The sequence below is a fragment of the Salarias fasciatus genome, chromosome 20, assembly GCF_902148845.1.
Source record: "Salarias fasciatus chromosome 20, fSalaFa1.1, whole genome shotgun sequence".
In the NCBI taxonomy this organism is placed as follows: Eukaryota; Metazoa; Chordata; class Actinopteri; order Blenniiformes; family Blenniidae; genus Salarias; species Salarias fasciatus.
Window position 1 is genome coordinate 28,399,022 of NC_043764.1, and position 71,622 is coordinate 28,470,643.

The 71,622-nt window shown below is 45.2% G+C and overlaps 2 protein-coding genes across 3 annotated transcripts; one reads left to right on the forward strand and one right to left on the reverse strand.

Moving 5' to 3' along the window:
* Positions 1-7,019: 7,019 nt before the first annotated feature.
* LOC115408272 (carbohydrate sulfotransferase 11) lies at positions 7,020-21,566 on the forward strand. The gene is made up of 4 exons (XM_030118924.1): positions 7,020-7,335; positions 18,449-18,525; positions 19,347-19,511; positions 19,701-21,566. Exons 1-4 carry the CDS (start codon positions 7,242-7,244, stop codon positions 20,382-20,384), a joined length of 1,020 nt encoding a protein of 339 aa, XP_029974784.1. The 5' UTR covers positions 7,020-7,241; the 3' UTR covers positions 20,385-21,566.
* A 420-nt stretch (positions 21,567-21,986) lies between these two features.
* On the reverse strand, positions 21,987-41,477 carry LOC115408264 (solute carrier family 41 member 3). 2 transcript variants are annotated; one of them, XM_030118914.1, is made up of 11 exons: positions 41,335-41,477; positions 39,552-39,960; positions 32,034-32,141; positions 31,243-31,314; positions 31,014-31,158; positions 29,416-29,562; positions 28,414-28,558; positions 27,974-28,053; positions 24,643-24,777; positions 24,406-24,554; positions 21,987-23,973 (listed from the first exon to the last, which is right to left on the reverse strand). In XM_030118914.1, the coding sequence occupies exons 2-11, from the start codon at positions 39,861-39,863 to the stop codon at positions 23,800-23,802; spliced, it is 1,467 nt and encodes a 488-aa protein (XP_029974774.1). In that variant the 5' UTR covers positions 39,864-39,960; positions 41,335-41,477; the 3' UTR covers positions 21,987-23,799. The 2 variants fall into 2 exon arrangements, with proteins under 2 accessions (XP_029974774.1, XP_029974775.1); XM_030118915.1 differs by lacking the exons at positions 39,552-39,960; positions 41,335-41,477 and adding an exon at positions 35,425-35,619.
* Positions 41,478-71,622: the final 30,145 nt, after the last annotated feature.

Consider the following 71,622-nt stretch of genomic DNA (forward strand, 5'->3'; position numbering starts at 1 on the left):
GTCTGAATTGAATTTTGGAAAAATGCGACATAACCCACAGAGTCGCCTGTTTAGAATCCATTGTCATCTTAATTTTGAATGTTCAACATGTTTTGTCTCTTGTTGTTGTTGTTGTTGATTGGTCTTTTGACTGGAAGAGAAACAGTGACAGTGTCAGAATAAATCACAGCAGTCCTCCAGGCTGCAGCCCGCAGGACCATAAAACACTGTTTTGATCCTGTTCTACATCGGTGATCATCAGCGGTAATTTGTGCCGTTTTAAATGCCGGTGTGCCGGATCTGGAGAGCTTGACCACGGAGTAAAACACAGGCTGCCTTGACTCTGAAAGCTGTTGTTACTCTGCCTTGAAGACTTGTTATTACCTCTTTATACTGAAATGTGTTTTTACAAATGCACAACATATTTAAACTTTCCATCAATCCTGCATTCTGCAAGCAAATCAAAGGCATTTAAGATTATTGTTTAGTTGTTGGGAGAGCCAGATAAACAGCGGCTGCCTGGTATTTTCAGTCTGGTTGACTCGACTCAGTGAAGCTGTTGTTCTCTGGTTCACTTCAGGAAAAACAACATTTATGTGTCTCGTACTGCTGGTGACAGTTTGTCGGGTTCAGACACCCAATAAAACTTTGACTCAAAGCTGAGGCGCTTGTTGCCATGATTACAGTAATTAAGACAATGGAGTCCCACAGAGGCCGTTCGGTTCGGTTTCAGAATAAATCTACACTCGAGGACTCTTCTACACTAACGTAGGAAAAGTAAGTCTTGTAATGTGGAAATTTACTATCGAGTGGGAGATTAAAAGAATTCCTTTGAGATATGTCTGGGGAAACATTGGACTTTTTCCAGAAATACCGTAATTTAGATGGCTCTGTGTCAACACACTGGCTGAAGAAGAAGAGTGGCGTTTTATTTCTTTGGCTTTGGCTCTTGAACATAAGTCAGTTTTAACGAAAACAATGATGTCCGATGGCAGGAAAGCTTTGAGTGTAATAATGTTGGGTATAATGAGCATTCTCTGCACTGAGCACTGAGAATTCTCTGGGAATTCTAGATGTTTCATGAGTTTCTGCTAATGGTAAATACTATGAAATGTCTGTACTTTGCCTTGGCCTTAACACAGACAGCCACCAGGTGTCACTCCAAAAATACATTCCTATAATCTGGATAAAACCGAGCAATAACAATGTCATCATTTTAAATTCACTTTGTAGCCAAAACTTGGATCCGGCAATTGAATGTTGCAGGAAATTTATCTCTCAGGAAATGAGGCCTTTCTCCTCCGGGGCACCTGAAGGAGAGCAGGTTCAGAGAGGAAGACGTCAAACTCTTCTAGTGAACAGTTGTTTTTCTAAGAGTTTAGTTTGACTTAGACTGAACCAAACAGAAAACCTCACTTAAAAGTAAGTTTTGTTGAATTTAGGAGACAAATGTGTCCAGTTTTAGCTGTTAAAAGGACTTTGGAAACAAAAAAAGTTGCTTTTGTTCAAACTCATCTCTTTCTTTCTTTAGTTTCTGAACTGATAGCAGTAAACTCAAAGAAATATGTGTTGTTGCTGTCATGAACAGCTTGGCCAATGGAGGGCACCATAAAGCTTTTCAAGCATTTTTACCATTAAAGTGTGTTTGCATGCAAATCTGATTTGTGGCATGATTCCTTCAATTCTCCTCATACGTTAGTACCTTCAGGAAGAACATCGACATACGAATCACTGCAGGACGTAACTGGAATCTCACTCCAGACTGTGGAAAACATTCAGCGTATTTTCTTCTCTGGAAAGACGTCATGAACTTAAATGATTTCACTTAAATGATTTCTTTTCTGCGTGGAGGAGGATCTTGGTTGAGGTCGCAGGCTGGAGTTTTCCTCCATCATGGAGGAAACATTACTTGAGGGTTTCGCAGCTCTCCAGCTGAGTTTCAGACACATTGAAGGTGTTTTGGCTTCTTCTGCGACAGCAGCACCCTGTTAAGATGCTTAATGCCGGTTTGTTGTATTTTAGCAGTTCTGAGCAACATCCAGGGAGCTGTTTGAATAATTTTCTCTAATTCAGCATTAACTGTGAGCCATTACAACCATTACTGTTCTTAACAGTCACAACTATGAGCCTATCCTTAGCTTCACCATTAAACCCATGAACCCTTAAACTCTTAATACTGACAGGATTTCAACTTCTCATGACCAAAGCTCCCGAACTGCTTTTAATACGTAGAATATTCAGATAAAGTTTCATACTTGAGCCATTGTACATTTCTAACTGCTACGGCCCAAAAATCAAAAGAAATCCAGTCAATCTCACTGTAAAAGGTTAAAAACATGTACATTTTTTTGGGTTTTTGGGGCTTTGGGCCCAGATGTGAAGATTCACCCCACAAGTATCAGAGGCTTCCAGAGACACGTACACATACAGTGATTCATACTTTCCAGGATGCATGTAATGGTCCTATAAAATTCCTTTAATGGCCTAATGATACGGTCCAGGGTGACGAAACAGCCAGATCAGATGGAACTGAGACAGGAGGAAAATGGTACACACACACACACACACACACACACACACACACACACACACACACACACACACACACACACACACACACACACACACGTTGAGGGCCTCGTGGAATCCCTCCAAAACAGTCACCATTGTTTCAGGTAAAACTAATGTGTTTCTTTCTAAATACTGCTGCTCTAAGACAATGGTGGGCGTCGCTTTCTTTTCTTCCCCTTCCAAACAGTCCTGAATCTCTGAGGCTTCTGTACTCACCGTGTCAGGCTAATTTAAACAGGCTCAGACTACCTGATCACGTTTACTTTAGCTTCAGTCATACAGCGAAGAGGATCAGCAGAGTGATCGCTTCAGTTTGCTGACACTCACCTGCCTGCGTTCTGCCCTTGTTTACTTTCTGCTTCAGTTATCTAGACTCAATGTAAGGTACTACCTATGCGTTTCTACCTCATAATTACAGTTATCGTGTCAGTTTGATGGCCCGTTTTTAAGCAGTTAGATGTTGACCTTCAGGAGTTTTCCTTTCAAAAAAACCTTTCAGTGGAAACGTGCTCGAGAGAGAAGAACACAGGCTTAATATTAGCCTGAGTGATCAATAACCAATCCATCTTTAAACATCACATCCTCACAATAAGTTATATTTACCACTTTTATGTGACACAGGAAGCATAAATAAGTTGCATAACTGTATTTTGGATGTTCTCAGCATTGTTGATGCCACTTAATGTCGGTTTAATTAAGGTTACATAGAAAGTCCAGTTGTCTCACAGTGATGATTCAGCCTGTGCCTCGCTCCTTGTATTTGTCACCAGTGTGGTGTGCTGCAGTTGCTCCGAAACAAGCCGATGTTACGCCATCAGTGTATTACAGACTTCCCTCACAGGCTTATGATTAAAATCTTTTCCAAGGAACTTCAAAACTCGAGAGAAAATCGCACGTCCCTCCATGCTGTGCGGCCCGTCCCGAGGCCCTCTCATTCTCATTCTCCCTCCGTGCAGCGGGGAAACGCTGCTCCGAGGGCCGGTCCGTCCCGGCCCATCCCTGCACCACAAACACAAACCCGTCCACCGACATCAAAGACGCCAACCGCTAACCGCGAGGCCCGGGCTCCCAGAACAACTGCAAACGTTTACTTTCCCATCACTCACTAATTTAATAGATCTGAAGGCCACGATTCATCCAGCCTGGACGCCGATCACTGGCCTCCAAGGACAAACCTTTATAAGTCCCTTGATTTTAAGACTTTTGGGCGATACAATGAGCCCAGCCTTCTTTTGTTGGATCGGCTCAGAAGCGTCTCTGTTTTAGTTTATTGAGGGGAGCAGATGTAGTCACATGGTGATTAATGCAGGATGGTAAGAAAGAGGGAGAAAAACAGAGGGAAAGAACTGGTTCAACTGGACAAAGTCTCTCTGTATTAACACATCAACAAGGAAATAAAACTAAATACTTCCCAGAGTTACACTCCACATCTGGTTTTGTGGCTTCTTGACAATATAATTGCAAGCCAGGAAAAAGAGTGACTTGCAGAAGAGCATATGCACCTTTTTTAACGTAACCCAACTGTACAAAGCTGCTTCAGAAACCCTGAAAACTCCAAATAAATCTCACTAATCTGCTCACAGACATCAAAGAACGTCTATTTCTGTCTTACAGTGGGAATTTGACATGTCTTGGCATGAACAGTAAAAAAAGAAAAAAAAAAACCCCATGAAGTTCCCTCCGGCAGGTAAAGCAGACGTGATAATTTCATATAATAGTGTTATTATCTTGGACCAAGCTGCTGTGTGAAAAGATCTTTTAAGAATGCTTATTTTTCCTGCCCTACTTATTACACAACCCTTTTTAATGATTCTAAGTTTACCTGTGTTCATAATCATTTTATCTTTTGGATGTTTCTCACACAGGGAGAGAGAGTATACACTAAAATGCTGCTTCTTACTAAAAATGTGCTATGAAGACGACCTGCTACTTTACTTCTGTCGGGATGTTCTTTCTTTAGAACAGGATCTATAAGTCTTTATGAAACATTATTACAACATGAAAGTAGGTAATATAACCGACTCTAAAACAAAAAGCTGCAGAGCTTCTCCATTTTGATGGTGAGGATGAATTTTGCAGAGTGTGTCACTAAACCATAGGGACATGTGGCAGCGCCTACTGAAAGTTTAACAGTGCACCATCTGGCTTGAGGCCGTGTCTTTTCAAAAAATGTTCATGCAATCTCTCAGTCAAGTGATCACGGTTGTAGCTGTGAGTTAAAGTCTGTGGTCGTGGTTCGAGTTTGTATCGTTCAGTCAAACTTACTGTTGTTACATAAGTTTATGAAGTCCACTTTGGCCAGAGCAGCACTTCACGAGACGGCTGAAGTTATGTGTGTGGCGCTAGCTCTCAATCTGTGGAAATTCTGAAAAAGAATTGGAATCTGTGATATATCCTGCGGTTTCATTGAATTTGTGCGAATTACTGTGATTGCAGGCTGAGGGGATCGGCTCGGCGGGCACTGACAGGTAGCTTTTTACTCAACTTGAGAGAAACTAACGCAAAACAACACGTGGCAGAGGAAGAACTCACCTTCTGGGTGCTTTTGGTGAATACACATCGTCATTATCATAGCAGTGAGAATGTGACTGTTCTGTTTTTCAGGTGATTATTTCAGTTTTCATTACTGCTCACTTTAAAGCCTCTTTATTTGCTTCCACTTCTGGTTTCATTGCATCATAATTATGCGGTCTCCTCCACGGAGCTGAGGGGAACCGAATCCAGCAAACAGCAGCCATTCCCAGCAGTGCCAGTCAGTGCTGATTCAACATTCCCTGTGATTATGCAGAGGTTCGTCAGCCCTGCGGGAGCTCAATAAACCATCTGCCGGTGAGAGTCCTGTGGTAAAAGCTAACGAGAGTCCCAACAACCACATAATTTGCCAAGCCGTCCCAAACCATGCGCCTTTTATTGTAAAGTCCTCCGTCTCTGTAAAGCGCTTCCAAAAAGCCCGGGAGGCGCTGGATGTTGTATTCCTAATGGTGTAATTACAGCATCCTTAAGCTCTGGTAGCATGAGAGGTTTGTTGTGCCAACAGGCTGACCTGGCACTTCCTCTCTGCCTCTGCCACGTCTTCAGGCTTTAATCAGGAGTCGACAATCGGCAGGTTGAAGGCAAAAGAAAAAATGTGCTTGATAGAGACTTTAACAAGCCTTTCATTAAACGCAGCCTGGGGCTCACAGCATGTCATCATCCAACATTAGCGAAGCAAAAGTTCTGCAATAATTGTGGAAAGAATAAAAAGCACTCTCAAAAGTTGAAAAATGGTGTAATTAGTTTGCTATATTTGTTGGAGTTAAAGACCTTGACCCACTGATGGGATGTCTTGAGATTGTCTTACACAAAATAAGACACAGTAACTAATTACTGCATATACAACAATGACACAACAGAAGGCGGCTTCTTCTGCCAGCAGCAGGAATAATCAGTAATTTGAAGTGGAACTTTAAATAATGGCGTTTGCAGCATGTAGATAGTCATTAAGGTGCAACCATGAATAACCAGGAAGTGGGGAAATCTAAGCTTGAAAACACCTAGTTCAAAAACTGTCTTTTACTCCACTTATCTGTCCATCCATCTATCTGTCCAAGCAATGTGTACAAATTTAATGCAATTTTATAAAAATAAAAAAAAAACACTGAAAAAAATTGTTAGAACTAATCAAACAAATTCAATAAAAAATTTGTGATATAAGTCAGAATTCCCAGAAGAATAAGAAGAAAAAAAATCAGGATTATGGTTCAAAACACAGAACTGTGACTTTTTTTTCCCCAAGTCAGATTGAGTCCAGAATGCAGTTTTTTTTTTAACTCTACCAGGAATTTTTTTCCTTCTTGTAAAATTGTCACAATTCAGTTATTTAAATCAGAATCCAGGGGGAAACAGTCTGAGACTGAAATCAGAATTATGACGGAGGAAAAAAAATCTGACGCTAATCTAGGGATTTCTATAAAAAGAAGTGCTTTCCCAATAAAATAGGACATTTCCTAACTCGCAAGTTTCCAAGTTCCACCATTTGTTCCCCCCAAAAAATCTTAAAACAAACACGTATTGCCTTACTTTTGGAAAATCTACATTTGTCCAGAGAATGATGGTCATATCTTATTTCAAATTATTCCATTTCACTTTTTCTGCATCGTCAAGCTGACATTAATAACTTCGATGTTGCATTCAAGTACTCTGCGTAACCTCGAACGTAGAATCAAAGCAAATACATATAGACGGGTTTCCAGATAAATACGTGTTCAATCAGTATTTTTTTATGCGTTATATTTTTTTCGTTTGTTGATAATAAATCATTTCACAGCTTTGCATAACAGGAGATGAGTTATGTACAGTATATTTGACGGAAAACCTAATTATACCATTGAAGGTGAAAATACCGAGCAGCTCCTGAACGCAGCCTGATAGTGAGCGCGGGTAGGAGGAGGGGGTGACGTCATGGCACGGTGCCCGTATGTTCGGAGGAAAGTTTGTCTTTTCGTCAAACTTCGGGAACCATCGGAGCGGATAACGAGTGCGTCGCGGAGCAATTAACCTCGATTAATGAACGAGTCCCCGACCGGTCCGGGTGTGTCGCATCCTCCGCCGGGCGCCGCTGCCGCTGCTGCTGCCGGTGGTGGTCTTTGTATGAACCGCGGCGGGGCAGCGGCCAGGGGTCCGGGGCTCCGCCAGCAGAGCCGGGCTACAGGATGAGGATGCCCCGGGGAGGACGCCTGTTCCTGGCGACGTGCCTCGGCTCGCTCTTCGTGCTCGTGCTTTACTTCCAGAGCATCACCAAGCCAGGTAGGATCCGAAAAACCTGTCAAACTAAAGAAATTAACCCTAACCCCCCCCCTCGGGTGTCGTTACAGTGCTCTGTAGGGAGTTATGATTCACTTTCTTCCTCCCAGGGTGTCAGTGTGACACTGCTGGAGCTGGAAATACCGCACTTTTAATGTTTTAGTGTGGTTTTTGCCGGCTCAGTAAACCCACTGACTCCAACAGCAACACTGGCACACCTCTGCTCTAATGTTCATGTGTGAACCAGATGGCATCATAACGACATGTGAATGAGACCCGGGATGAATAAGCTCACTGTGAACACTGGAATGTTTTCAGAGCCCCCTCCTGCTGAAGACCCCCCCTGCATTCCTGTAACCCTCACCTCTCCTCTGCCTTTGTTTCCTGAGCTGTGACCCACTCCAGACGCTGAAAGGCACACCGGCTCCCAGGGGACCACAGACTTCCAGGGTGCAGAGTCAGGGAGGGAAAGAGAGGGATGATTGATCCACAGCGTCCGATGGAGAAAAGAGACGGAGTTTACAGTGTACACAGAGAGGAAACTTGGCCGAGACTCCTGATACCGAAACTATACTTCAAGTTCACTCATCTGTTTTTGAACAGATTTTTTTTTTTTTCTGTGCGTGGAGCTTTATAGAGACAGATTGACGTCTCAGAGGTTACACAGCATGCTTTATTCTGCCTAAACTAATCTCTCTTTGACAGTCAGTGGCAGCTCAAACGTCTCTGGAATGAAATAATGACTCCTCTGGAAAGAAGATCACTTTCTCTTCCAGTCTTACTGGACATAATGTTCATTTTGGTGCGTTCACACCGGGACAGTCTCGGTTTGATTTGGCAGATAGGATGAAAAGTTTCATGACTTCATTTGGTTCGATTCACTTTCTCACTGCAGTTTTGAAAGTGGAGTAAACCACGATAGCAAGATCCTACATGTCAGAGCTGCTTGTTAGGGGCGCTCTCGCCCCAAATAAACTCCGACTGGGAGTTAAGGAAACACAAGGAAGAAGAGAATCTGGCTGTAAATGGAAATCCATCCCATTCTTACAACAGTGAAGCAGTTTAAACTAAAATCATCCGTCTCTGAGGAAACGCAACTTTTCTGAAATGTTGCTAATCCTCATGCACCACACAGCTGTAGGAAATAGTTTTGTCGTTGAGATCCACCTGGAATAGCAGTCCAACTCGGTCGTGTACGGGCCACTGGTAATGTCTGTAGCGTTTTGTGGTCAGCGCGCGCGCGCGTGTGTGGTTTCATTGCACCGTGAAAACACAGACGTCGTTTTCAAAGCGTTGCTGTGTAAACGCTAAACTGTTCTGAAACAAAAACGCTAAACTGTGTGTGAAAACTGGACCTAAGAGGTGTGCTCTATCGTTTAGAATGAGTTTCCTGGTCAGTCTATTTTTGGAAACTTCTATGAAAATATTATTCTTCATCAAAAGAAAAGCTGGAAGAACAAAAAGACCTCCCCACCTTTGCTAGCTGTGTGTGGCAGACTCACAAGCCACATGTTGAGAAACCTTCCAAGCAGCACACTTCGACACTCTCGCTGACCCCCCCTCACCCTCACCCTCACCCCCACGGCTCGACCTGCTCCGGCATGCCTTCTGCAGGGCCTCACCAGCAGCAACAAAAGCCACACGAAAACACAGACGGAGCCACATTGGAGAGGACTAATTCACAGCTTGTCAACAAAGCCTGGTGCCCTCCTTAACTACCCAGCATCCTGTGCGTTCTAGCCACCAGCCTCAGCGTCTCGTTTCTCTTCTCTCTTCATGTTTCTTTTCGCTTCTTGCTTCTGCTTTTTCTTTGAAGAATTAAGTGAGACAGTCACAAGGCCGTAGCTGTTCACACTAATGTAAGAAGTGGGTCAGTTTTTTTCGTGTTTTGAACCTTATCTTCTGTTCCATCTGTGAACGACGTGCCAAACTGTACGGCACCACCGGTCAGACGCGTCGGAGCACTTCCTCATTCATGGTTTACCTGGAATTATTGGAACTACGTGTTGCTGTCTGTGACTCACAAATGCAAATCCAAACATTTCAATGAGAACAGAGATTCTTTTTGAAGGAATTGCTTAAGAGTAGCAGACAACAAAATACCGATACCCGAGCTGAGAAATGGGCGATGCTGTCAGGGTGAGATCGTAGATCGCCTGATGCAACAGCTACAGGAAAAGTTTCTTTCTTTGGGGGACATTTCACTATAAGACTTCATTATAATTGGCTTTATGTTGACTTTATGTTGAGATTGTCGCCATTTTCTGCAGTAATTGCTTCTTTTTCTGGAACTCGAGACATTTTCAATGCATACTCTGCATCAGAACAAAGGAAAAAAATGAAAAAGTTCAAATTTAAAGTTTGTTATGGGGCTACTTTACCAGTCAAGATGAAACTGGGCTGTATGTTGTCCGCTGATCTTAAGTGTCTGACACCCATGGTGGAAATTATATAACATAGTACAATTAAATAAGTCTGCAAAATCTTTCAATACCAGTTCAGCCAACATGTCAGATTACATCTACAAGATAAAACTAAAGCACAATGTCTAAAATCTCAACTTACAATATCTTCAGTATCAATTCTAATGAAAAAAAATCTGAGCTGTAATTCAAGGAGATGGTTTATTTTGTCATGATTCTATTGATAAATATCTCAAGTCAAGGCATTAGAATCCCAGACTTGATCGAGGTGATATTGACATATCACAGGTTAATCAAATGGAACATGTCTGTTCACAATAAATAGTGTTCATTTCTTTAATTGAGATTAAATATTGGCCAGTACTAATGATTGTCATTTCCATAAAGCGTCATGTCCTCGTCTAAAGAAGTTATGCTGCAGCTGAGAAATCGATGCAGATATCAGTGCATGGCGGCGAGGGAAGTCATGCGTGAAAAGGAAAATCTGTTTTACTCATTGCTTTGCATCAGTTGCAGCTCTGATGCCACCTGGCATAAAGATTAATGCCACCATCTTTTTCAGCTCGATGAGCCGAAGAAGCAAAGCCCTGCCTGACGGCGCTGGGTGGAAACTGGATGGCTCACATTCTGACTTTCTCAGACTTCGCTCCAGTTCCCTCTAGATTCAAAGCGGAAAGTGCTGAGTGGACTCGCAAGAGCGCTGCAGCCACGCGTGTGCAGATGCGTCGGTGCCGGGAGCGATTGAGGAACTTCAGCAATCTTTGAGGGCCAAACGAGCGTTGGCTGCAGAATGGTGGTCTGATAGTAATCTGAATCCTGTGGTCGGTGTTGCGTCACCGCGTTGCCGTTGTAACTGTTTGCAGTACTCGTACACTCTTCCTGCGTCCTCCTGATCTCATCTGTCTTTCATTTGTAACACCGTTCTTCTAAAACCGCCGTGCAGCACCAAGCCGTGCGCTCTCTGCCCACTGAAACATTAACACCGTCTGCTTAATGGCAGCTGAAGCCATCTCCTGAAGACTGTGTGTCGACAAGTCCAGGACACTTATTATAGATACCCCCGTGCAGCCTGTGGCTCTAAAGCCCCTTTGTAGTGGTTCCCTCACACTTTCACAAAACTGTATGCAAAGGAAGATGGTTTCTTATCTTTATTCCGTTTGCACACCAGAGTCAGTTTCAATCAGACTCTTCTCTTAAAATTTTTTTTAAGTTACAACAATGGGAAAAATTCCTGAAAACTAAAATTACTCCAATTTCAAACAAAAAAGGCTTAAAAATAAGAAAAAAAAATCATATATTGATAATACATGCACAAGAACTATATCTTATGTTGCATTTATAAAGATTCATTTACAATTCAGGAAGATCAACCTTTCATTTCTGGCAGCTCTTAGACCTGATTTCAGGTTTCACATTTCATTTTCAGCATTCCTGAGATCATTTTGACGTTTATGGCTTCATAGGCCTCATTTGAAAGGTTGAACATGTTTTGCTTCCCCTGTTAAATGTGGTTTGGTGGAAAGTTAGAAAAAAAATGTCTCTTTTAATCACAAAGGTTGCAGAGCTTCCTGTAAATGTGATTGAAAAGTTTTAAACTTTTGAAAGTATCAAGTTTAGTTATCACAGTCTTGGATTTGAGGATTTTGTTTACACGACACCACATATTTTGAGACGGTTTTTTGTTGGACTAAGAAGAAAAGAGCCTGGATGGATGATGGTTTGACATTTTTCTATTTCTTCAAACTCCAAGACTTACTTTAATGTTGTTCAGTGCTAACACACACAAGCCCCCCCCACACACACTTTGTTTGCCCTGAAGTGCCACAGCGGACAATTAATCCCTGTGTTTAATACTGTTCAGGAAGTACAGTTCGTATTATTGTTGTGCCTCCATTGTCTGCTTTCCTGCTGCCTCAGTCAGGGTTTGTTATCCGAAGAAAGAAATATGAGTCCTGTGCTGGCTGCTGTTGTGTGCTCATTAGTTTGTATTGTGTCGGGTGTGTTGCTTTCCCCACGGCTGGTTTCTTTTTAGGACTTGGAAGCAGGAGTTTCGTTGGCTGAACTCGATTCTGTTCTGCAGCACTTTTAGTGAATTTAGCAGTTTCTTGACTTCAGTCATGATTACATAATCATTTGGTGGATTATAATGACGATGACAACTTAAACTAAACTGAAACTAAAACTTTTTGTGGCATTTTCGGTGGAAAGTTTGTGACATTTCACAATAAATTTTCAATAACTGTAGAAAAATTCCCGGTTATCAGTGTGTAATTTTATGAATTGGCTACGTTGGTGTTTTTTAGGTCCTTTTTGTAGTCTTTGAACAATGAATTAAAATGAACATTAAATTATAACAAAAGGAGAACTAGAGATCTTGGAGCACTGTAACATAAAACAAAGCTGATGTGATTAAGTGTGTTGAACAGTCTTGAACAGATGAGTCTTTAGTCTGGATTTAAAACGAACGTCCATGTTCCTCTTTTAGGAAATTGAAACATGAAACATACTCCAGGCTTCTCAAACATTTCAGAATATTCTCACCATTTATGGACTTTATGTCTCCAAGATTTATTTTATTGTTTTCTGACTTGCTTTGTGCCAGATGGATGACAAATGATGAAACGATACAGAAATTGGTTTCATTTGTCCCTGCTGTATTGAAGAAAACCTCCAGTTGGACATAAATTCCAGGAGCTTGGCCGAGCCCTGTGAAGGGCTCGCCGATTTCCACGCAGACTGGTCCTTTATTGTGGCGGCGTTGTTTCAGTGGTGTCAGAGCTTGGTTTCATGTCATGGTACACGTGACGTTACTACAACTCATCGAAGATGGCATCGCGCATGTCGGCTGCCGTGCACGGAGGAAGCGTGTCAGATCAAAACTACACTTTGCAGGTTGACACAGGAAACCATGGGCCGTCCTCGCTGCCAACACCAAAATGGTTAGAGCTCGGTTCAGGAGAGACATCTGGGCTCATCAGGACTGTCTTTACCACGATACGATTCACTAACGAGTCGTGGAATTCTAGTCAATTCGACCTTCAGTGTGTTCGTGGTCCGGTTCCACTTGAGGCATGAACATCGACTGTGTTCGCAGCGCTGTTGGCTCGCTGCTCTCGCTCGCCAGCCCTTCCACCCGCCTCGGCCTTTCCCAGCGATGAGAGACAATAGAGGACTGTCTGATCAACGGGACTAGCTGCCCCGCGGGTCCCTGACTCTGGTGGCTTTACGCTGTCGGGACTGCTACACCCGGAGTGCCAGCAGATAGTTCCAGCTGGCAGAGAGGGATGGCGGTGTTTTTCTTTTCAAATTCGGGTTATCACAGATGCAGCTTTACAAGAGCAGAAACCTCTCTGGTGTCAATCCGCTAACAGGAGGTGGATATCAAGGCTTCTCTGATGCTCAGCTTTAGCCTCTTTAGCATGGTTAGCCTCGTCTTTAATCCCCAATCCTTGAGCACACTAGAGCTGCTCGATGTGCACGTACACTGCCACTTATCGCCCGACGCAGCTGCTGTGCATCAAAGCAGAACTGTTGCGAAGCCTTGAAGGTTTCCCACAAAACCAGCAGCTCTTTGGAGATCGCTGCTCGCCACACGCTGCACCTGCCAGCTGTTTGCTGCACCAAAACTCTATTCATCTGGCAAACACGCTCGGTCTTGTGAATCACAGTCCCCCTGGGTTCAGCCCCTTAGCGTTCAAATTGCTCAAAATGTGAGCAATTTCAGAGCAAGACAAAGCACCAGCAGGTTTACGTGCAGAGCAAGAGGCTCGTCCGCGAAGTCTTTAAAGAAAGGAAGTGGTTTCATTGACCGTTCCGCTCGACCTCTAACTGTACTTGTTCTGTGGCGAGTTTGTAGCCTTGACTTGTGTTGCGGTTATTGCCAATGCATTTATAGCATTTTGTCCCTTTTTAAGAATCCAGCCGTATGGTGGTTGAGCTAACAATAACCCCTGCTCTCACATTGGTGCAGGACAAACCACAGCTTTTGAAAAGCTCAACTGTATTTGGTTATGTCTTGTATTGGGAGCACTCATCCTAAATTCTGATTGAGCCATCCCGGAGGTTAGCGTTTAGCATTTTGCTGTAGGAAATGGAGGCTGTCTGCTGCACTGAAGAACTAACTCGTGGTAGGTAGATGAGTAGAGTTTTACATGAATAAAACACTGAGTAATATTTCTGTTGCACATTACCGCCCGTTTAGCCGACTCGTCTCGTGCACTGCTGTCATGAGCGTCAATGGAAAATGCTCGGTACAACAGAGATCTCTCTCTTCCCCGTAATTTAAGCAAACATTTTTCACCATGTTTTGAGAAACAATCTTCAAATTAGCTTCAAACCCGAGGAGCCCCACAATTCAGCTTTATTTATTTTGGGACATATAATAACACAACGTTGCTGGAGCCTCACAAATTGCAGGGAGTCTCCTCACCCTGGTGTTTTGACCTGAGAGGACTTTTATGAAGCCTTTTTTTTTTCCTGTCTTGTAGAATTAGAGAGAAGCCTGCAGGTAAACAGGCTGAGCTCAACTCTGATGATATACTGTCAAGGTGCAATCGGTCGCACTAATGTTTCTGTTGTATGTCTGACACGTTGGACCAGTAAACACGGGGGTGGAGGGGGGGACTGCGTGCCACACTACAAAGGAAACCACCACTCGTAAAGACACCTCAGCTTGTTGCTGTAATCGCCTCCATCTGCAGCCCGGAGCACGCGTTTGCTCCGACACCTTCAAAACAAACAGGGACGGCCTGGCGGCGCGTTTCGCCAAACGCCCTCTTCCTACCGTCACGTCCGGGTTTCACTCACTTTCTCCCCAGCTGAGACGGACTCTCGTGCCATCTGAGACTCGGTTTCACCTCAGCTCATGGAAACTTCCACGGCGCAGCGCCCTCATAAAGACAGCCTTTCGTTTCAAGTGCAATTAAGTGGAATTATACCTCTTTTAAGTGGATCTTTACCGTATCGATGCCACTAAGTCCTCTGAGCCAGAATGGACGAGGTTTTTCTAAAAATGGAGACTTTATTTGGCAACAGTTAAAAAAAAAAAAAAAAAGCAGACATTTTCTCGAGAAAAATAAGAATTAAGTTGTATTAGCACCAAGACGTTGAGTTTTATAGGGCTTCTTCTCTCTCACTGGTCAGATAATGACAGCGAACAGAGAGGAAAACATCAGCATCAGAACAGCCGCCACCACAGCTCCCGGGAGGCCTCTGCACTTCCTCTTCAGCGTTGTGTCATTTCCTGGGTCTGGGAGGAAGCCGTGGCTTTTCTGGTGTGTGTGACAGAACTCGTGATGCAGAGAAAGAACGTCAGTAACGATCGCAGCGAGGGCGCACCACACTGTCGACACACAGATCGTGATCAGAGAAACATCAAACTGTTAACACAGCAGGTGACGCTGAGAGGTTCACAAGTTCTTCTAACAATATCCAGCTGTTTCATTCATCTGATCATTTGACTGTAGACTCACACATCAACATGTTCAACAGTGCCAGAAAGTAGTTGACAAAACTACTCAGCTGACAAACTGGCATATGACATTCTGTAGGAAGATTATTCACTGTGAATCACCAGTGCTTCACCGGCATTCTGCTGTCGGAGCTGGTGTGAACAAGAGGCGGCAGATAAATCATTGACAAAAAGAGAGATCTGCAATTTTGGGAAAGACTTTGAACGTGATTTCCCGTTAACGTATCAGTATAAGGACGATGGGAGAAGTTAAAGGGTCCCTTTTGTGAGAACTTTGAGATGAAAAACGGTTAAAAACCACATTTGAAAGGTTTGATCAGGCGGCGTCAAAAGAATGTAGATGACTTGAAGGTCTGAAGTCTTTTTAGATGACTAAGAAAAAAAGGGCTGTTAAATATATCTGGACTGGTGTTCGTGTACAGTATTTCAGGAAATGACTCATCAGGGTCAGAGGATGATGGGAGTTCCACAGAAGAGACCACTTCCTCATTTTCAATATTACTCTGCAGAAGTCATGGTGGGCTGGTCCCCCCACTGCCTGGACTACATCCAGCTGCCAAAATAGAACTCGGACTAACTTTAGTTTCTTTAAAGTTCTGAACTTCTTGTTTTCTTTGTTGTATCATTTCCGGCCAGTTTCATCTAGACTCATTTTTCTCTTAAACATGGGTGCAAATTCTCAGACATGCATCTCACCGCCGTTTCACTGAGCAGTGACGCACCGCGCTCTCCCCCCTCCCCCCTCCATGACATCAGTCCGCCGAGTTTTCTCTACAAAACACTAATAAACAAGACTAAAGTGTCTTGACCTACTTTCCAGCTCCGTAAGGAAGTTTTCCCGAGGGCGATGACGGCTGATCTTCATCACCTCTGAGCAGCAGACTCCCTCCCTGGAACCCGGAGCTCCTCTCAGGACCCTGTCTGCCACCCGGGCCTCTTTCTTTCACTCTGATGTAGATTTTCTGGGAGTGATGTGAAACATCTTCCCCGACATGTAAAAGATGATTCTCCCGCATTTTTCGGGCTGAGTCTGAGGTTTTACAGATGTCCGGAGGAGCTTTGAACATGCTCCAGCAGGACCTGCATGTCAATCTGTGCGTGCTGAGGAAGAGGAGGATTTGCGGGGGTCGAGCAGGACGCAGGACGCCACGGCCTCGGCTCCAGCGGAGACGTGAGCTCTGCTCGCCGTGGTGCTATACACACTGAAAACGGACACATTTATACACTTGAGGCTGAGAGAAGACGATACGAGGTAGAAGTGCCTCCTCTTGACCTTTCAACTCCACACCGCCGACTGATATTCTTTCCACATGACGGTCTGGAGGTTTTTTTTTTGTTTTTTCCATCTCTCTATAGGCGCCGTTTGAGGTATTCTCCCTCCTCCTGCTCCGCTCCGCCTCTGGCTGTGTGAGATATTAAAACAGTCCTCTGCATTGTTTGGCCACATGTGCAGCGCCGATCGCTGTTCTCAACCCAGACAACTTGTGCCATCGGGCCCGGCTGGGACCAGTGGGGGGGCGGACAGATGTGCTCCCACAGGCTGGAGGAGATGAGCCCAGATCTCCATCCACATGGTGTTCAACGGCGTCCAGAACACTGCGCTAATTAGCGCGCGCTAAGTGGTTGTTTGCAGATGCCGTTTGTAAACTGGGGTGTCGTCCGTCTGTCCTGGAAACCTGATGTGGACAGATAAGAGCATTCCTGAGCAGTGAAAGGCCGAATGAACAGAGCTTTACGTAAGAGTCACGGCGTGTGGAGGGAAGGAACACGGTGTTCTTATGGAATCTATAAATGAAAAAAAAAGAGGCTAGAGTTTCTTCTTTTTTATTTTTTTCTTCTCTTCGAGGAGGGATAACGTCATGACTGAACCCGACCAGAGCAGAGATGGAAAGTTGGCTCTGAGTGACCTTTCCTTGGACTCTGTTTGGTCATCTTAGCAGTAAACTCTGCCAGGGCGAACTGGGTTTTCGTGTCGCACATATGGACTCAATACAGATTGATTTTCAGTTTTTTATTAAATTTAATGTAATCACTCTGAAAGAGCCAAGAATCAAGCTGCTATCACATGATTCATCAGTGATTTCTGGTTAAGCTCAGTGATTCGTGAGTCGTGAGTGTCGACGGACAGCGGCGTCACCAGGTTTTGAGGCCAGGCGTGGCTCGCCTTTATCTCTGTTCTGGAAGGCTGCGCCTGCACCGTGGTCGTGGTAAATCGTTCTGTGCATGCGTCGGAGATGTGCTGTTCACTCTCTGAATTTCACAGCTTTTCTCCAGCGAAGTGAACATTTACTGCACCGTCATCTGGATCACATGTGAAGACATTCTATTTCTTCCACATAACCCATACTGAGTGAACCAAAACTATGAAGGACGACCGTTTACATCTGTGGTTTTCTGACATATAAACAGCCTCCTCTAGTGGCCCAACAGGAAATCTACAGTGTTTTCAAAATGTTGCCGTCTGAACGGGAAACTGATGTTTTCACTTAAAACAAGGCCTCGCATAAAAAATGTAAAACTGTTTGCCTTGGCCTCGTTTTAATAGCTGAGATATGAAAGAAAATACCTCTGTCTAACAAGTCCACAGTGTTTCACTTTTGGTTTCTCATATTATGAAAACATGTGTCTGAATGAGATTACCTGCATAAATAAAAGCCCAGTTTAATAAAATAATAATATCTTGATGTTTCAACGAGCAGCCGAATCACTGCGGTCGTGGTCGCGTTGCTCGAGTCTTTCCTAATCGTTGCTCTCGTGTCTGCAGGGATTCATTCCCCTCGTGTCGTGTTGCAGTTAGTCTCACCTTTGCCCCGGCATGCAGCCTCACTGCAGCTGTTTTCACTCTGGAAGGACCCTCGTTCTCTCCCAGCTGAGGCCGCCGGCCGTGAGCTTCAAGACCAGAAAACAGAACACAAAAAATACAGATGAACTACAGAAACACAACAGATGACTCTTTTTAAACGGGCTTGTGTGAAAAGTCATCTAGAGTTTAATGTCTGATGATGACAAATGATGAAACGATATTCAGAAGCTCACCAGGTTTTGTTATTGTGCTCATTCAAAATATTCCACCAACCTCAAAGCCAACGAGCTGCTGCTGAACTTGAAGATAATTTGAATTTCATTGCTTGTGCAGGATTTCTAGTTTTGGTTAAAAGGATGAAAACAGGTGCCACCTCTGCTTCAGGCATCATATTTAACGATACGAACTGTTTCTCTGCAGAAGCTGCAGGAAAGATGAGCAGCAGTCCGGGGAAGAGCAGGAGAAGTCCTCTGCAGACCCTCTACAATGGAGACCAGGTGAGAGAGAAGACACACACACACACACACACACACACACACACACACACACACTAACCAGACTCCAGGTCATGTTAAACCAGTCAGATCTGGCACTATTCTACAAAAACTCACACCGAGTTGTACGGACTCTCTCACCCCGATCCAGAACCAATCTATAACCAATCAATCAATCATGTCTGTGGAATCAACTTGGGACATTTGTTCTACATGTTAAAAATCCATTTCAGGAAATATGCTGAACAAACTGGATCTAAAGTTCAACCATCAAAGGCTGTTTTGTTGTTGGAAACCTCCACATTTCTCAGATGGAGGAAAACGGTCGTGAGGTTCATGGGACCGATCGAAGCCTGGAGACTTTAGTGAAGCAGAGCGAATCCACCTGCAGCCACGACTTCACTCTGAGCGGGGCTCCACGCTTCCACCAGGCAGATGGAAGCGTGGAAGTCGTGAAAATGTTCATTTAGCTTTAACAGAAAAACTAAGTCGATTTATTCTGACTCTGCCAAAACTTGAGTGCAGCAGAGAAATGTCTTGTTGTGTGTAAACAGAGATCCCATGGCGGACGCCGTTCAGTGAATGTGAACCAGTCGACCTGCTGAACGTCAAGTCAAACCTGTCTGCACTTGAAATGCTTGACGCAGCACTTCCTGTTACACCCAGACTGTCATAATAAAAAGTATCTAATGTTCAAATCTCAAAATACTCCTCTAATTAGTTCGATTTTAGACCTAAAAGGTACAAAAGCAGATTGAAACGCCTTTGCCCCAAATAACTAACCCGAAGTCCTCGTCGTGCTTCCTCTTCTTCTGGTTCTCCAGCAGCTGGATCTGTTGTCGGCTCAGAGGTCACTGCAGGGTCGCAGAGAGCTGCTGGAGCAGGCCTGTCTGAGCCACACCAAGAAGAGGAGGGTGCTCTCCCCTCCGGACCTCAAACACCTCATCGTGGACGACAAACACGGCCTCATCTACTGCTACGTGCCCAAGGTGGGTCCACTGAAGGGGGTCCGACTGCAGGGCGGTCCGGGAGCGCCGAAGCTAAACCCAGACGACCGGTGCCTGGCATGCATACTACGACACTTTCTGAGTTCCTCACTTCCTGTGTATGACGACAGTTGATAGAATAAGAATTTCAGAAGTTGTCGGTGTTCAGAGTGTGTGTTTGACGTCCTCCAGGTGGCCTGCACCAACTGGAAGCGCGTCCTCATGGTCCTGACCAGCGACGGCCGCTACACCGACCCGCTGGCCATCCCCGCCAACGAGGCCCACGTGGCGGGAAACCTCCGCACGCTGTCCGAGTTCTCGGTCCCGGAGATCAACCGGCGGCTCCGCAGCTACCTCAAGTTCATCTTCGTGCGGGAGCCGTTCGAGCGCCTGGTGTCGGCGTACCGGAACAAGTTCACGCGCAGCTACAACACGGCCTTCCACAAGCGCTACGGCACCAAGATCATCCGCCGGCACCGGGCCGACCCCGAGCCCGAGTCCCTGAAGCGGGGCCACGACGTGACCTTCCCGGAGTTCGTGCAGTACCTGGTGGACCCGCGCACGCAGCGGGAGGAGCCCTTCAACGAGCACTGGGAGCGCGTGCACTCGCTCTGCCACCCCTGCCTCATCCACTACGACGTGGTGGGCAAGTACGAGACGCTGGAGCCCGACGCCCGCGCCGTGCTGCGCCTGGCCGGGGTGGAGGGCGCGCTGCAGTTCCCCACCTCCGGGAAGAGCACCCGGACGGACGGGGACATGGCGGCGCGCTACTTCAAGCACATCAGCCCCTTTTACCAGAAGAGACTCTTCAACCTGTACCGGATGGACTTCCTGCTCTTCAACTACTCCACGCCGGAGTACCTCAGGACTCGCTGAGCAGCGGCGCCGCTTCAGGAGCATTCTGCACTTTGGAGTTTCCCTGAACTCTGCGGCTCCACCTTCTGCGGCCAGTCGCTCGGACTCTATTTATTTCCACATCTGGGCCCGACTGGGGGAAGATGAAGGTGGACCTGGTGAACTGGGGTGGCAGTGCGAGGAGCCGGCTCTCCTCCCTCTGCTCCAGTATTTATGTCCGTCAGTGCGTCGACTATTTATTGTTCCACATCCTCGGAGTGAAAATGACTTGTTTTGTTTTTTTTACTTAAGACAACGTGGCTTTTTATCCTTTCAAACCTTTTTTTTTTTGCACGTTAAAATCTGCAACCGGGACGAGTGTGTGAGGAGGCTGGAGGCCTCGCGCTCTTCTTCTGTGGTGGACGAGCGGCGCTGAGCAAACACGCGCATGCCTGTGGTCAGAGCGCCGTCACTGCTGCCCTTTGTGGGCTGTTTGCAGGCGGGCGTGTCGAGCGGTCGCCCCACCTGCCGCCGCACTGTGCACGCTCTGTTCTGCAGAGTCAACACGTCACGCTGCTGCTGGGAGTGTGTGTGTGTGTGTGTATGCGAGAATAAGTGTGTGTGAGATCTGATTTTAAACTTTACGAGCTGGAGCTCTGACCTTCAGCAGACCAACCTTTACAGTCGTCAGGTGGTTTTATTATAAACTACATCAGCACTTAAAAGAAACATTTCTTCTGCTGATCAACGGGTTAGAAACACAAGACTGAAGAAATCAGTAAAACTCTGCTCACTAATTTATTCATCACCGTGACGATTTCAACATTAACAGCTGGATTTGCAGGATGTCGAAACGTGTTTGTTTAAAACTCTTCAATTCCAAATCTCTGAATATTACGATCTTTTGTAACAACTGAACAAAGCCACATTTTCTTTTAAAAAAAAAAGTGCAATATCCCAGTGTTGGCAGGCGCTTCTGTGCATCTCATTCAGACCCATGTTTTTATTATCAGTCCTCTCCTGTGCCATCGAAGCCATATCGATAGCTGTGACTCACCAGACTCTGATCGCTTCCTGCTTCGTCTCTTTCATCTCCTCGTTTTGACTGTTTGTGAAACAGAAACGTGAGCCGCAGCCAGTCCAAGGAAAAAAAAAACCCCCCGAAAACTGTGAATGTGAGACGTGAAGTGCACTTGTTTGAACGTTCAATACAAACTTTCGCAAAACTGCACGAGCCAGTGTGTGTGTGTGTGTGTCTTTTTTTTTTTTTTTTTTGGTTGAGCCAATCCCCATGCTACCAGATAAGAATTACTGTCTGCTGTTCCAGAAACTTCTGTCACGTATATTTCAGTACGTCAGTTGCACCTCAGTATGAAATAAAGTTCGGCTTCTAGTCCAGAAAATACATTAACTTCATTAATCTCTCCACACGTATCAAAAATGAAGGCTGCGGCGAAAAGCTGTTCCACAAAGTGAGACGACTTGACTTCACGGTTGGTTTTTATTAAAATAGAAGAGTTTCTAGTCACAGACACACAGGACTGGAGCTCGGTGAGGGAGAACACCACACGGACATGTGAAGGCATTTTGAGGAGTCACAACGTGGCAGTGAAGAACAGTACAAAGTTTACCCAACAGGCTTCGACACCGACGTGATGTTGTGGACGAGACACTCATCTTGTTTTCAAGGCAACTTCAGAGCGCTAACGAAGAAAAAGTGCAAGTTTGCAAGTCACGTACGTCACTCTGGACTGCTAACCGGGCTGGACGATAGAGAGCTTCAACAGACACTTCCTGAATGTGGAGGAAAACTTGTTTAGATTTGAGCTGTATTCAGCTTTGCTGCAGTTCAAAGTTAAAACTGGGCTTATGCTAGCAATTTCTTTTAACAGCAACAGCAAGTTATGATTGACTTTGTAATGATACAGACAATGTGATTTAGCATCCAGCCCCACTATTTAAGACAGTTACGTGCTGGTACAACACAATCTTTAGTTGTGGTCTAATTGTCACAGATCTGCTACAGAAAGCTCGAGTGAAACCGACTGAGTCAAGTAAATAATTCATCTCCTTCTCGTGTGGAACAGGCTCACGATTAAAAACTCCAACAACACACACACATCGTCACATAAATAAAAGTCACAGGTAAGACAGGACTGTTTCAGAGACGTTTGAGGGTTTTTCTCGTGGGACGTGCGACGACCAACACCTTTGTGGAGTAAACCTCGGATCTCGTTGTTAGCAACATTAGCTTGTACCAGTTTATGTCTCTGCAACAGAAGATGGAAATCAAAAGATAAAACAGCAGATCTCATCAAGTGCATCTTGAATAGACATTCTAGGATGGTTTGGTTGATTATACATCCATAAAATTATTGATTTTGACAGTTTCTATGCTGACTTAACATCAAACGGATCTTCTTGGGTTCCTGACATTATCTCAATTCTTATGCTAGCTGCTAGCCTTGGCTATCCCGTTCCAAAGGCATAAATGAACACAGGGGAGGTTTGATGAGATACTTAGCTGAAGGCAGATCACAAGGTTTGGGTTCAGGATGAGTATTTTGACCAAACCGTCAAAGAAAGCTTGTTCTTTGAGATCATTACTGCCTGGAGCTAAATCTGTTGTATCTTTGTTGCTTTGATTTGACTTTTCACACTAATGTTGCTGCATGTTTCCACCTCAGAACTGTGAATCGTCCTTCAGACGTTGGGAACGTTCCCAGTCGCTCTGTCCTGCTGCCTGTCTCTATATGCTCAGCTCAGTTAGAATATGCCGGCAGCTAGCTTTTGATATGAGTGTATTCATGTGCTAATGTACCTTTTAAAATCCTGAAAACAAACAATTCCTGGAACTAAATTACATTTTCTGTGCAAACAGTTAAATTCCAGCTACTAGCCACAGAGGTAGCCATGATGGACGCACGCGATCGTAAACACAAACCATTTCCGTTGCTGAAATGTGAGTTCGAAGCACAAACACAGTTTTCCTTTTCACACTGATGATATTCGTCCGTTTGAGGAAGTCAAGAATTAAGTAAGAAAACCAGGATTTTGGTTATGAGACTGTAGATACATTCTGTGGATGATTAAGGACTGATGTGCTCTGGACCTGGCCTGTCCGTCCACTCGGATGACAGAAGTCCAGGTGTTGAAGGAACAGGTCAGACTTTACGTCCTCCAGTTTCAAGTAGCAGCTGATCACAGTGACACAAAGGTGATGAAAAGTTCTGTTTCCTTTAAGCTGCTACGCCGCGAAGCTGAGAAAGCTTCCAAAAATATCCAGAGGAATGACCGTCAAATAAATCTACGGGAGCGTTTAAAGGTTTGTTTGCTCAGGCAGCGGGATGAATGTGTGGAGTCTCCTCCACAGCAGAGGCTGGAATTTGTTCCAGAGGAGTCCGGCGGAGAGTTTTTCTGTGCGAGGCTGGCGAGGAGTCGAGGACGAGGCCGGACTTCATAAACCCAGACTGTGGAGCAGCGAGACGCAGCGGAAGCACAGGGCCAGGAAGCCGGTGCCCAGCAGGTCTCCCAGAGCCGTCAGGTACGGGATGGAGAAGTTGTCGGGGTCCAGACTCCGTCTCCACATCAAACGTACGATCAGGTCGGCCACGTAAAGGAGGATGGTCACCTGTGAGGGGGGAAAAAAAAGACGAAATGCTGCAGCGGAGCTCATAGAAACAGCAGGTCTACTGTTTACAGCAGCTGTGCTGCTCAGAGGGTCAGTCAGCACCTCTAAATCTCTGACTGAAGTCCAAGTGGAAGAACAAACCTTCGTCAGAGACGAGAACGATCAGTCATCCAAACAAATCCGAACAGAAGACAGACGACAGAAAAACCCAATATCCAAACAAAGAAAGGAAAGAGTTGTAGAGCTTTAAGCTCGTGAATAATTGATCTTCTGGATCCCCAGTAATGAAACCAGCTATGGAAAGGTATTATTTAAAGACATACTCTATGAAGGATGGACAGAGAACCAACAGGTGCTAGTAACCCTTCCAGGTAACAGTCGGTGGATCGGGTCTACCGAGGTCACCAGGATTTCTTCCTCTGTGGTGTTTACCTGGAGCAGAGCGGCACACAGGTAGCAGATGGTGAAGGCTGTAGAGATGGGGGCTTCGTCCCCCTGCAGCAGAGAGATGGCGTACAGGAAGACCAGGTGGCCCGGTACGACCAGCAGCAGCAGGACCCGCGCCGACTTGGAGTTCACTCCTGCAGCGTGGAGGGAGACTCGTCATGAAACCAGCTTTGAGGACCAACCTCAGACTGAGTAACGACAAATCCAAAGAAGAAGAGGAACCTGAGGAGAAGAAGGTGATGCAGGGGTTGGGCCAGTGTTGCCTCATCTTGTAGGGCAGCACGCCCGGGATGCTCCAGAAGTGCAGGTAGGTGGAAATCCTGCTGGCCTGGATGGCCACCAAGTTTCCACCCACTCCTACAGAAAAGACACAACAGAAGAGGAAGTTTAAGACTATTTCTACATGAATCATACAAGAATCAAATGTTCCATTAAGCAGATAAAACACAAACCTGTCTCTGAATCATTCATGAATACATTCAGTGCCTCGAAAAACTAAAATATTTAAAGGTCAATAACAGTGACGCCATTGTCGTGTGGAAATAAAGACTGTCCTGACATTTAACATGATCAGTGGGGGAAACGTTCTTCATCTTTTCTCTGGCACTTCTACGATAACCAGAAGGTTTCATGCAACACTTGTCTGACTGATGAGGAACCAGTATGCCAGATGGAAATAACATGGCTGAAGCGGTCGGCACGGTGGAACAGTGGTTTCTTCCAGGCTCTGATTCCAGTTTGAATCTTCTACCAGTGTGTTTTCACACGGTTTCCTTTCACGATCAGAGGAATTAAACTTCTTGCAGGCGTGTGTGCAGCCTTTCACCCATCGTCAGCTGGCACAGGAACCAGGTCCAACTGGAAGAAAATGGCTCTACAAGATGGATTTATTGTTTAATATGAAAGCATCAATGTCAACTTTGCTTGTGGTTTTCTGTGACTTTTAAAGATTTCCAATCATGGACATTAGGAACGAGGCCACTCAGTACCTCGGAGACGACTGAAGGCGTTACTCACACCTCCGATCGCATGGAGCGGCTCTTCCTGGGTGTGTTTGTGTGAAACCATTCTGGCTCATATTCCCTGAATCTGAGTCACTGCTTGAGAAGTCATTATCAGATTCTTAAAAGGTTTCAGCTCTTCTTTCTGCCGCGATTCGGTTCGCCTCTTTCGTGTTTCAGCTTCATACTGAACGACTCCTCCAGATCCTTCTGTCCAGCAGTGGATCTGCGCCTAATTCATTCAGACCAGACACCTCTCCAACTTTCTAAAAGAAAATAAAAAACCTGCGCAGATGGGTTTTTTTTTGTGAGGTGGAAAAGACGAAGGGGGACTTCTGAATAAAACATAATACGGGTTTTATAAGCGGGCCGGCGGAGAGAAGATGGGGAAATTCAAACCAGATTGGGAAACTGAAAGCGGAGGGAGGATTGGGAAACAGTGAGATGGGTAGAGAACCCCATGAGGAGCTGTGTCAGGACGCTAGCGGTTTGAGTCGACTTCCCTCTGAAACTCGCCCGGCGGCCAAACCGCCTCGGAAACCTGACAAGGAATCCCCCAAACAGGTGGAGGTGCGTTCAGACGGCTGAAGGAGCAGCGGATCACTTCCTCTCCGCTCCATCATCAGTCAGTCTGGTGATCTTTGAAGTGTTTTACGGGACTTTCCACACATCGCTTAACACTCAGAAGCTTTTCAAACAAACCTTCCCGGCACAGCTGTGTCTGCAAGAAAATAACCACTCCAATAAACTTAATGGCTTCTTTTTAACAATCCCATATTTCACAAATTTGTTTTGTTTACTGGTGATTATTTATTTGTTTTTGGTTTTTTTTTGAAAGAATTACTCTGCATTTGCAGTCAGTTATCACCTTCCTGCTTTTCCAGGTTCTTTTTTGGTGAGATTTCTAACTATAAATTGGGATTCTAAGACTTAATCCAATGAATTACATTTTTCATTCCAAATTTTTCCATGAAATCAGACCAGAACTGATTTTTCTTCAGTCTCAAACAGCTCTGTATTTGAGTCTGGCCTGAATCGTTGAGCTGAATACAGAATCTTCTCACTGCTGAGTTCATATTAAAGCCCATTTTATAGCTTTGAGTTGGACTTTGTTTCAATCGTGTTTCATTAAATTGTCATTGTTTAGTCACTCACATATTTATTTCACGTTTTTGATCCCAAAGCCAGTGGAGGACTTACTCAAAATGCACACCGGCATTGACATCATTTCGAGTTTTGAAGTTTAAACAACATAATAGAATTACAGCAAAGTGAATAAGTAGAGGAAAATCTTGACTTACAAATTTCATTTAACTGTTGATGGAAAACAACTTTGAGAATCAGCTCATGTTGAGACGTACGCTGAAATGCAGATTCTCCCAAATCCAATAAAGATCTGGACACAGCTGATCATGTCAGTTAAAGCTATTGCTAATTCATTACAAAGCCTCGGGAAACAGAGCAGAGTAAAATATTCCTCAGTAAAACATGACTAAAGATTAAATTAAAGCCGCCGTCTCTCTGATGTGAGGAAAAGAAGGAAAGATCATTTTTAAAAACTGAGCTGATCCTGAGCGACAGGTAAACAATGAGTGACGTGGCGAGAAAACTGAACTGAGGGTTTATGATGTTGTGTCTTATTGGCGCCGTTATGAGCAATGCAGACGACGAGGGCTGCGACTGGTCCAGTTCTCCACTCCGCTCTTCTGGTTTGTTTATTTCTACCAAATCACATTTAAATCAGATGGAAAATGCTTCAATCACTCTTCAAGTTTGGCATGACGCGACATCTTGCACCAGACGTTCAATTCTACCAACGAGTTGGTTTCCATTTCATGACAAACTCTTCAGGAAGTCAGACTCATCGTTCAAACTGTCCCTGAAGAAGGAAGACTTCTCTTTAATCCACATCCTGGTTTTTGTGCCTCTTAGAAGGAAAACTGGAGCACCTTGAAAACGTTCCAGTGGACTAGTTGGCTGCTCAGTGTGTTTCAGCACCTCAGCCTCAAACTCTGCAGACTTTTTCCAAAGTGTCGTCGGATGCTCTGCCTCCCAGACAGTTACTGGTTCCACTCCGATGCACAGTGGCAATTCAAATCAACCCTGAGAGACCGTCTAATACTTCTCACTGAGGACTGCACTCAATATTTTCCTCGTTAGTAAGGCTGGCAATCGAATGTAGATCCAGAAACGGCCAAATCTACATCACCAGTTGATCCCATTTCAGACTGACGCTTGGCCTCAGTGCGCAGCTGCTCGTGTTCTACAGTTTCATATTTGGGAAATGAGTAAGTTTATTAAAAAGAGATTTTGGTAACCATCTTCTTCAGTATGTTTGTTGTATTCCGGCTTCTAACTCCTCCTCGTTGAACATTTCGTGAGATGAGAGAAAGTCATCAAGTGAGACTGAAAACGTCCGTTTTTGACTGAATTCCTTGGAGCTGATAACGTGTCTTCTCTCCTCTCAACCACTGAAAACGAGAATTTAACATGAAAGCCCTGTTTCTGGATAGATGTGCAGAGTCCAGGTGACAACAGAAACAGCCGCTCACCATTAATGACGGGCGTGAAGACGGCCATGCCCTCAAAGTTGGGATCACTGACCGTCTTGTCCAGTATAAGGCCTCCGAAACTGGAAAAAAAAAAAACCACAAACACACAGACACAGACTCAGTCTCTTTCAGGTCGGGGGGTCGTATTGCAGAGGGAGGAGAGGAAATCCAAACAAAAGATAAACGAGAGCGACAAACAGAACCAGACAAAGGAGAGAGAGCAGCAACAAAAGATCACAGACGGACACAACAAAAGACCAGAACAAAACACTCAAATCAAACTTTAAAGGAGAAACTTGTTTCCAGGAGCAGCAGAACCTCCTGATACCTGGACCGGATCAACACGAACCTCTACTGACTCATAGAGAGCCGCTAAATAATTCACTAGCTTTGTCAAAAATACAAACTGAAGCCGTTAACGCCTGTGAAAGCGGTTTTACCTGCTGATGGACATGGCCACGATGACCGGCTGCCAGCCCGACCGCAGGACCTCCCGGATCTGAGGGCTCTGCCGAGCCACCAGAACCCACAGCGGGATGAGCGCCAGGAAGACCAGGCACACCAGGGGAGACAGGTACCAGATATCTGAGGAGAGACCAGTCCGGTGACCGAGCTGAAGAGTCCAATCAACGAGCAGAAAGCCGTCGGTGTTTGGCGACGGACGTCGCAGCGATCGGTTTCAGCTTCCTGTCGTGGTGCTGCACAGGAGGGGCTGATAAAACCAGTAAAACCCAGAAATCTGCAAAGCCTCGGAACGCCTGAAGCAGAATACCAGGATGCGAGTGTGTAATTAGTGGAACTAATTAGAAGAGTCTGAGGTTCCTGAGTCTAGAAAAACAAACACAAAAACAGACTTGGGAGGCCTGATTGGAGTCAGATTGGAAGACGTGTTGTTCGACATTGTGCGGATAAGTTGTAGCACATGACGCGCCTCCCAACACCTGCTTCAACACACACAGACACACTGCAGGTCAGAACACACACATAAACACTGATTTACAGCGTGGTGATGAAGAGCAGACGCACAGTCGGGATGAGAAAGCTGAGGTTTGCTGCCATCTGGTGGTAAAAACTGATAACAACATGCTCTGTATTAGTCCAATACATTCCAAATATATAGAAACAAAAAGAAAAGTAAGTCGATTAAAGAAATTCAATATGATTAAACATTTGGAAAATAACTTCAACAATAAATAGGCTTTTAAGTTTCCATTTAATTTTTTGGGTGTGTTTATTTGAAAATGAATGAAAATCATAACTGAAGCCATTTAATTATGATCCAGAACGCTTTTCAACATTACAAATGTGAATTTACCAGACAAAAAATATGAGAAGAAAATTCTGAAAAACTCCCAAAAGTTAAAGATTCAAACAATATTAATACTTCTGAAGTATTTTCGTATGAGTCCTTGTCTCGTGGACGAGCGAGCGTGTTTCCTCACCCATGTACTGGTAGAGCGTGCTGCTGACGCCCGCCAGCAGGGACAGAGTGATCAGATCCCCCAGGCTGGCGGCGATGGGCGTGGCCACGTTGTCGGGGTTGATGCCCACCTTCCTGGATCCGATGATCACGCCGATCATCACCAAGCCTGCCGCCAGGAGGCAAGAGGGAGGGAAAAAAAAAACGCAGCGTGAGCGCTGAGACAAGACAAATGAGACAAAGAGGCAGTAAAAACTTCAGAGGGGGAGATGTTTAAAGAGGAGGAGTCGGGATGTTCGTGCCTGCTGAGCTTGGAAAGAAAAAAAACAACCGAGGCGACAGGGCTCCCTCGGGCATCACTCTGCCTCAGCGCCTGAACATTCAGCATCAATTATAGATTACTGTAGGACGGTGAGCTGGATGCACAGAGAGAAACCTGAACTCTTTTCCACTGTTTAGATGAAGAAATGAAAGAAATGAGAGAAGCGTGTGGAAGATGAATGAACTAAGAATATGTCATTATCAGGCCGGAAAAGCAAAATGTGCAGTGTTTTTACTGTTTAGATGTCTGCTGACTCAGAGTCATCATGACTGATCCATCTCCAAACACACGCTTGGCACAACTGTCCTGTAACGTCTCTGATTGATCACTGATCCCTACTGGGGACTGCGAGAGCATAATAATCATCAGCCCTGACGTCCGGACTGATGGATGGAGAGAACATAAACTGAGTGGAAGTCTTTCCAAAGGGTGAATCAGCCAAGGTAAGAGCACGGGAGGGACACGAGGGAGTCTCTGGAAGCAGATAAATCTGCCTCTGCCAGGAAGAATGTGGGAGTCGGGTCCAAATAACAAACAGGCCGAGGCTGCAGGACCGACTCCAACCAGAGGCGGGGCCGTCAGCACTGCCAGAGGAGGGCCAGTCGATAAAACAACACGTCTCCCGGTCCGTATTCACCACCGAGAACAAAACACAACTTCCCACCTCTCAGTGCAACGCTCCCTGAATGGCGGCCATCGGCGTTACCACGGCGAGCGGCGCCGCTCCACCAGTGAATGCCAGTGGCTCCACCAGGGCTGCTTTAACATGCTAATTCCCCGGAGCGTCGGGACGCTGAACGGAGGGAAAGAACCAGTCCAGAACGCAGCCTGGATTCATTCCAAATGACAACATTTTAAATCTGAAGGGAAAGTCTGATGGTGTTTTCCGGAGGGTGACGGAGAAAGAGCCAACAGACGCCATCTGCATCGGCTTCCAAGAGAAAACTGAAAACTTCTGGTGTCTGTTGTCAATAGTCTGGTGATAAAATACAAACAATACAGTTTATTACTGAACCCTTTCTCTCCTCCTGTGTCTTTATAATATCTGGTAGATTTCAAAGCTCTCAGAAAGCAGAAGATTGAAGGTTTGATTCAAGATTCACCACCGAATCACACGCTAGATTGATGTTTATCTTTGAAAAAGAGAAGGAGAAATACTTGCTCACATGAAAAATTACAATAAATCCAGTGGACCTAGAAGACAAAGGGTTAAAACGTCACATTATTAGAAGATGAAGGACAGATTCTGACACGTCTTCCTTTGGCTGGGAGTGAAAAGCTGAGCGTTCCCTCCTCACCTAGAGACAGCGCCGCCACGAAGGCGGTGGTGATGCTGCTGGCGCACAGCACGGCGGCCTGATCCAGCTCCACGCCGCCGCGGGAAAACGCCCCCAGACACACGGCCGCCACGGCCGCCAGGAAGCCCACCACTGTGGCCTGGACCTGCGGGGGCGGGGGGGGCAGCGCAGGGTTCAGGAGAGGAGCCCGGAGCGGCCCGGCGCTCGAACCTGCAACCCGGCTGGTTACCTGTATGAGAGCCAGGTTGCTGCACACCATGGTCCACTGTCTGTCCGGGTCGTCCATCTGTCCCGTGTTCGCCTGGAAGAAACGTCAACAAACCGCATTTCAGAGAAATGTTGGAGCTCTGGAATTTTCCTCTGGGACGAAAAAACATTTCTTTTCTATCCTAAAGTGTTAAAACTTTTTGGAAAATGTAACAAATCTTCATCATCCTAATAAATGCAAAAGATTTTTTGCTTCAAATGTACTTCAGAAGCTGTGAAAGCCTCATTTTAAAGGCTCAACGTGTTTTTTCGTGGCTCCAGGTAAGTTTGAGTTGATGGAAAATAAAAGAAATAATTCTCTAAAAGTTTCTTTTGGTCATGAAGGATCAGATCTCACTCTGGTCCGATCACTTCCTGTAAAAGTGTGTCAAGTGTGTGATGGCTCGTCCTGCTCTGGAGGACGTTTCCTGACCCTCCATCCAACAGAAAAACAGCCGGGTGGGTCATTTACCTGGTGACCCTCAGAGGAAACAAATAGAAGATAAGAAACGGTTCAGAAGATTCTGAGACTTCAGTATGAGTTTGTGTTCCACTATTCAGATATTCTGATTCACTTTGAGAGGATTTTCTTCTAAATGAACACTGAATTTCCGCATCTAACGTCTTTTTTTATTTTATTTTATTTCATGAATTTATGTGAGTCATGATGGGAAATATAGAAAGCAGGACAACTCCTCTGAACCTGCAGAAACTTCACTCTCCTTCTGGCCTCAAGCTGCTGTTTCTAAAGGGTTAATGATGAGTGTTTCTTACAGCGGTGGAGAGGCGAGCAGCCAGGGTCATCTCCAGGTTTCCTTTGAGTCCGACCAGCGCGGGAACCAGGATGAAAACCTCTGTGATGACCTTAAAGACCTCCCAGTGCTGCAACACACACACAGAGCAGATGTTCAGAGGAGAAAGCCTCCGCCGCCTCTCCGCTGGCGGACCCTCTGAACCCCCACATCGACGCCGTTAAATAAGTCCATCACGTATTCTGGACTAACCCAGTAGCCTAGTTTCAGCGCCCGTTCAGACGCACGGTTCAGGGAGCGCGCAGAGCGGCTTACATCTTTAAATAGAGGCGCATCAGAGAGGACGGCGAGTGCAGCTGACAGGAGGCGAGCCGAGGAGGAGGAGGAGGAGGAGGAGGAGGAAGGACGGGAAACAAAAAGACAAGACGTTCAGGGACCGAGGTGCAGCAGCGACCGTGTGGACCAACCAGTGAAATATACAGGAGTCAGGGTGCATTATTTAAGGTGGGAGAGCCAAAAAAAACCTTTTTAAAGCCACTTCCAGCAGATGTGTCCTTGAGTGAACTCTAAAAGATGAATTTGTGTCACAAACGGAGCAGCTGCCCTTTGAGTGGGGTAAAAATAAAAGACGCTTACTGGCCGGCATGCGCTGCCAAAAATACTAGAATGTTCAGTAATACTCTGAGTAAATATCAAACAACTGCGTAAATACACAGAGATTACTTGGTACAGCTTTTGTTTTCAACTGCTCAAAGAGGAAAACAGATATAGATATACACACAAAGCAAGGTAATGTGGAACTATTCACTGTCTGTAGAAATCCAAACACAACTTTACTGACACAGAGACCCGCCATCACAGAATACACTGATACCACCTGGGTGCAAATATTATATCCTCTGGAGTATAAGTGACACTTTATTAAAGCTGTTTAATTGGTCATACAAGCTATATTCCAAAACATACAGTACATACCATCTGGGTCCACTAGATGTCACTGTATGACAGCAGAACGCTGCTACAGTACAGCAAATACATTGAGTACCATATTTCTGCCTTTATACAGTACTACGGACGCACTGATACCACTACTGTAAAGCACAAGTACTGTGCAGTATCGGTACATTCCTACTTTACATCATTCATTAGAAAATATGCAGCAGAAAAGTGAGTGGAGAAAAGCAGAGAAACTAAGAACGCTAATCGTGGGTAAAAAGCAGGACAGCCAAATCTCAGGAACAAGTTTACAGAAGGTTCAGGAACAGAAGCTGCTGAATGAGGTTTATAGTCCAGGTTATACGGTCCTGTGAATGGAGTGTAATGGTCAAGATTTTAGAAATTATATATTTCCATAATCATACAAAGGGGAAAAAAATGATTTTTTTTTTATAACTTTTTGCAACAGAAGTGATAACTTAATATCCTAATTAAGTAACTTAATTAAGCATCCTTCAAAGCAAGAACTTTTATCTCTGAAAATCATGAACTTCTTTATATCTGCCTGTTTTTTCCCCAGTAAAACTAAATTGGCGATGAAGGTGAAATGGGCCAAACAAGGCCACGGATGGGAGTCTGACGTATGTCTCTATTTATAGACCCCCCCCTATCAGGTTCTGGACTGGCAGGTCCGGCTGACAACTGTCATCCGGGGAGTCTATCTTGGGACGTGGCCCACTTCTGCAGGAACACTGCTGCCGCTGCCGCTGCTGCTGCTGTGGAGCGTGAGCGGGACGGGCAAGGCGCCAATTTACAAAAACACTCTTCTACTCCAGATCTCCCCAGAGAAAAAACAATGTTAGAACTATTCCTGTTGTCTCCGACTGTATAAATGAAACTAATAATATTCCCCCCGGGATACAGACGTTGTGTAACACAAAGCGCTGAATATTTCAGACTGGCCAATGAAAGCATTGCTTCCTTTAACTGTGCTTCCCTGCTTCAAGTTTCTGTTTCCTCCCCCACTTTCTGCCCTCCCTTTTTCCTCCTCATCTCAGAACCGCTTATCAAATTAACTGTCCGCATCCATCCCGACGCTCTTCTCTCCACCACACCTCCAAATCTGATTTGGAGAGCCGGGGGAAGGTGGATGTTACGCAAGGCCCCATGTGATGATCAGAAAACAGCACAGTCAGGCAGGAAGCGGGGAAGCAGCCGGCATTGTGCATTCATCCAGCGGCGGAGCGCTCCACCCTCATCCATCCATCCATCCATCCATCCATCCATCCGTCTGCCTCATCGTTACAAACTGCTCCAAAACCTACTTCAGATATTTCTGATAGCTGCTCTCAGACACTAATTCACACTTTAATGGATGTTAAGACTCTTGAAAAGTCATTAGGATCCTAATTTTAGCTTTTGACTGTCAAAGTGATGCCAGCTGAAGTCGGTCTCTTCCAAACTGCAGGTAAACTCTCCCTGCTTGTTATTCATGCCTCAGAAGAGCCAATCAACCATCGGTACACACACACACACACACACACACACACACACAGATTTTTTCCACTATCTTTAGTCAGCCATGCCACAATAATAAACAGTCTGCGAGGTGAATGCATTCATCCACTCATCCATCAGTCCACGAGGCTGTTTATCAAACCTGAAGGCTTTAAAAAACGAACATTTTCTCAGATTTTTATAACCAATTTTACCATTTTCTTCTTCTGTTTTTGATGATTACGTTTATGTTCTTCCAAATAAAGCCATATAAAGATACTACATTTAATGTTAGGAGTGCAATTAAATCTCTTGCATCAAAAGGAAAAAGCCCAAATGACATTTTAACCATTTAAAACAAAACTTCAAAATGGGATCGGGCCCCTCTTAAAGGCCGTCTACACTGGGGACATTGGACATCAGACCTGTAGGTCAAACGGGCCAATCCAGCCCATCAACCCACCAGGCAAACTGTAAGAGCTGCATTTTGAACACAGCTGTCTTAAGAGTGGTGGATAGATCACAATACTGAGACATTTGATGCTGTCTTGAAGATAGAAAACTATCAAGGTGACATTGGAAAAATATCCATGCAAAAGGCTGCAAAATGAAATTTCACTGTATTTTGCATCATTGGAATTGGCTTTCCGTTGAGACTGCAGCAATTTTTGGAACTAATTGTTCAGATTTGGGAAAAATGTTGACATTTTTATCATCACCACATAAACTCTGCCACAACAAAGAAAAAAACCTCAGAATGCAAATTAAAATTTTTCTGTGGCACAATTTCACTGGATATTCAGCTACAATGGTGAACCTCAAGAAGATTCACAAAAACATTCATGTAAAAGACTAATAATGAACTTGACTCATGGTTTACTAGACTCAACAAAAGAGAAATCTTGGAAAGAACTTGCAACATTTCCCATTTCATCCCTCATATTTGATAGAGAAACAAGTTCTTCACTGGACCGACATACTTGTATGAGGTCCATCACGATGCCGGCGGAGACCATTCCGAGCCCCGACACCAGGTATGGCACCACAACCTGCATGGCAATCAGCCAGGAGCTCTCTGGCAAGAAGCCGTGCTCTGAGCGCGTCAGCTTCCACGTCACGCCGCGTAATTTCTTGCCCTGGTAACATAGCTCCAGCTCCAGACGGGTCACCACCATGTTGACTTGGTTCCGTGTACAGTTATCCCATGATAAATCCTACGTCCAAACATGAGAAAAGTCCAGACCTGTCGACATGAATCTGGTTTGTTGTGCACTAGAATACTGAAGAGCAAACGAAATTGATGCCTTAGTCCTTGACATTAAAAGAGGCCAAGGGCAAATGCCTCAAGGCAGGATCAGTGAATTCACGGCGACTCTCCAGAGATTAACCTTTGAAAGGAATCAGCTGCCATCATGACTTCAGACTGTCAGAGGTGAGAGCTGGTTCTCCATTCTCTATGACTGATAATCCCTTTTCCTGAAGCAAAACTCCAAGATAAAGGCTGAGGCGCTAACTGCAGGGCAATGGAGCGTGGCATCTTGTGCCCGCCGGTGAGTCAGCAGTGACGAGGTATCCATTTGTCAGCTCCACCGGGGAGCACACTCATTAACGCCACTTCTGATTCATAGGTTGCAATGTTCTCTCAAGCGCTGATGCTCCACATCTGCAGTCGCAGTCTGACTCCTTCTCTTGTGACGTCCTGTTTTTTTTCTTTTTAGGCAAACTCTGGTTCACTGATGGACTTGTACGTCCAATGACAGGTGCAAGAGATCTGACTGAAAGTATTTTAAAAGAATCCCAGTTGAAGTTGTGCTGATCTGAACAACTCCAGAATCACTTCGATGCACTTCAGTGTCCTTTCAGCTGAGTTTCCTGTTCGTCCATCGTTGTCCTCGATGGGCTCTCTCCAGGCTGGAGTCCACTTTAACTCTGGTGTGAAAGCCTGAGTGTATCCTGGATGAAGAATATCCCAGAAGGCTTCAAGAGTTTGGAGCATCGGTTCGCTCCTGCGTCTTTACTGTCCGACTCTCTTCCCTTGTTTGGCAGAGTCCCCATGAAATGAGCTCCCGTACGTCAGCGGGAGATCCAGCGAGCAGAGGCGGCAGCCGGCTCCTGGCAGACTCCGGCGTCCCCGTCCTCCAGGCAGCATCAGAGGAGTCCTGCTTCCTCCGCTCGGCTGTGGCGTGACGTAGCAGAGAGAGCGGCGCACTGCAAACTCACGAGGGAAACGACCGGCTTGCTGCCTCACACGCTGCTTCCCCACATTTCTTGCTGCGTGTCTGCCTCCCTCCCTCCCTCCCTGCCTGCCTCCCTCCTGCCATGTGACATCCCAGCTCCCTGCGTCGGACGATCTCCCCACGATTTTTCCTCTGTCTCATCCTCTCTCTATCATGACTCACTCTTTCTGTCCTTCCATTCCCTCCATCTCTACCTCCAGTCCACCTGCTGGTCCTGAAACGTGAGCCTGCATCTTCTTCATGTGAAGCGTCTGCTTCAACACTTCGCTGTATGCTAAATGTCAGGAATGAGAACCATTGTCCTGATTATATTCTACACTTTACAAACAATAAGAAACTTTCCCTTCATTCACATCACAATCAGACTGAACCATATAAATTAATTGCGAAGCAGTTTAGAGATTCTTTCAACATGTGAGATCTGAGGAATAGACAGCTGTTATACATGGAGCTGCCAGGCCGGAGAGACAAACGAAGGTCTCAGAGAAGATTAAAGAACGTAGTGAAGGATGTTGATGAACGAGGGAGGAAGCATGAAGGCAGATGATCCACACTTTCAATTCTAAGCAGCACGTTAAAGGACTGAGCCATGACTGCTGGATCTGTCCGTTCTCTGCAGACATATTCTTATTAGTCCATTTCTGGATATTTGTTTGCTTGAAAAGAGACATTTTTGGTGGAATTTGTTCTGTTAACAATATGATAAAACTTGCTCTTCTTGCTGCGCAGAGGTTGAACAAAAAAGTGTGTCTGAAATGAAAAATGTCCATCTGTCAAAGAAGATGACAGCCAGGAATAAAACTGTGTTTGTGCTGTTTCACAAAACACAAAACCCTGACTTTGTTTTTGTTTCGATTGAAAAAGTTCCCCAAAAGATAAATAATAGGTTTAAAAAATACAGAAAAATCTCCTCCAACTGGGTCTGTGTGGAGGGTGAAATAACAGGAAAATTATCAAAAACCACAAAAGAAACAACTGTACTGTACTTAATTTCTGTTTCAATAGAACATATGAGCAACACAAATTAAACCCAAACTGATGGTTAAATGTTATCAAGAGTTTTGAAGTTTGTACAACTGTAACAAAGTGCTGCTCTGATTCTTGCTGCTCATGGTTCAGTTGATGAAAACAGGAAAATTCTGTGTTACCATCAATTTGTGTTTAGGCAAAGGTGGTTCCTCCGAAAACCAGAGCTGTAGGACCACCTGAACCCGGGACAGAGTCGAGACCAAGACCAGAAGACAAGATCAAGACTGTAAGAAGCAGAGACCGAATCAAGACCAGGACTTTAAGAAGTAGAGACCGAGTCAACAACAAGACCAGAGCATCCCAAGACCAGATGTATTTGGATAACTGTTGCATAAGGTGGTTGAAATATGGTCAAACACAGTGATCCACAGCTATGAAAGAAACCACACACTACAGGGATTGGAAACAGGATCAATGTGACGTGATCAACAGCCACCACAGAGTCCTAAATCCCAGCTGTGGCTGGTGTAACGTCTCGTTTTCAACTCCCTGTTCGTTGAGATTAGGTCCTCTTCCTGTCCTTGAACGTCCCCCGAGCTTCGGAACTAATTGCCGGAGGCAGGAGGAGGGGAACAGACAAAATACAGATGAGCAGCAGAAGGAGTGAAGGGACTCGTCTGGATGAGGATGGACGTGCGTTTATCCGGGGAGGAAAAGAGGCAGCGGCTCGTCACGAAGCAGAGCAGCTGTCAGGACAGAGCCGCGGCCAGCTCACAATCACAAACACCACTGTCCTTGATGGTGACAGGCTTTAAACCCAACACTGATATTTCATTTCACACTCACATATTCACTCCTCCCGCATAGAAAACCGGACGTACCATAGTTCCATTGAAGCAACAATAAAACATGTATCCACGGCGTTTAAAATAAGCATCGAACACATCACCATTCTCTATGTAACATGTGAAATGACAGAGAAAAAGTGATGAACAGATGGAGAGAGAGAGGCGCAAAAAAGCATGGAAAGCCAAACACCAGCTGGAATCAACCACCAGTAACTAGAAAATCAGCTGGTTCAGTCTCAGCTGATGGTGTCTCAATACCAAGGTGTCACACAAGAAGCATCTCATGATGTTCAACCTCTCTCAAGCCCTGCACAGCCTTACAGTTATAAAACATACTGATAGCACTGTTACAGAAGGATTTCTAAACTCCTGACCATGATCTGGTAGCAAAAAGAATATCATTTCACCATAAACATAATACTCTCAATTACCATAACCTGTATGCCATGGTATGAGCAATCACCATTTGAGACTCCATCGCTGAAGAAAAGGAATGTTGACGCTCCCTTAAAGTTGGCTGCACAACATTTGGACGAGCCTGAGAAATACTGGGATAACACACTCGACCCCCTCTGGCTCATGAATTCTTCCTATTGAGTCTTCTTTTTTTTTAATCAGGAACTGATAAACCTGATCAGTTAATTAAAGCTACTTCACCAGAACTTAAAACACATCAAATAATGGAATTTCAAAACACAGCTATCAAACATCCAAAGTGAAATTCACAGTTTTAACTCTCAACCGACACGTTCAGTCTCACACTACAGAGACATTACCGGTTCATTTCACAGTACAAAGCTTTGTGTTGTTGGGATCCAGAGACAATGAAACACTCTATTTCCACGATATCCAGCTTAAAAGTTTGGATTTTAATGAAATAAACAGTAGTTTTAAACTCACCCCACCGTTCACTTTCACTGTTTCTGACATCATTTATTCACTGTGCACCGACGCTGCACCTGATCGCCTCACCAAAATAAACATGCACGTTAAAACGCCTTTAAGGCTTGGGTATGAACGCTGAATGAGTTTTTCTGCCGACTCTGGACTCACCTGCACGCTGTCCAGCACCATGCCGGCCATCACCATGCCCATCCCGGCCAGCAGGTAGGGAAACAGCACCTGGAGGCAGATGGCGATGGACGATTCCTCCTCCACCTTGGTGACGGCCACCTTGGGCTTCTCCTCCGCGGGCTTTTTGGGAGGAGGCTGGAGGACGGGGGGCAACAGGAACTCATCCTGACTGTCTAAAGCCGGTCCCAGCCCAGAGCCGGGGCTCCCGCCGGGGCTCTTCCCCTTGGAACGGGACTTTTTACCCTTTTTCCTCTGGCGGGTCTGTTGCGGTGGTCTGTCGTCACCGGGCATGATGGTGGCTGAGGTGAGTACGACTGGAGGATGTAAACAAATATGGATGGGCCGGCCTTCAATGGTGCTTTTTATCTTCTTTATCGAAGAATGAAACCTGTGAGATAACCAGAAGACACAAAGGGTGAAAACTAGTCATACTCCGTATTTTGCATCAATTCTTAGTCTATAGCTATGAGCCTCAAAGAAAAGATCAGAGAGATGCTCCTTAACATAAACTCAACGACATATTGACAGTACTTCAGAAAACAACACCAGCTGAAACAAAGTGGCAGCACCATTCACGGTGTGTGCTCTTCTTCGCTTGTGTGTTTGTGCTGCACAGTTTATGTGTCTGGATTTCTGCTGCATGTTGATATTTGGATGTGCATCAGGATGTCTTCATGCCAGAGCTCAGCTGATTAACTGCATACATAGAGCTCTGTGTGAGATGTGCATGTATGTTTGATGTGTTTGGGTCTACAGGAAACTGTAGGTGTCTCCATCTTCATGGCCAGTGAGCAAAACAGGAAAAAAGACTTGAAAGATTCCAGTTTCAGAGTAAAATTAAAAGAAATTGTGATAATTAAACTTTAGGAGTAAATAACATTTCCACTATATTCTATTTGCTTGAGATGTGCCGGTACGGATGCATTTTCGATCTGCCATCATTCAGCGTGTCTGACCGAGTGATGGAAGCCATAGCCGATCTGATGTGCCGCTGCAGGGAGAGCTCTCATTAAACGAGTGACTTTACTCCAAACATACACAATTTATCAAGGAGTTTTATCAGGTCAGTGGAGGGCAATAATAATAATGTCTGGCTGTGCGGGAGCTGCTAAAACTTCAATTAAATAGTTTTTAGCTACTCAGAGGAGTGTGTTCAAACATTTTCATACTCTACTCATAGATTGAAATGACACACAAGCCTTTCCAATATGGTTATCACTGGATAAATATTAAATGGAATAAAACAAATATGCAAGAAAAACCTGAACTGACAGTGATGCTGCTCTCCATTTTCCAAGAGCAAAATGGATGTGTGTATGTAAATATACACATATATATATATATATATATATACATATATATATATATATACATACACATACACACACACACACATATATATATATATATATATATATATATATATATATATATATATATATATATATATATATATATATATATATATAATCATAACACAAAGAGGATATGGATATTAGTGAAATAAGAGAGATTCTGCAGTCACACAGCAGAACTCTAAGCCTGTTCGTGACAAACTGGAACAAATTGCTGAAAAATAATGGACAATTTAGTTTGAAAAAAAGGTTAATGGTTAGCAAAACAATTACTGAATGCAAACCGAAAGTTTAATCTATTAGAAATGTATGCAGCTCATTCGCAAAGTCCCACTTTATGTTCATTTAATTAACTCGGACCAGATTTAAAGCTGTTTTTCCCGACAACTCTGAAAAATAATACGCACGTGGCCGCTGGGGAGTCCGGCTGATCTCCTCAGTGTGTCCGGTCATCCCGTGAAGGCACCGCAGCAATGATTTATACGTGATTAAAAACAAAATCCACATCTTTAAATCTGTTGTTTACACTCGCTCCTATACAGGGAGCCGCCATGTTCCGCATCCCATAATAACCCCACACCGGTAACCAGGGGTTACACGGTTTGGCGAGTTTTCATTGGATAAAAGTAAAAGTGACACGAAGCCCCGCCCACTTCAGAGGGAGCGAGAGCAGAGACCTCACTATGAGGGAGCAGGCGAAGAGTTTATGGAACAATGTGGCGTTTTTCATCCAGAGTTTCTGTCCTCGTGTTTAGAAAAAAATATAGCAGATTGTCACTCATGGATAAGATGGAAAAAAACAACTATATTGTGTTTTTCTTCCATGTCAAACCCTCCGTCCATCCGTAGTGGTTCAGTACAGCTTTCACCAAATCATGTGCAATTACATTCGTTTACTTCCTCGGCTCTTTAAACGTGCGTGTTTCCCGAAGGTCTTTTAAAATAGATTTACTGATTGGATTAAAACTGTTGTCTAATTTCAAGTGCACCGCTTGGAAAATTGAAGACAACAAATAATGCTGAATGATTAAAAAAAAAAAAAAAAAGATTTTCAGTATTTTGCATTTCATGCAAACGTATCTTTGAAAATGATAAGTTCAAAACTACAAATACAAGTTTAGAAACTATTTCCCTCCTCTTTGGGTTAAGTTTATTTTGGGGAAAATTTAACAAGTCTGTTGCAAATTTTTGCATCAGATGACCTGTGTGGAGTTGTATTTGCAACTTTTATGATTTTAAAAGGATACTATCAAAAGAACACATCGTAAAATCAAGCCAAACGCTGCTTATATAGCTGCTTAGCCATGCTAGTGTTACTAAAAGTGGTGGCAGGCATTCCCAGTCTACATGCATGCACAAGCTCACGTAAAGAAATCTCTTCCAGCTGCTTCTCCAGAGGCTGCAGAGTAAACAGTCAGATTCGGACGATCACACACATGAAAGCACAGCTTCGTTTTCACATTCAAAGCTCAGATTTGATTTATCGTCCCTACCTCAGTCTCAGGCCACAGTGCGAGGACGAGTGTGTGCAGCAGCCTGAAGTGTGAAGGCCCAGAATAACCCGGCCTGCATGCGTGTGTGTGCATGCGTGTGTGTATGTGTGTGTGTGTGTGTCAGGCTATATTAAGGCCATGCGTACATTCCACTTTCTGTTTGCAGCAGCATTCATTTGGATCCGTATTTGAGGAGGGTGACCATATTTTGATTTGAAAAAAAGGGGGGTAGGTATTTTAATTTTTCCTGAATATTCAAAGAAGCCTTATGAGGGGTAGAAATTCAATTCTCCAATTAAATGTATACATTTAACCCAAGCACGTGAAATCAGACTTCTAGAGGTTACTGAACATGGTTTATTACACCACAAATAAAATATCTGACATTCAATGTCACAGAAAAAAAACAACTTAAAAGTAACATAGAAATTGTCTCTTCAGTGTGGAAAATCAAATACTAAAACAAAAAAAAAAAACCTTTTTTTTTCCATTTACTTGTCCACTGAGACTCGAAAAGACACAGTTCAAATATTATGATAAACTCATGTTTTACAGTTTCCAGCTGTAACAAATTATCTTACAGACAGCTGCTATTTCTGTCTGTGAGTAAAATAGAGTAACAGAGCAGCAGTTAGTCACTGCAAAGCTTCATTTTATTTTTTCAAACACTCTTCATAGAAACCAAGAATCGGAAATGAAGCTACAACGCTCTCAGAGCTTCAGAGACGGGACAGACAGACTGGGAGTGTCCAAGCGGAACATTACGTTCGGCCAGCCTGTTTGCACTGTGTGTGTGCGTGTGTGCGTGTGTGCGTGTGTGTGTGTGTGTGTGTGTGTGTGTGTGTGTGTGTGTGTGTGTGTGTGTCAGGAGGCTTGAATTTCATGGCATTGGCAGATAAGGATATCCCCCCACCCTCCTGTTTCTTTCCATCTTCAGATGACAGAAGCACACGGTGGCAGCACTCCCACTATTTTCATTCACAAAAGGAAAAAAAAAAAAAAGACAAACTGCACACGAACATCAGACATTTTTAAGTCCTCACTGTTGTTCCTTCACCTCCATGAGTTCTTTGCCCTGCAGTGGTTGATTAATTATCTATTATTAAAAAGTAAAAGGAAGACTGCCATTTCTGCCACTCCTAGATATTTACCATGGGAACATGTTAGTTGGAGAGATTTACAAATTTCAAATATTCATGGTTTAATGTAAATTTCATGTCTGTAGCAAACATAGAGCCCACTGGACGAAATTGGCCTGAGCTGACCAGACAAAGTGACGCTGTGCATTACTGTTTTGAGCTCAGCAGTCTGATATAAAATGGGGGGGGGAAAGCAGTTTGTCCTGCAGGCTGATCGATACATACTGGAAAACAGGCTGAAAGAGTCGAAACGTTGAAAATGGATGTGCTTTTCTTTCTGTGCTTCATCCCGGCAGAGTTAGAGTTGCTGTTTTTCCTAATTGCTTCCACTTAGTTGTCGTACAACCAACAGCTGACTGTGAGGAAATTTCCCGGCCGGCCTTATTGCATCCTGTTACTGCAGCATGCTGGAATTCACCGAGTTCCTGAGGGCGACACGTTCTTTCATTAATGTCTGTAGGAAGAGTCTGCATGGCGAGGTGCTTGATTTAATGCACCTGTGGCCATGGAAGGAATTGGAAGACCTGAATTCAATGATTTGGAGAGCTGAGCAAATATTTCTGGCAATATAGCATATCCCCCTTCAAGAGTACACAATCTCAAAATAGGATTGTTGAGATTGCCTCCTGTGCTGTGGTATCTGCAGTAGCAGCAAATACGTCAAGATGCCACAGAACTGTGTGGTATGATTGTACCAATCAACAGACTATTGAAAGCAAGGCTCGAGGGATCATTTTTCAAAGTTAAGATCCAACAGTATTGTCAATGGGCCATTTTCACAGCTCCACTACTTCCTGAAATTAACTGTGCACATTCATTTCCTGTCTTGCATTATTGGCCAAAATGATTAATCCAGGTGTGTCTTGTTTCAGCAGTCTAAACCAGACACACCTGGATTAATCAGTTTGGCCAATAATGTAAGACAGGAAATGAATGTGCACAGCTATTTTCAGGAAGTAGTGAAGCTGTGAAAATACCCCATTGTATTTTGTGAACAGTAAATTATTGAACTGTATTTCTACCCACCAACGAAGGCCATGTTTACAGCCAGTGTTCATCTGGCTATTCGTTCAACTGATAAATCATATTTAGAATGCTATTGTAGAAATGAAACAAGTTATGCTGGATTATTCACATGGAATTAATTCACCATAGTAGAAGTCAGATACCTCCGTCTCGTACACACCCCGATGACTGCAAACTATTGTCCAGTCAGATACACTGTCATCTGTATCTTTCAAACAAGCTCACTCAGTTTCAGAATGATTGGTTTATCAACATATATGCTTCAACATATATGCTTCAATATATATTTTGAAGAAAACTTCTGAGAAAAGTGAAGAAAATAAATTTCACCTCATATTTATAATATTTTTCCATTGACTCTCTTAAATTTCCTGGTTTCATTTAGGTTTAATGAAACCCCGTAATTGTAGCAATTTACATGTTTTCTTTCAACATTTGTTTCGGTATCTAACTGTGGGACACGCCTCCTGCACTGTTCCTCAGTCTGGCCTGGCAAAGTGTAATATTTTTTTCTGACGTGACATCGGCTCATAAGGGGAGGGACTTCCCTCTGATATAAGAGCCTGACGTCGCCGTCATCTCCTCAGTCTTTTACCCCAGTCTTTTTCCCAGAGAGATGCCTCCCCCTCCCCCCGGCTCAACTCAACTCAATTTATATAGCACTTTAAAAACAACTGCAGCTGGCACAAAGTGCTGTACAAAGTCACATAATGTATAAGTGCAAGTGCAAGAATTTAAAAAACATTAAAAAAAGAATAAAAAACAACTGTCAACGTTCAGACTGGGAGACTCAGGCGCGGACAGAGACTCAGATCAATTGTTACTTCAAACAATTATTTTATTTACAGAAGGAACCAGTACAAAAAATAAACCAATCCAGATACTCCTGAAAAATCACTGCGGAGCTTCACAAGAACAGAGCAGGACTCCAAGCCTACTGACAAGCTGTGAACATAAACAAGGACTGAGCCGTAGCCTAATCAGTCAAAACCAAACCAGGACTAAAGGAAACTAAGGCTCTAACTGAACCAAACCCACCCCGGCAATCCAGCGAGGGACAGAACTACTGCGGATGAAGCGTAAAGGAAGTGGGATCGTGGATGCTCAGCCAGAGGAGAGATAGGGTGGAAGTCCTGGTGCAGCAGCCCAGAGGGGTGAGGTCCGAGGAACCTTCCCAGCGGAGTCAGAACGAAGCAGAGGAGGCTCAGAGGCGTCATCCAGGGCGGGGCCCAGCAGAGTGGTTCCCGCAGGGCGCAGAAGACAAGCTGATTTGAGTGAAGTGAAGCGGAACAGAGCACAGCAGAGTGCATCAGAAAGCAGCAGAGCAATCCAGTAAGAACTGACTGTGGTGGTATTACGGTCCGACGCTGCACTGTGGTCTGAGGGAGCTTTATAGGGTGATGAATTGTTTGGTGAAGACCAGGCCCAACTGCAGGTGAAAGCACTCAGGTAATCAGCTGCTTCCCTGCACCAGTCCACACCCCACTCACTAGAAGCATACGCCCATCTACAGAAAAGGAAAGGAAGGAGAGAAGAAAACAAAAGCAAGGCCTGCCACCAGCTGGATCCAGAGGTAGGGCGTGTGACACAAACAACAAAAAAGAGACATTTAAATAAACATTAAAAACATCAAGGGCAGAGTCTCAGGCTGAGTTAAAAGCCAGTGAATAAAAATGTGTTTAAAGATCTGCACGGGTTTACCAAGGGGCCTACCAAGTTATCAGCCAATCAATGAGCTGGAAAAGCCACATTGTTTTGTTACTTGTCAAGTTTTCTGTCAATCATTTTATACTTCACGTTTGTGGCTGCTGATTGATACAAATTAACCCTTTGCTAGACCCGCCCCGCCTCCCTGTGTACGGACCGTTTCTACGTCTATCCAGCTTCACCCTTTGAGTGACAGGTGGAAAATGACGGGGATAAAGAAATTTGAGAGCAGTGCTCACAAGCAAAAGGTGGTCTGCGAGAAAGAATCACGTGAAAAAGAATTACTGAAGAGCATCCCAAAGCTCACAGGATTCTTAACACGACCGAAACAGTTGGTGGCGGACCCATAACATCCTCAGCATCTCACACACCGGAGGCGGCAGACGAGGCGGGGGCCACGGGGCCCTCGGGGCTCACGCAGGTAGAGGTAACCGGGGAGGAAAATAGGAGCGGAGCTGAGGATGAGGAAGAGGGAGCACTCAGTTATCAGGGAGAAGGGGGAGACGAGTCCGGTGATGGCCCTTACTACAATGATCCGGCCGCTGGGGAGACAAGACTGACCTGCAGGCCCGCGCTTACTGGGCGAAAATGGGACCGGAGACATGTCAAACTAAAAGTGCCGACCTCCATGCATCGGAACGCATCTACAAACACCAACGAAGATTTTTTTCAAAAACATATTTCCACCGCAAACTGAATAACGGGGAGTATGCAAGCAGAGAATCTTTTATTCACCATCAGTAGGTAGTGTATTTTGTTTTGCTTGCAAGATGTTTGCCGAGAGCAACAAAAAGTCTGCATTTGATAGTGGCGGTTACTCTGACTGGAAACATGCAGGTGATCGTATAGCAGAACATGAAACCTCTGACATCTACAGAAAAGCCATGATTGCTTCCATCAACAAAGCAGCTGACAGCGGGACAGTGGACTCAGAACTTAAACAGTTTAATGAGGAGTGTGAATACTGGACACAGGTTCTACAGAGGGTTGTTACTGTTGTGAAGTATTTGGCTGAAAGGTGACTATCTTTCCAGGGTAACAGCCACAAGTTTGGAGACACCAACAATGGAAATTATTTGGGCAGCATGAAGCTGATCAGCCAGTTTTATCCTTTTTAAAAGCTCACATTGAAACATTTGGAAACGCGTGCAACGGAACTCCATCCTACCTCTCTCTGAATGTGTGTGAGGAATTCATACAGCTGATGGGACAAGAAGGTGCTGGATGAAATCATCAACAGGGTGAAAATAGCAAAGTATTTTGCTGTCAGTGTGGACTCTACACCTGACTTCACACATGTGGACCAGCTGACTTTCATCCTGCGGTATGTGTCACCAGAGGGCTGTATAGAGGAGCGCTTTATAAAGTTCCTCCCCATTAAAAGCCAGACAACAGAAGCACTGTTCAACTCATTTGTCAATGCCCATTTCCTCCAAAACACTCACAACTAACTGTAGAGGGCAGTGTTACGACAGTGCGAGCAACATGTCAGGGGCCTACAAAGGTGTGCAGGCTCAGCACATTGGCAGAGTGGGTACTGTGTGCAGCACATACCCTAAACCTGGTAGGAGTGAACAGTGTGAACTGCTGTGAGGAGACTGAACAGTTTTTCAGCTTTGTACAAGCTTTGTTCAACTTCTCATCAAAGACCACTTCACGCTGGCAGATGATCAAGGCAGGGTTGCAGCCCAATAAAAATCAAAGAATTGAGACCTTGAAATCACTCTCTGATACGAGATGGTCAGCACACACTGTTGCAACCAAAGCCCTATGTCAGAATTACGCCGGGATCCAGGAGGCATTACTCAACATTGTTGATGAGCACCAGAGTTGGAGCACAAGGGAGGAGTCTAGGTCACTGAACAAAAAGATTAATAAACTTGAAATTCCATTTATGTGCAACATGTGGAATGCTGTTCTTAAACGTTTCCAGGGTGTGCTGCACTACAAACGGTGGAGTTGGACTTGTGCAATGCTGTGGATCTGGTTCGTTTATGGCGTGAATATGTAGCTGGTCTCAGGGATCAGCTTGATAGCTTTGAGACAGCTGCAAAGAACATGTATCCCACTGTGTCCCATGAGTACAAGGCAGACACCCAAAGAAAGAAAAAAAGAAAGAGACAGGCCGACGAATCATCTGAGCCGGAGTGCAAACTATCAGGCCGCAGGCGCTTCTGTACTTCTGTGTACATCTATGTCATTGACCGTTTAGTGTCTGAACTGGACAGAAGATACGAGTCATACAGTGATGTGTATGAAAACGTTGGGTTTGTGAACGCATTGCATGGCATTTCCCCCCAAGACTTTCCCACCCCAAGCTGCACTGACTCTGCAGAGGAAATACAGCAATGACTTGGAGGAGGACTTTGTGGAGGAGGTGGTACCGTTTAAAGAAATTGTACAGGAAGAGAAGGTAAACAGCACATCAGCAGTGGAGTTACTAAAATTTTTAGGAAGGCGAAAAACTCCACAGTGTTTCCCAGCACAGACATAGCTTTGTGGTTATTCCTAACCATGCCAGTGACCAATGCAAGTGGGGAGCGGTCCTTCTCCAGACTGGGCTTGGTGAAAAACAGACTCAGATCAAGCATGCAGCATGCAGCAAGACAGAGTCAGTAACCTCACACTTATGTCCATTGAGCATGACATCCTGCAAGATTTGGATTTCAAGGACATAATCAAAGCATTCTCTGCAAAGAAGATCAGACGAAAACACTTCTAAAAGGACAGAGCTCTGCTTATTGCTAGCCTCTGCAGGTTTTCAAGTTGTTGTGGACAGCTGGTAATTGTTTCAATTACGATGACTGAATGTTGAGACATCAATCTGTTGTTGCTATCCATGGTGCTGATTGTGCAGATGTATGTGTGGGTGTGTGTCTGTGGTATGTATGTAGGCCAGAAAAAGCTCATTTTGTTCTGATAGTGTTGATTTTCAAACTTTCACCTGTCTTGGTTTTGAATAATCAACATAAGTTCTTATTACCTCCGCCAGGAGGTTATGTAATCACGTCGGTTTGTTGGTTTGTTGGTTTGTAAGTAATGTAATGGACGGATTGCAATGAAACTTTGAGGAAAGGTGGGTCTTGGGCTAACTTAGAATCCGTTAAATTTTGGTGATGATCTGGATCATCATTAAGTTTTTAAAGGATTCTTTATCATTGACCGATACTTTAGTTTTAGTTCCTAGTCGGACCTGTTTCACAGACAGAACAGTCGCACAGCAACACGACAAAATCGCCACAAGTTGGCTTCTCTTCAAAACTTGATCAAAGCTTCATCTGTAAGTAATTTCACCCTATGTTGGACTGTTTGTTTCCTTTGTTAAGCATCTCTGCATGTCCGTCATTGTGCTGTTTTTTTATTGCTGAGTTACATTAGGTTGACGACTTTCATTTGACCAGTGTAGTACTGTATCTATCCAGCAGAGGGCCTCAGTACTACGTCTTAAATTGATGACAGGCTTTTTGTTTACATCTGTTTACCGATATTTATATATGGTGTTCTTATTGTTGTTGGTGACTGATTTCACCTGTGGCGGAGGTCTGCGCTCTCTGAGTGCCAAATTCTAGTTTATTGTTGTTATATAAACTGCCTTTTGTTTTCATGTAAGTTAATTACTAAAAGTATGCTGGTGTTTTGTGGCTAAAGAAGGAAAACTCACACTTGTATGTTGTGAAAGAAACTAATGCATTTTGTGATGTAGATTCGGACGATGGAGTAGGGCCTACAAAACCTCTCAGCCCCAGGGCCTACTATTAGGTTAAGGCGGACCTGCCGACTGCACCCAGACAGACGTTTGCACAAGCAGTGGCCAGATCAGCCTACTGGATCCTAAAACGTGAGTCTCAGCCAGCAGGCCGCGGTTTTAACAAGCCTCCAGAGCTGAAAGGTACTTGGCTGAAGAAGCCTGCTGCCACCAGTGTGACCAAGCTGCCCCTCCTGCCACTCTGGGGCCCAAAAATAAGTGCCGGGCTACCTAGAGCGTGGCCGTTGAGGAGGGAAGATGGGCTCCGCCAGACGCCAGAGTTGTCCCTCCCAAGCCATGTTCTGGTCCACATGTTAGAGGCCTTTTCCAGCCAACACAACAGGCGTGCAGAGGCCATGGAGTCGCTCACACTTCACAGCCCACTGAAGAGGAAGACACTCAGACCTGCAGAGAGCTCGGTGGAGCCATGGCTGGGTTTCACAAGCACACATCAGTGCCCATGTTCTCCATTAAAAAAAATTAATTAAAGGTGTTACAAGGCATGCATCCAGATCTGAAGCCAAAAACGTTAAAAATAATGAAAAATTGAATAAGTGTAACACAGAACACACCTGTGCAGTGGCACAGAGGGCCCACTAGCGCACAGGTGTCAAATATGGCCCGCAATGTAATTACATTTGGCCCGCGACACAATTCCAAATGACTACGAGAGCTTGGGATAAGCTGGTGGGATTGACGACAGATGGAGCGCCAGCGATGTGCGGTCAGAAGAGTGGACTGGTGGGCAGGAGAACTGTACGAGAGAGCTAACTGTTTATCACTGCATTATACACCAAGAAGCTTACGACCACAGTAACACGAGTTGTCAACTTTATAAGAGCCAAAGGTCTAAATCACCGACAGTTCAAGTCTCTTCTGGAGGACTTTGGTTCAGAGTACGAAGACTTTCCATATCACACAGAGGTGAGGTGGCTAAGCCGAGGGAAAGTGCTCAACAGATGTTTTGAGCTCCATGAGGAAATATGCTAGTTTCTGGAAATTAAAGGAAAAGACACAACAGAGCTCCGGGACCAAAAGTTTCTGTGTGAGCTGGCCTTTATATGTGACATGACGAGCCATCTCGATGCGCTGAAACTGCAGCTTCAGGGACGGGGGCGCATCATCGTGGGGCTTTCAAGGCCAAACTGTGCCTGTGGGAGAATCAGATGTCACAAGGAAACCTGGGCCATTTCCTCTGCTGACACAGAGAAACACAGATCTCCGCCACCGTGTTCCCTGATGCACAGTTTGCTGAAAAACTCAGTGCCGAGTTTACGCAGCAATTTGCCGACTTCGATGTCCAGAAGTCAAGGTGTGATCTGCTCAGTAATCTGTTCAGTAATTTGATGTGGGAAACGCACCAACTGACCTACAAATGGAGTTGACTGAACTCCAGTGTAGCGACACGCTGAAGTCAAAGCTTGATGCTGTTGGAACCGCAGAGTTTCCACGTTTCATCCCTGACACAATGCCTCAGCTCCGCACCCAAGTTGCTTAGTTGCCCTCCGTGTTTGGCAGCACTTACCTGTGTGAGCAACTGTTCTCCCCCATGAAGATGACCAAACATCTCACAGAAGTTGCCTGACAGATGAACATCTGTGCTCCATCCTGAGGATTTCCTCAGCTCAAAACATGAGCCCAGATATTGATGAACTGGCGTCCAACAAAAGACGCCAAGTATCAGGCTTGAACACTGACTCGATCACTGTGTAGCAAACTGAGCTACAATTTCAGATCTTTTTATGCACTTTTTCTTGGTTGCGTAATGCATGGGCTTGAATGGTTGCACGTTCTTTGAAGGCTGTTATTATTAGTCAGTCGCTTTGTTGCTATTTGGGTAATAAAGACTGTAACCAGAGGGTACGGGGTACTTCAGTCGCTGGCTCAGGGGGAAACAGCTTACGGTTTGCGGGGAGAAATGACTACACTGCTAAACAAAGAAGCTATTTGAATGCTACCGCTGGATCAGAGCCAGAACAGTTTCTATTCGAGGTATTTTCTGGTCCTGAAGAAGGGCGGGGGGTTACGGCCGATTATGGATCTGCACTCTCTGAACAAATACATGAGAAAAGTTACAAGTTCAGGATTTTGACACATTCAATCTTGATCCACTTCGTGCGTCCAGGCGAATGTTTTGCATCCATAGAGCTGAAGTATGCTTATTTTCACATCCCTATTCACCTAACCTTGTCGGCGAGCTGTATTCTCGCGGTATTTATTCACACACACCACAAGAATCCATCTTGCACCGCTCGCGCTTATGCGCTCGGGCTCGGATCTTTTTCCGTCGGACCAATCACGCGTTGTTTAGGGCGGGATATGAAGCTTTGACGGAAGCAGGAAGTGATGGACTGCTAATAATATTAGCATGGCTAGCGAAAACAGATTTAATCGCTGTCGGGACATCCATTGTTTTGGATGAGTCCTCTATTGCGTCTTTGAAAAACGATCAGCAAGAGGTTTTTTTCTTTGCGGTGTGTGAGGAAGCTGGAAGCCTTCTCTCATTAATCAGGTGTATTCTGCCACCCACATTCTATTATGTACATTTTCATTTAGTTTCTGTCTTCACACATTTATTTAGTTGTTCATTTGGGTTTATACATTGCATTTCTTTTACAGATGGTTTTGTGTTAACTGAAGATTGGATCCTTATTTAGTTTTCACATCCATTTGTTTGTGTTGACTTCTCACCAGTTCTCTTTCTTTGAGGTGATTGGCTGGGGCACTGGCATGGAGGCGCGCCCATGTGAGTGCAGGCCAGCTGCACATCACCCTGATTGGACTGACCCAAGTGGAGCCCAAGAGAGGGGAGGTTTCACTTGGGGGATCTGCAATGTGTGATTTTAAGGGAACTCAAATGTATTACTTAAGATGGAGAGGATAGGACTATTTGTTGTGGTACAGAGTGAATGTTGAATGATGTAAATAGAATACTTAATTGTAAATACCACAAATTCAGTAACTGATGTAATTGGGCACAGCCCTCTGCATTTTGGTGGGGTGGTTTAGTCCCGGGGTATTTAAGGGGTATGCACACACACACCTGGGTCGCCTGTTTGTGGAGGGGAGATGCTGCCACTGTGTCCTGGTGTAAAGAATAAATGGGAGAGCTCTGCAAGACTCCGGGCTGTTCATTTCTTGTTCTTGGACGTGCTGGCCATCCTGGGCCCATAAGAGCCATCACTACAGCTGAAAATCTTACACGGTGATTGGCTGAAACCAAACATGGTTAGGAGGGAGCACTGTGTCCTTGCGTCCAATGAATGCAAAGAGTTCTACAGCAAGTCCCTCCTTCTCTGAACGAATTTGCCGAGTGAAATCCCAGATTGACATGTGAATCAATTCATTGCTGCACATGTCAACATGGCTTTTGCCAGGTTACTACTTACCCCCTTCACAGAAAATGTCTCTCATTTGCCTTTCAGGGCATAATATACAAATATCAGGTGCTCCCATTCGGGCTTTCTTTAAGCCCGCGGGTGTTTGTGAAATGCACTGAGGTAGCCATTGCACCCCTGAGGGATGGGGGCATGGGCTTAGCAAAATCCATCGACGACTGGCTTCTCATAGCGCAGTCGCCACAACAGACCCAGGAGCACGTCAGGCTGCTCATATTACAACTGACTGGACTGAGTTTCACAATAAACTGGGAAAAGAGTGCTTTGACTCCCACTCAGAACATCCCATTCATAGGCCTCGTACTGGACTCATTTGCGTTCATGGTATACCTGTCGGCGGGAAGAGTGAAAGCCTTTCAGACTTGTCTGGCACTGTTTTGCAGGGGTGTGCTTCTTACGTATAGGATTGTCTCAGACTGGTCAAGTGGAGTAACTACCAGTGCTGATGCCATCAGACTTAACACTTTTACATAAGACCGTATCAAAAATGGGTTACGTCACTGAGGGTGAACCCGGTGCTCCACAGTCACTGTTGCATTCAAATTTCTTCTGTTTGCGCGCTCGCTCTGCGCCCATGCCAACGCAAAGATTTTGTCACTTCGGGCATTGCCATGGAAACAGTCCTGGTGAGGAAAGTGATCAGTACAGATGCCTCTCTGGCCGGCTGGGGAGCCACGCACAAGGGCAGGACAGTGAATGGCACATGGGTCGCGCAGGTGCACGTGATGCACATAAACCGCTTGGAGCTCCTGGCTGTCTCACTGGCACTGAAACATTTTCTGCCTTTCCTGAAGCCCCTTTCGCACTGGCCAAAAAAACTGTTTAAACCCGCTAATAATTGGCTCCACATGGCAGTGTGAAAGGGTTTAATCTGCATTTAGACCCGGGTCTTTAAACAATGCAATCAACCTGGGTTTTTAGTGGGTCAGCTTTCTACCGGCTTTTAGTGGGAGGGACACATCCAGGAACTTACATGATGACGTCGACGCAGCGTGGCTAAGTTAGCGCACTAGTTGTTGTTTCTGGACACAGCTTGATATCCTTCATCAACATGATCCAGCACTGGCAAGACAGCAAGACCAGAGAGCTTCTCTTGATGCATAGGGAGGAGGTTCGTCTACAGGTAACAGGGACTGTGTTCCGCTGCATTGTTTACTTTCGTTGTGCTCCATCGCGCTGATGTCATCAACGAGGGACACCATCAGTGCAGGAAAACGCAGCGGCGCAGCTTGCCAGCAAGCGGTCAGACCCAGGTCTGCAGGTAATGGGAAAGGAGTCCAAAAAGGTGATTGTTAGCGAGTCGACCCGCTAGTTGCAGTGGGAAACGGGTATGAGAGGACAGTATGTGCTGGTCAGAACAGACAATACCACAGTGGTGGTATATATCAACAGACAGGGGGGGCTGCGCTTGCATTACCTTCACAGTCTGGCACACAGAGCTGCTCCCCAAGATCAGTCTAACTTGTTATCGCTGAGAGCGATGCATGTTCTGGGCATTCTGAACCAGGGGGCGGATCTGCTTTCCAGAGGGGGTCTTCGCTACAAGGATTGCAAACTCCACATCGAGGAAGTGGCCCAGATATGGTGGAAATATGGGTGGGCAGAGGTGGACCTCTTCGCATCAGAAGAGAACGATCAGTGTCCCTTGTATTACTCCCTGACTGACCAGAGTGTTCCTCTGGGTCTGGATGCTTTGGCGCACGAGTGGCCATGCGCCCTCCTGTAGGCTTTCCCCCCGTTAGAACTGATCACTCCTATGCTCTCCACAATGTGGCAGAAGAAGCTGGTTTTGATTCTGATAGTTCCGCCCTGGCCAGGGAAGCACTGGCTGGTGGAGATATTTCAGATGTGGTGCAGCCAACCTTGGCCTCTGCCCCTCCGCAGGGACCTCCTGAGGCAGGTGCACGGAGAAATCTTCCATCCCTACCCAGAGCGCATGGCTCAGTGGGCTTGGCCCATGAAAGGTTGAACCTGTTGACAGGTGTGCTCTCACATAATGTGATCGCAATTATTCAGAGTGCCAGAGCCTCATCTACACATCGTGCATATGAAGGAAAGTGGCAGGCATTTGAAAAATGGTTCGCCAACGCAGGTGTGATGGCTTTTCAGAGCCCCGTACCTGCTATCTTGACATTTCTGCAGGAGCTGTTGAAGAAAGATCTGGCCTTCTCCACCGTTAGTGTATTTAGCCACTATGTCGGCTTGTCACGTCGGTTTTGGGGATAAAACGGCGGGCCAGCATCCTCTCATCTGTCAGTTTATGAAAGGAGTGCAGTGGCTTTGCCTGGTATCCAGGAGCTTAACTGCTCCTTGGGACTTGTCTTTGGTGCTTGAAGCATTGTCACGCCCACCTTTTGAGCCACTGCAACAGGGGAAGCTGAAGATGCTCTACCTGAAAACGACTTCATTACTCGTTCGGGTGTCTGCAAAACGTGTAAGTGACATCCATGCAGTTTTTAATGGGGATCATAAAGTTTTATTGAAACCCAACCGCAGTTTTGTGCCCAAGGTTTTTAACCAGGCACCATATCGCCCTATTGCAGTGATCAACTGGCGGCCCTTGGGCTGAATCCAGCCCGCCAAACCATCCAATCTGGCCCGCGACTGGATCCCAACGCATGCAAACCCCCCCCCCCCCCCCCCCCCCCAATAAAGATAGGAACTACATCTGAAAATCCAGCTCAAGAGTGTGTTCATTTGGAGAGAACACAGCATGCTGACCCATATAGTCCACCTGCAAGTTTGCAACAACAGTCTCAGAGAAATGCAGGACAATGTACTCATCACAAAGGACAGGGCTGAAAAATGTGATGAGATGCACCAGCAGGCTACAAACGATGAAGTGGACACTATTCACCCCATATTTTATGGGGATGTGGGATATTTGAAGAGATGGGTCTTTTTTTTTCTGTCTTTACCAAAACAATAGATAATTGGAGCAAGTTCGGTCGCACAAGGGTCAGTTTTGACTCTGTGTCTGGGAAATGGATCTGTCCATGTAGAGGGACCGCATGCTCACACAGATGCATTCACCGTACGCTTGCAACATGGTGGATATTTCAAGAGTCCCCGCAACTTCTGTTGCACAGCACAGACGTGCATTCAGAAAATGACGATCTGGAAACAGCGCTCCACGAAACACAGTGTGACTACAAGAATTATGCTTGCAATGAAAACAAAGTCTTCAAAATGACAGAATGTTTTCAACTGAACAAGAAATTTCCACTACCACAAGAAATACCAGTGGAGCTGAAGAGTAGGGAAAAGAAACCTCCTGACTGCTTCATACCTGAAGAAAAAAAAATGTTTATACTGTCCTGGACCCACACCTCCAGACCTCCTTCAGCAAGAAGTTATTACAACTCAGGCAACCCTTTACAGATAGTTACATACAAAAAGCTGATGTTGCTAATTATATTTATCTCATCAGCTGTACTTTTTATATTAAGTTAAAGGACATCTTTCAAAGGGTTCCACCAGATAACCAAAATCTCTCTTATTTACAGGTGTCTCAGTAGCTGCCAAGCAGTGCCCGGCTTGCAAATTGTATGATCGATGTCAGAACTACAAGTCAGGATTTCACAATTTCAGTGATAGTGTACTTCTGACCCTGCCTTTACGTCAACTCCTTCTGTCAGCATTGGAAGTAAGTGTGATCTTGTTATTTACAGAAAACACAGAATGAACTTACAGTTGATTCATTATTTAATAGAATGCAAATGTTGAAGACAGTTACTTAAATCTTAATTTGCAGCTTAATTTTTATAGAACTGTATTCTGTCCAGTTTCATAGATTATGCCTGTTCTGTCTTACATTTATGGATTTTTTTATATTCATATTACTTAATCTATTTTTTTTGTTATAACCAAAGTAATATTCTGCGTTTTGATGTTTACTTTACAAAATAAAACCGTTCCGGGGTGCGTGCTGTCAACTTTGTCATTTTTCAATGACAGTTGCTTTCATCATCAGACTGTGAGAAAGGCTTTCCATCATTTCCTCTCCCTGATTGATTTTAAATTCAAGTTCAGCTGCACTCAGTGTGGTGACTGTCCAGTCATTACAGCTGATGCAAACTGGACGTTGGCCTTTGATATACCTGGTAATCCTTCAAGCATGCATCATATCATATAAATTGTACATGAGTTACATTGCCCATGATGATATCAATGTTGGAATTAAAGACACAAAAGTTAATTTTAACTAAAAGAAAAGATGCTATGACTTCATTTGTAGTTGGTACATTTAAAAGGCTGAAACTGGGAGGAATATTTAAAAAAGACCTCAGCATTGATGTAAGAAGAAACTGGTCACAGCTGGAGAAAAAAAACTCATTACTGAGGGCTTTGCTTCAGGTAAGTCTGTGAATATTATTTTCATGTTCTATTTCTTGCAATTTATTGCAAGTCCATGCAAGTAGAATGATAAACTTTAGATCTGAATTTAATTGAATTAAATGTCCCTAGGAACGGCAACAAAAAAATCCATACCAGTATAAAAGTTCATATTCCACCCTGACACTGTGGATGGTAGATGTGAGAAAAGAGGACGTTCTCCCAAAGACAGAGGTGAAGACAGGCCTCAAGAAGAGAACAGACGGTGTCAAGCTGTCATCAAGGCAGGTGGGTGAGGAAAATATTGGCTCTTCTAGAGTCTAAAAAGGTATGTAATGTAAATCTTTTTGTCTATTCGTTTATGTCATATTTAAATCAAAGTGAAGACATACAAGTTTCAAATTTCCACAGCCTCAAAAGAAAGACCTGCAGGAGGCCTGTCTTGTGACTGGGGTTAGTGATGATGGGTCCATAACCGACCTCATCAACAGACTGGAAGAATCCGTCAATTTCAAAGAGGTTTATCCTAAGCTCTTCCTGAAATTTCAAAAAAACCAGAGGTGAGATTAAACAATAACATGACTCAGAAATTATTTTAAAAATTGCTAACCTAACCTAATCTTTGTTCTTGCTCAATTACAGGAAGTGTGCTGCATTTCTCCTGTCATCATGGTGTGGTATACCATGTAAACTTTTTATTCTGGACCGAATCTGCCAGCGACCATGTGGATGGTCTCCTCAATATGAATAATTGAAGCAAGCAGTTCTTTTTTCAGCCAAATGATGGCGGTCTATGCCAATTCACCAAAGAAAATCTAAAGCTTGCAGAGAACAAACAATTAAGCGTGCATTCACCATGGGTGGCAAACTATAAAGCAGCATCCTCATTGAAGCTGCAACAAAAAAACAGTAATCCATGGATCACACCTCATCCAGTTACCAAAACAACAGAACAATATGCACTCTATGACCGTTTTCATCAGAGGAATCAGAGGAGACCAAACTCAGGAGCTTAAACCTGTATCCTGACCTGCGTGCCTACATAAATTGATCAGTTGTAGAACGACTTAATCGAGAACTAGCAGCCATCAGATACTCTCACTGAAATGAATGAAGAGCACTTCAAACAGCAATTTTGACCGAATTGCACAACTGGAACATTAATATGAAATTCAAAGATGAAATGATGAAGCAGTCATCCATCGCTCTCCAACTGGGTCAAATGGGTACTCTTGTGTTCCAAACTGCAGTTAGGGTTACACTTTATTGCCAATAAACACATTGATATTTACAGTGATTTTATGTAAAAGGACCCGACATTAACTATTCAATCTGCAGCATTTCTTGTTTAGCAATTTAAAGTTATTAAGTGTGTAAATATGAATATCCACTGACACTGTCTCACTATCTCATTTTAGCGACATTTGCTGGTATAACAACCTGGTATAACAACATGTAAAGTACCACCAGAGACAATATCAATGGACAAGAAAACCGACAGCACATTTAAGCCAGTGACTAAAGCATAACTGAAGAGAACAAGGTGGGTAGAAAAAACTCCACAATAACACAAATACCAAAATAAATAATTGAACTCAGATAGGGTTCTTCACAAAAAAAAGGGGGGAAACTGTACTGTATAAACTAACCAGTACCGTATTTTCCGCACTATAAGGCGCACCTAAAAGCCTTTAATTTTCTCAAAAACGACAGTGCGCCTTATAATCTGGTGCACCTTTTTTGCGGGAAATACGGTAATAAAGAGTACCAGGTGGTCAGTCCATGTTGTTTGACTACAGTTCCCATAATTCTTTGTGGCCTGATCACATGAGCAAACAAGCTCTGCTGGCTTGTAGCTAAGCTGGACAGAGCGGCAAACAGAAAGCTTCAGGCACATTATCCACCTCTAACCTGTCAGTCACCATAATCACACAGCTTGTCCTCCAATCTCACAACCGGGGAGCACAGCGCGCGGTTGCACAACTGTGAAACACCAACGACACAAATGATTCCAAAGATTATATTTATTAACAATAAAGCAAAACCAAACACACAATTATATCTACATGTCTATACAAAGCAAACAGTTCTACGCTTAGCAAAACCTGTCTACGCTAAAGCCCAGATAGTTACCACGTTCCATTGTCTTTGGAGGAAGAGTCGCTCGGTGCTAGCCAGCTCCTCGGTGCTAGCCAGGTGGTTGCTCTTTGTCTTCGGTTAGCAGGCCCTTGCCAACGTTGTCTGTGGCTGTGCAGCAGGAGAAGGTGGAGGTGTTGAAGGGTCGAAGACCCGTTCCTGCCTTGGTTCTTCCGCGGTGTCCTTGGCATGGGCTGGAGGAGTGGATCCGGGGCCCGGGTGGCAGTCAGACGCTGGGGCTGGAGGAGTGGATCCGGGGCCCGGGTGGCAGTCAGAAGCTGGGGCTGACTGGTGCTTGGCTTGGTCGGTTAGTCTTCCATGTGCTTATGGCTGGAGGCCGAAGATCCTGCTTCAGGCTGAAAGAACTGGTCGCTTCTCCTGTGGGAGTCTTAAGAACAGTTCGTGAGAGCAGAGGAAGTGCACCTCTTCCTGAAGCTTGGCTGGAAATTCAAATGACTCCCCCTCCATGAGGGTTGGTGGGGGGAGGATCCTTCTTGAGGAATCTTCTTTCCAAGGTTTTTCCATCCATGCCACTTGTCCAGTGTATGATGTACTCCAGAGTCTTTGTATTTCCCCTTCGCTGTAGAAAAATAGCCATAAATTTTACACTGTATACACTTTGAACACAACTGAGAAGAGTGCACAAGGATCAGTACTATGTTACTCCACCTTTATACTACAGTACTCTGTGGTAAGGGAGTAACATTTACAATAAGAGGTACTCACTAAAAAGTGCTGATATTTGCGCGTGTGCATCAGTGCAAATTTCCTTTAGATTTTTCAGGTCCTTGAGAAGGGAATCAAGAGAGGTTATGAAACCTTCCTTCTTCATGATGACACTGTTTGGTCCAGTTTTCCGCTTCTCCTCTGTGTGCATGTAGATTATTTCTTTGGTGTCATGCTCCATGACGGTGTAGGTACAGTATGCTGCAGAAAAGCCGGGGCTGTCCATCCGTCCATCTCCTTTTCAAAACACAGTAACAATTACAATTCAGTCGATTCCATCTATAACTATATAACCGACTCACCTCTGAATAAATAGCTCGCCCTCACAAAAAAATTAAGTATGCTGTTCGAAATGACTAAGGAATTGTGCTAAATGGGGAAATTTGCCAAAATATTGAAGTATCCCTTTAATGACAAGCTAATTGATGACAGGCAATGACAGATATTAATGATGGTGATGATGGCGATGACTTGTTTGGTAAGCTTCTGTTTTAAAAGTCTCTCTCTCTCTCGGTGCATGCTGGGAGTGGGCGGCGGCTGGAGTGTGTGAGAGCGCGGTGTGTGTCGTGTGGCGTTTTTGCTTGTTTTTTTTGTCTAAGTTGTTAATGTTCACTTTCACTTTTGTTTCTTTAATCACAGATCACATTTATTAGTTTATATCGTTTATTTGGGCTCTTGGTGGGTTTTGCGGTCTGTTTGGGGGAGGTCTGGCTGCAGCCATGACCAACCTCAGACAGCTCACCCGCAAACACGGGGTCCGGGTGGTGGCCCAGTTCCCCTGCAGCGTGGAGGACGTGGCCCTGGCTGTGGGGGAGAAAGTGGGCTACGATAATGTTAGGTCGGTCGCAAGGATGAACAGCGCCGTGGTGATCTTCCTGTACCAGGTGGAGCAGGCTAACGCTGTGGTGGAGTCGGGCATTACCGTCGCGGACAGGTTCGTCCCGGTCCAGCCGCTGTCTCAGCCTGCTGTCCGGGTCGTCCTGTCCAACGTCCCTCCCTTCGTGCCAGATGAGCTTCTGATCCGCGAGCTGTCCAGATTTGGAAAGGTGGTGTCCTCGGTGAAGGACATCCTGTCTGGATGTAAGTCTCAGCTGCTGAAGAACACCGTGTGCCACAGAAGACACGTATTTATGATACTCAATAACCGGAGCGAGGAGCTGAACCTCCGATTCCGCGTGAGAGTAAATGATTATGATTACGTGGTTTTCGCGAGCTCAGCTGGCATGAAGTGCTTCGGCTGTGGACAGGAGGGACACACCATCAGGGCCTGCCCGGCCGCGTCTGCTCCATCTGGTTCAGCAGGATCTGGCTCTGCGGAGTCTGGCTCTGCTGGGTCTGGCTCGGCGGAGGCGGGCCTGGCGGGACCGGGTTCCGCGGAGCCCGGCGCTGCCGCCGCAGCCACTCCGGCCCCGGCGCCGCGGGCCAACGCCCGGGGGGTCACCCCCCCCGGCGGCGGCTCCGCGCTCCGGGCTCCCGGGGGACGCGGCGGCCCCGGCTCAGCCCGAGCAGCCGACTGCGGCTCCTCGGACCTTCCCGAGGAGGCGATCTGTCGTGGCCCCACAGGAGAGCACCGAGCACGGGGTGAGTAATGTAAATACACCGGGTGAAGCTGCGGGTGGCGGCAGGGGAGAGGAGAGCGAGTCTGCCAGGTGGAGGGACACTAATGTAAACAACACTGCGGAGGTGGAGGGGAAAAAAGAGAAAAAACAGGAAAAAAAAGTGGGTGAGGGAGGGGAGGAGAAGCAAGGTGAGGTGGAGGGACAGGTGGAGCGGGATCAGGGTGAGACAGTGGTGGAGGAACAGGTGGAGGGAGGAGAAGCAGGCAGGAATGCCTCTTGGGCTGAACAGGTGGAGGAGGCAGAGATGGAGGAGGACAGAGTGGACAGGGTGAAACCAGGGAAAAGAAAGAAAAAAGGCAATAATGCAGACGCAAAGAAAAGCTGTGTGGAGGGGCGAGTGTCAGACAGTGACAGTGAGTGTGTGTCAGACGGCAGCGATATTTCTTTTAGCAGCTCACAGAGAAACAGGTCACCATACAGCGCAGACAAAATAAAAATGTTCTTACACCAGACCAAAAACCAGCACAGGGTGAAGGTGGGGGATCATTTCCCTGATTTGAATGGTTTTATTTTATCGGCCAGGCTCCATATGAGCAACAGACAGGAGTCTGGCCTCACTGAGCAGGAATGCTATCGATTAAAAAAACTGGTGCCAAAAGCCAAAAAACAATTAAAAAACACTTGGCTGCCACCTTCATCATTTAATTAATTTATTTGTTCTTATCCTGGTTTTAGACATCTCATTTACCATGGATGTTTTTAAGCTGGGTGTTTTAAACATAAATGGAGCCAGAGATCTGAGAAAGAGACAGTCAGTTTATGAGACAGCCACACTTGAAAAGATCGAGTCCTGTTCCTTCAGGAAACGCACAGTGATTTTAGCATTGAAGCTGAATGGAGGAGGGAATTGGGGGGGAGGCCATCTTAAGCCACCTTACTCCTCTCAGTGGAGGAGTGGGCCTCTTCTTCTCCAGGGCTTTTAACCCCGACTCACTGGAGGTCCAGCATTGTGTACAGGGGAGGCTGCTTTTAGTTAAAGCTCAGTTCCACCATTTTAAACTTGTATTTATTAACATTTATGCTCCAACAGCCGGTGCAGAGAGGAAGCAGTTTTTCCTCAAACTGTCTGAGGTAGTAAGTGGGTGTGGGTCGGAGGACTATTTGTTTGTGGGGGGGATTTTAACTGCACGGAAGACGCGACTTTAGATCGCAACCATGCAGAGCCTCATCCAGCCTCTCAGCACGTCTTAAAGCAGCTGGTCCACTCTCAGGGCGTTGTGGACGTCTGGAGAAGGATGCATCCTGACTGTCGGCAGTACACCTGGTCCCACTGTAGAGAGAGCAGGGTCTCCTCAGCCAGGCTGGATCGTATTTATTGTTTTAAGCATCATTGTAATGTTTTTAGGAGGTGTGATATTTTACCTGTTGGGTTTACTGATCATTGTCTACTTTTAAGCAGTATTTTTATTAGAGATGTGAGGCCAGGGAGCGCTTACTGGCATTTTAACTCTGTTTTAACCTTTGATAGAAGTTTTAGGGAGGCTTTAATGTTTTTTTGGCAGGGTTTTAGACAGAGGAAGGGAGATTTCAGCAGTCTTAGGCAGTGGTGGGACCACGGTAAGACGCAGATCAAACTCCTGTGTCAGCAGCACACCCTCAATGTCACAAGTGATATCACCAGATCTATGAAGGATCTAGAGACCGAAATAGTGGAACTGGAGCATTTAAGTGAGTCCACAGGAAATCGAGGTGACCTTGAAAACCTCAAAAGGAAAAAAATGGCTTTAGCCAACCTGCTGAACGTTAAAGTGCAGGGCGCACTGGTTCGGTCCCGGTACCAGATCATCACAGGGATGGATGCTCCCTCTAGCTTCTTCTTTAGCCTGGAGAAAAAGGCCGGACAGGGGAGAGTGATCCACGCACTGCTCTCAGACACGGGGGAGGAGATCACCGAACCATGCCAGATACGGAGGACGGCGGTGGGCTTCTACTCCTCCCTGTACGGGAGTGAGTTCACGGAGGAGCAGGAGCTCCTGGAGGGGTTCCTGAGGGGACTGCCTCGTGTCTCTGAGGAGACCAACACAGAACTGGAGGCCTGCCTGGACATGCAGGAGCTGCGGGCAGCGTTGCAAGCGATGCCAACGGGCAGGTCTCCTGGGATCGACGGGCTCACCGCCGAGTTCTATAAGGCGTTCTGGGACATCCTGGGTAGGGATGTCCTGGACGTCCACAACGAGTGTCTGGCCTCTGGTTCCTTGCCAGTGTCCTGCAGGAGAGCAGTCCTCACGCTGCTCCCCAAGAAGGGGAACCTGCAGAACATCAAGAACTGGCGCCCCGTGTCCTTGCTCTGTGTGGATTACAAACTCCTGTCCAAGGTCTTGGCCTCCAGGCTGGGGAGGGCTATGGAGCAGGTCATCCACCGGGATCAGACCTACTGTGTCCCCGGCAGGTCCATGGTGGACAACGTCCACCTGATTCGGGACGTTTTGGAAGTCTCTACTTCTTTGGACATCGATGCTGGTCTGATTTCAGTAGACCAGGAAAAGGCTTTTGACCGAGTCGAACACAGCTTCCTTTGGAGGGTCATGGAAAGTTTTGGGTTCAGTGCTGGTTTCATAGCTAAGATCCAGGTGCTGTACAGGGACATTGAGAGTGTGCTGAAGATCAACGGCAGCCTGTGTGCTCCTTTTAGGGTGTGTAGAGGTGTCAGGCAGGGCTGTGCTCAGTCTGGGATGCTCTATGCGCTCTCCCTGGAGCCCCTCCTCTCTAAGCTACGTTCCAGTCTGCAGGGTCTGCTTTTACCGGGTTTTAGTGAAAGCACGATTTTATCGGCCTATGCAGACGATCTTATCGTTTTTATAAGGAATCAAGGGGATGTAGATATTTTAGTTAACATTATTAAAGATTTTAATGTGGCATCCGCAGCAAGGGTCAACTGGGGGAAGAGCGAGGCCCTTGCTGTCGGCAGGTGGCATGGCGGTCTCCCAGTTCTTCCCCAAAATTTAACATGGAGGAGGGAGGGCCTCAAATATCTGGGAATTTACGTTGCAAAGGAACATTTTGTTCAGAAGAACTGGGAGACCGTCATGGAAAAGGTGGAGGCTAAGCTCTCCAAGTGGAGGTGGCTCCTCCCAAAAATGTCACTTCGGGGCAGAATCTTGGTTTTAACAACTTGGTTGCATCCCAGCTGTGGCATCGACTCACCAGTGCAGACCCTCCTCCAGGTCTCCTGGCTCAAATTCAAAAGAAAATGATAGATTTCTTCTGGGATGGTCTGCACTGGGTGCCACAGGGGGTGCTGTTTTTAGACAGAGAGGAGGGGGGCCAGGGCCTGGTCCACTTGGCCAGCCGGACCGCCACTTTTAGGCTCCAGTTCCTGCAGAGGTACCTCGCAGGACCGGCGGATCTGGTGTGGAGAGGCGTGGCCAGCTGCATCCTGAGGCGTGCCAATAAGTTGGGGTTGGATAATGTTCTGTTTTTGACTGATCCCAAATTTCTAAATCTCAAGGGGCTGCCTCCGTTTTACCAGAGTTTATTTAAATGCTGGGCCTTGTTTTCACGCAGAAGGTGCCTGAAAGCCGACTCTCTGCACTGGCTGTTGAAAGAACACCTGATCCACGGATCCAGACTGGACATCAGCGGAGCCTCGACCCCCGGCCTGACCGGAAGGCTGATCCAGTCTGGGACCCTCACCGTGGGTCAGCTGGTGGATGCTGTGGGGCCGGACCTGAACGACGCCCAGGCTCTGGGCTCGCTGCTGGGGATGCAGTCCATCCGGGTGTCCCAGGGGCTCCTGGAGAAGTGGAGGAGTGCTCTGACGCCCAGGGACAGGAGCCTGCTGAGGAGGTACAGCCAAGGAGAACTCTCCCCGGATGCCGACGACCCCTTCCCCGAGGTCCTGCTGAGCCTGGAGCTGGGGGATCTGTCCGGCCCCCTCCTGAAGACCACACAGCCTGAAAGACTATCTTTGCACAAAGCAGACAAGAAGATTTTTTACAGGAAGTGTGTGAAGAGCATCCACAAGGGTGGACTGAGCAACAGGCCCCTCACTGTGTGGTCACAGAGACTGGGACAGGCTGGACCTGGACCCGGCCCACAGTGGAGGATTTTATACAAGCCCCCCTTGAGAAAACGGACTGGAGACCTCTGGTGGAGGATTTTACACGGTGCCATCGCCTCCAATGCTTTTATCTCTGTCCTCAACCCTGCTGTTTTAAACACGTGCCCCTTCTGCCATCATAGAGACTATTTATCACGTTTTTACCGAGTGTAAGAGGCTCACAGGCTTCTTCACTCTTTTAACGGCGGTTTTTAGTCTTTTTAGTGTTGCTTCTACTGAGAGAACTTTTATCATGGGAGCTGGCTACAGACAAAAAGAAAAAAAACAAGTGGCAGCTCCTCAATTTTATCTCAGGAGAAGCCAAGATGGCGATTTATGTCAGCAGGAGGAACAAGGTTGAGGGCAGAGAAGGACAGGACGTCAGAGAAGTGTGGCAGGTCAATGTCAAATCCAGACTCTGGCTCGAATACTGGTTTTTTAAGCATAACAATGATTTAAATGCTTTTTAAGAGGTCTGGTGTTTTAAGGACATTCTGTGCTGTTTAAAAAATGTGCAAAATGAAGTTCATTGTTTTCCAATTTGAAAATATGAATGGTTTTTAAGAGTCTGACACACACACTGTATCACTGTAAAATGTGTAAATAAAAGTGTGGTTTAAAAATAAAAAAAAATCTCTCTCTCTCTCTCTCTCTGTCTCTCTGTGTCTCTCTCTGTGTGTGTGAATCTGTCTCTGCAGGTTTTCCTGTGGTGCTTTGGTAGCTGGAATTGCTCCTGAATAAGGTCCATGCCGATAAGACAGGAAGCAAGGCACACTGAGACTGACTTTTTGTTCTAAATAAGTTCTTACATATATTCTGAAATGGACTGCAAAAAGGACTGTTATATCCCAAATTTGACTGAAGGGGGCAGAAAACTCCAGGGATTTTGTGTGCGGTACAATGTTACTCAAGGTTTTCTCAAGCTTTGCCAAGTTTAGCATAATTTATTAATTGGAATGTGTTATGGTTTATGTGCACATTACTGGATGCAGACCAGTAAGCCTGAATTGTAGAAATGCAACCTGGTCATTAAAATGTTCTGTTTGAACTGAGGGCCACCAAAGGAAAAAAAAAACCAATGTTGGGTTCTTAAATTGGCCCTCAGCTACCAAAACTTTGAGAACCCCTGCTTTAGGACTTTTATACACATACATACATATTTAGTAACGACAAAAGACTAACATTAGATTTTTTGTTCACTGCACAGTCTGTCAGTTTAGGGCACTTTGACTTCATCCTATTGACTGGAGACTGGTGACAACATGGCAGTGTGCAGAGAAACACTGAAGCGCATGCAGGTTTTTTTTTTCCATACCTGAAAGACAAATCATATTGAATGTCCATCATAGTTACATTTCTGAATTTTAGAAATTAATTTTTTTCTGTGCTGACAGACTGCTGAAAAAATCTTCATACCAAGCTTTGTGGGACACCGTACTGCTGAAAAAGGCAAACACTTCATTCTGTGGGTAGGTAAAACCCAGTCACACTGACCAAATACTGAATGATACCTATTGTATAACTTTCCAGTGAGAAAAGAGATGGAAATATTTTCTGTCATTTTTATGAGGACGCATATTTGTGTGGTTTTTTTTTTTTATTTTTCTTTATTGTTGTGGTTTTTATGTGGTTAATGCGTGTGGGAGGGATATGTACATATAAGCTTGTCGTAAGGGGGCGTGGCTTGGTGGTGCGTTCATTGGTATGAGTTCATGTTCGAGAGTGTACACGGTGTCGGTGAGTTAAAGTTAAAAACAATCATGTCCTTAAGAGGCATAATATGTCATGACTGATGTCTAAGTTTTTGTTTTAGGTTTACAACCTGCACCAATAGAGCGAGCCAGGGTGTTTCTTTTCTCAAATTAGTGGAGCAGGAATAACGGGAGCAGGCTATGTCGTGCGGCTGCGTGTGTTTCCTGTGCGTGTGTGAGAGGAAAATAAACTTGTTGATCAGCGAGTTATATCCGCTGTGCATTCTTGATAGCCCTTTCAGAGGGCAGTTCGCCAGTTGCAGCAGCAGCGAGGCAAAATCTGGACACCTACATCACTGAGAATAATTCATGGTTTTCTAAAATCATACACAAATGCATCTTAAAAATAGAAACAGTAAATGGGAGGCTATGTTGCTACCTCAGTGTTGTGACAGACATATGCATGTCTGTCTACATGCAGTTGGCATGTAAAAGAATGATAATCTTTATAAAGTGCACAAAGCTGTTGTTTTGTAAGGTGCATTAAGGAGTTTGCCCCTGCAGGCCTTGGGCGTAACTACAGCTAAGTGAAATGCTTGTGCCTGTGGCTTGCGTCCATGTACGTGCACGGAAGAGGGGAACTCCTGCCTTTCTCTTTTAGTAGCGCTCGAGTAAAATTTAAGTTTCTTTTACCTGGTGGAGTCTGTGCTGGAGTCGTGGCAGTGCTAGAAGCCGGTCTTTTCTTACTTTCTGGAAGATCCATCCTCAATACTGCTCAGTTGTTGCTCGCTAAGCATCTGGCGGAGTAATGGCGGACAAAATGAAAGCTAACGGTGTGTTTCCACCGGGCTAATTCCGCGATATGAATTTTTGGTGCGATCAGATTACATACAAAGGAAGTACAGGGGTAGTGACATCTACAAAAAGGTGGCCAAAAAGTTCCGTGAAGCTGGCTTTATGCGGACACAGGACCAAATAAAGCACCGCTGGAAGACTCTGAAGAACTCATACTACAAAGCGAGGAAGCAGAACGGCACCAGTGGGTCTGCTCCAGCTCCGTTTCTGCTGTTTGACAGGTTGGAGGAGATTTTCGGTAAAAGACCAATCACTGTAGCTGAGAACAGCGGGGTCGACGAGGGCTATGACTACACGCAACTTGATGAAAGCGACCAAGGTAGGACAACTTAGCTTAGCAACTTTGCTACCAAACAAACGTTAATAATAGCAGTTAATTGTAACGACATTGAATACTACAACTGGTGAATTTTGTGCACTCTCGCTGATACAGGATTACATACAGTAAATGTGAAAGTAACGTATCTTAGGCTGTGTTCAAACCAAAGCATTTGGCTCGACCTAACTGACGTGGTCGAGCCGGGAGCAACATTTGTGAACATGTCTTTCACGTTGGGTCGACCGACTTTTGGTTTGAGCCGGGGCCGCTTCGAGGAGGGGGTCTGAGGTCGACCCCAGCTCCATCTACATGCGGTGAGAACACGGTCGCTCCCTCCCCACTTTCCTCATTTGCCGCACTTTTGTCCGTGTGAGGCTTCCGTAACGCACGATACGAACTGTTATTCTGAGCGCGCACATTGCACATGCTTCCCTCTGAAAGTCGGCGACTTTCCTGCAGAAAAATCATGTACAATAGAAAAACCATTGTGGCTGCGTTCCATCTACAGAACAGAATCACCGCAGCACTGTCTGCGGTGCCTCTGCAGTCCACTGGAGGAGGTTGCCAGATCTGTTGATCTAGCCTAAATATGAAACCCGTAGAAAGCAGCTCACCTCCATCTCGGTTGAAAATGCACGTTAAAACCGTATTTTTATGATAAAAAAAACAAAAAAAAAAAACGTCATAAACACGTAATCATTTAAAGGTCTAATACACGATTTTCTCGAAAAGACGAAGCGCCACGTCTGTTACTCACTTTTTGAACAACGCGCATGCGCCAGACCATCCGCCCGGCTCTCCTGCTTCTCCCAGGAAACGCGGAAGTGTACGAGCGCGATCTCCTCTTCTCCGGCGTGCACGGCTCTGTTTACAGTTTCTGCGATCCGCCTCGCTCATAAATAAAGGTTTTTTTCCGAAACAGTTAGTTTCATTATGTCAGACTCGCCATCGGTAAGTACTAGCTCAGAAGCTCACCGGCTACAGAAACACTCTGAATGCGCATGCGCAAAAGGGAGAAGCTGATTGGGCGCAAGCACGTAGAACCGCCTTACGAAAGCAGCTCGTCAGAATGATTGACAAACAGACCCACCAATTATTTAGCTGATCCACCCGGAAATCAAAATTGTGTAATATGCCTTTAATCAACCCATACGACGTGTTCAAAAAAGAAGCTTGCTTTGGCGGAAACCCCATCCAATCTGGCAACACAAAGCTGCTCCGGTCAGAGCTGTTTTGTTTTGAGAACACAATTCAGTTATTTATATGAGGAGGCTGATTTACAAATCCACACTCCCCAAAAGGGGCCCTGGCTCGATCCAAGTCGGTGTGAACATGCCCTTAATGTTTGCGTAAATGAGTGTTCAGCCCAAACACGTGTCCCCCCTCCAACTGCATCTCTTGTCTGTTTGTGTCACTTTGCAGACAGTGATGAAACATCAGCCACCCCAGAAGAGGCAGACACCCCCAGGTCAACCACCAGCTATGAAGCCAGTGCAAGTGGCTCACCCGGAGAAGAGGCTGAAAGTGGAGCTGTGGATGATTACGACGGTACCTTGTCAGCTTTACAGTTAGTATTGTGAGGTCAGTTGTACTCAATTACATTTGCTCAAGTACTTCAGACTTTTTTGGGGTAACTGTACTCCCTGGGATACACGTGTCATGCAGGACTTGTTATTTCCACATGAAATACAGTAGTGGAGTGTCTATTCCCACTGGAGTTCATAAAAGCTCCCATTCCACTGTGAACAAATCTATAGATGGTCCATGCTTCATCTTGACATCGTTAGTTATTCATGTCAGTTGCACTTATTTCACTTTATAAGTTCACACTTATTTCCGATGAAAATATCATACATATTTTCAGATATATTTATATATTTTTTAAATTTTATTTATTTAAATTAGGACAATGCATATTCATCAACACGTCAGCAAAAGCTTCAATGTAAATATGCCGGAGTTAGCACAAAAGCTAATTCACATCCGTAGTCCTAAGGCAGGTAAGGACAGTTAATGACTCACAACACAAGAGAAACAAAACAGACAGACATTACACCAACAACATCTAGAGACAAAGAAATCTCAGAGTTCAAAAGGCCTCAAGAGTAAAGATGACCTAGTGTGAGCATGTTTGATTTGTTTTCAGCCAATGCTTCAGAGCTGTTTTAAAGGCTGAATCAGTGCCACAGTTCCTGACATGGCCTGGCAGCGTGTTCCAGGTTTGTGAGCCTCTGATCAACCCCACCATTTGACCAAATTTAGTCTTACGCTGCTGTATGTTACAGTCTCCTCTGGTCGATGCTCTGGTATTTGGTCTATCACTGGGTTTTTTACCTATAAAATCCACTAAGGGAGGAGGAGCAAGTCCATTTACAACTTTAAAAATAAGGCAAGCATCCATAAATATTTTATAAATTATATAAGTGTGTGTGTATGTTATATCATTTCCATTGTTATTACTATGATG

What these genes read in the sequence shown, in the direction of transcription:
- LOC115408272 (XM_030118924.1), top strand. Translation starts at nt 7,242, where the DNA reads ATGAGGATGCCCCGGGGAGGACGCCTGTTCCTGGCGACGTGCCTCGGC. An exon ending in CCCTCTACAATGGAGACCAG is followed by an intron (nt 18,526 to 19,346) that starts GTGAGAGAGAAG and finishes CTGGTTCTCCAG; the next exon opens with CAGCTGGATCTGTTGTCGGC. An exon ending in TCTACTGCTACGTGCCCAAG is followed by an intron (nt 19,512 to 19,700) that starts GTGGGTCCACTG and finishes GACGTCCTCCAG; the next exon opens with GTGGCCTGCACCAACTGGAA.
- LOC115408264 (XM_030118914.1), bottom strand. Translation starts at nt 39,863, where the DNA reads ATGCCCGGTGACGACAGACCACCGCAACAGACCCGCCAGAGGAAAAAG. An exon ending in GCAACCTGGCTCTCATACAG is followed by an intron (nt 31,159 to 31,242) that starts GTAACCAGCCGG and finishes CCGCCCCCGCAG; the next exon opens with GTCCAGGCCACAGTGGTGGG. An exon ending in CATCACCTTCTTCTCCTCAG is followed by an intron (nt 24,555 to 24,642) that starts GTTCCTCTTCTT and finishes TCCACGCTGCAG; the next exon opens with GAGTGAACTCCAAGTCGGCG.